This window comes from Antennarius striatus, chromosome 20, assembly GCF_040054535.1.
Source record: "Antennarius striatus isolate MH-2024 chromosome 20, ASM4005453v1, whole genome shotgun sequence".
Taxonomy (NCBI): Eukaryota; Metazoa; Chordata; class Actinopteri; order Lophiiformes; family Antennariidae; genus Antennarius; species Antennarius striatus.
The window spans coordinates 6,159,020-6,223,794 of record NC_090795.1 but is presented as its reverse complement, the minus strand read 5'-3'; the positions used below and the strand labels follow the sequence as shown (position 1 = coordinate 6,223,794).

General features: G+C 41.7%; 6 protein-coding genes across 12 annotated transcripts in view; 2 read left to right on the top strand and 4 right to left on the bottom strand.

Moving 5' to 3' along the window:
* Positions 1–5,114: 5,114 nt before the first annotated feature.
* On the top strand, positions 5,115–9,511 carry slc35g2b (solute carrier family 35 member G2b). Its single transcript, XM_068304202.1, has 2 exons — positions 5,115–5,478; positions 6,777–9,511. The coding sequence occupies exon 2, from the start codon at positions 6,800–6,802 to the stop codon at positions 8,048–8,050; it is 1,251 nt and encodes a 416-aa protein (XP_068160303.1). The 5' UTR covers positions 5,115–5,478; positions 6,777–6,799; the 3' UTR covers positions 8,051–9,511.
* Positions 9,512–10,273: 762 nt separating this feature from the next.
* nck1b (NCK adaptor protein 1b) lies at positions 10,274–35,450 on the top strand. 5 transcript variants are annotated; one of them, XM_068343589.1, is made up of 5 exons: positions 10,274–10,480; positions 20,254–20,306; positions 20,585–20,825; positions 30,199–30,962; positions 31,591–35,450. In XM_068343589.1, the coding sequence occupies exons 3-5, from the start codon at positions 20,600–20,602 to the stop codon at positions 31,789–31,791; spliced, it is 1,191 nt and encodes a 396-aa protein (XP_068199690.1). In that variant the 5' UTR covers positions 10,274–10,480; positions 20,254–20,306; positions 20,585–20,599; the 3' UTR covers positions 31,792–35,450. The 5 variants fall into 5 exon arrangements, with proteins under 5 accessions (XP_068199690.1, XP_068199693.1, XP_068199691.1 ...); XM_068343592.1 differs by lacking the exon at positions 10,274–10,480 and adding an exon at positions 10,516–10,531; XM_068343590.1 differs by lacking the exon at positions 10,274–10,480 and adding an exon at positions 18,435–19,453.
* bdh1 (3-hydroxybutyrate dehydrogenase, type 1) lies at positions 35,231–38,822 on the bottom strand. 2 transcript variants are annotated; one of them, XM_068343595.1, is made up of 5 exons: positions 38,631–38,822; positions 37,988–38,098; positions 37,373–37,514; positions 37,120–37,272; positions 35,231–36,907 (listed from the first exon to the last, which is right to left on the bottom strand). In XM_068343595.1, the coding sequence occupies exons 1-5, from the start codon at positions 38,775–38,777 to the stop codon at positions 36,441–36,443; spliced, it is 1,020 nt and encodes a 339-aa protein (XP_068199696.1). In that variant the 5' UTR covers positions 38,778–38,822; the 3' UTR covers positions 35,231–36,440. The 2 variants fall into 2 exon arrangements, with proteins under 2 accessions (XP_068199696.1, XP_068199695.1); XM_068343594.1 differs by having other exon boundaries at positions 38,565–38,817.
* A 720-nt stretch (positions 38,823–39,542) lies between these two features.
* On the bottom strand, positions 39,543–49,652 carry LOC137587690 (glycogenin-1-like). 2 transcript variants are annotated; one of them, XM_068304275.1, is made up of 8 exons: positions 49,501–49,652; positions 47,306–47,441; positions 47,046–47,220; positions 46,773–46,935; positions 42,607–42,733; positions 41,276–41,486; positions 40,994–41,032; positions 39,543–40,423 (listed from the first exon to the last, which is right to left on the bottom strand). In XM_068304275.1, the coding sequence occupies exons 1-8, from the start codon at positions 49,505–49,507 to the stop codon at positions 40,274–40,276; spliced, it is 1,008 nt and encodes a 335-aa protein (XP_068160376.1). In that variant the 5' UTR covers positions 49,508–49,652; the 3' UTR covers positions 39,543–40,273. The 2 variants fall into 2 exon arrangements, with proteins under 2 accessions (XP_068160376.1, XP_068160377.1); XM_068304276.1 differs by lacking the exon at positions 40,994–41,032 and having other exon boundaries at positions 49,501–49,651.
* Positions 49,653–50,855: 1,203 nt separating this feature from the next.
* Positions 50,856–55,367, bottom strand: cpb1 (carboxypeptidase B1 (tissue)). The gene is made up of 11 exons (XM_068304252.1): positions 55,253–55,367; positions 55,103–55,178; positions 54,729–54,853; positions 54,357–54,456; positions 54,163–54,264; positions 53,932–54,036; positions 53,706–53,816; positions 53,481–53,571; positions 52,898–53,100; positions 51,565–51,649; positions 50,856–51,303 (listed from the first exon to the last, which is right to left on the bottom strand). The coding sequence occupies exons 1-11, from the start codon at positions 55,315–55,317 to the stop codon at positions 51,116–51,118; spliced, it is 1,251 nt and encodes a 416-aa protein (XP_068160353.1). The 5' UTR covers positions 55,318–55,367; the 3' UTR covers positions 50,856–51,115.
* A 176-nt stretch (positions 55,368–55,543) lies between these two features.
* The window catches only part of agtr1b (angiotensin II receptor, type 1b), a 10,604-nt gene continuing 1,372 nt past the window's right edge, over positions 55,544–64,775 (bottom strand). Inside the window, exons 3-4 of the mRNA XM_068304253.1 lie at positions 61,799–63,136; positions 55,544–57,700 (exon numbers count right to left, since the gene is read on the bottom strand). Of these exons, the coding sequence (XP_068160354.1) occupies positions 56,507–57,592 (1,086 nt within the window). The 5' untranslated portion in view covers positions 57,593–57,700; positions 61,799–63,136 and the 3' untranslated portion in view covers positions 55,544–56,506. The remainder of the gene's footprint in view (positions 57,701–61,798; positions 63,137–64,775) is intronic.

Sequence of the window (64,775 nt, the reverse complement as noted above, 5' to 3'; positions counted from 1 at the left end):
CAAGTAAAGACATCCGGGATCAGTATCACTGTTTGAACAACCCATCCATGACTTGTATCAATCAAAGAAGATGATTTTGTTTTAATGCAGTACAGCACAAACAGTAAAAAAAATGTAAACAGAAACAGTAAAAAAAAAGGAAAAAAGAAATGCACAAGAGATTCAACAAACAGTTGAGTTGAGTTGCAGAATATTCCTCTGGCCACACATGCTGCTGGCACTCAATCATTTTAATCAAACTCTTTTTAACGTGCAGCCCCAAGCAAGCCGTGAGATATCTGAGAGTAATGATGCCACATTTCTCCCAAATGGCTCCACGATCAATAACTCCCTCTGAAAGAAATTAAGAGCCATACTTGAATATTGGGCTCTGACACAACCAGCAGAAAACACAGTAAAAAAGGCTTTTTAAAAAATTGGCAGCTGCTGTAGCTTTAGGATCCAATTAAACACGGGCTCTGTGGGTCTGAGGAGCTGATAATATCACAGCAACCGGGAAAAAAATAAATAAATAAATAAAGCGTTAATATTTATCATCTGCCACAGTGAGCACAAGTTGGATCTGGATGAGGAGGGAACTGTGAAAAGTCTCAACTCTGTTCCACAAGATGACAACTTTACAGCCTTCTAATTGGGCTGATACTTTTGAACAGCCATAGAAGTCATTGCTCATATTTGAATATGATGACCTAATTTTATTGAAACTTACATCTTTTCATATCCTGTTTCCATATTTTAATGATTTGGCCTTATTGATTAATAACATAGGCCTATATGTTTCCTCACTTTCAACACAGCAACTGATTAAAGCTTTGCAACCGAGGCTGCTTCTATTTCAGTGTAAAACCCTCAGAACATGATAGCTAAATTTACTTTGAGTGGTTAACTTTTGCATGTTTATTTCTGTCAGTCATCCCACCACTTTATTCTATGCAGGCGCACTGAAGTATTGACTGATGCCTGCAATCAATAGCTTGCTTATGGGATGGTCTACTGAAGATTAGCATGTTTATAAATGTACTTTTTGAGAATTATCTTTGTAGCAACTTAATATTAATTATATTTTTAAAACCCTCAAAAGCAAATTGTCAAATTATGAATTTTGGGCTATACAAATAAAATGTGATTGATTGAACATAATCTAATGGCTTAATCTAATGGCTAAACACAGACAGCTTTTAAGCCTTAACACGTTTAGCTTGGTTCAAATGGGTGTCTTGGGAAGCAAAATTTGGACAACAAAATTTGTTGTTGTTGTTTTTTCATCAAGGTGGATGTGAACATGAAATCAGACAGGAAGCTCCTCTGTATAAAAGTAGGAATCCTCTGCTCATGCATTATTAAAAAGGCTATACTTAGAACAAAATGCTGAGTTGGCCCATTTATGTTTCATGGAAGTATGAGGCCCGTTTTTGACTCCAGCAAAGGAAAGTGCAGACAGTTCGTCCGTGGGGATGACGAACATTACCGTGGGGGTAATCTCAGTGCAATGTTTGCAACAGCATTGGGCAAATAATATAATACCCTCTGGCTTATTTGAAAGAACTTTTAAACCATGGATGTGCAGGATAAAATGATTGCTAATGTGTTTATATATAATTTTTGCTCAAATATGCATCCGTGTATTTAGCACTGTTTTTGCATATCATCACTCTCTTCAAATAATTGCCTGGCAATTTTTTTTTTTTTTTTACAAAAAAGACTTTTTAGGGGGGCTAATTCATCTGATTCTGGCCACCTCTTCAATCCTCAGTTACTGTAAGTAGATCGTGCCATTTTGCCCCTTTATTATAATTGCATATGGGCATGAACAAATGGGTCAGTTGTTCTGAAATCTGAAAAAAATGACTTAGGCAATTATTTTAAGAGAGTGACAGTACATAGGCCTTCTTGATTGTACCAACTATAATGCTTAGTTTTCTCTGCCCAAGAGGTGCAATAAAACAAGAACCTACACACAAATTGCCAATTTATTCCTATTTTCTATGTATTCCATGTCAGTAACATCCCTGCTTTCACATTCCCAACTCTCCAGAACCTTAAATAGTTTAATAAGCCTTCCAGTCAATAGGACCATACACAGGGCAGCTGACGTTTTGTGCTCTCCGGTCAATGAAAAGGAAATATGGCTGTTAATCAATGACAACTGGCCGACGTTAAGAAGGATGTTAAAGTAGACACGTGAGATAGAGGAGATAGGGCGGGGGGGCTGCTGCAAACAGGTGATCAATACAAAGCATAACTCAAGGCTTTCCAGTTTGGTAAGCAAAGCCAGTTTGGTTAATATGAAATTCTATTTTCATCAGCGAGATGACATGAAAATGAAGAGAAAGCAGACTAGTGAGAGGATGGTTGACAAAACAAAACAAAAAAATTCTCTGCTAAATATTCCAATGGCTTGTTTAAACAAAATGAATTGAAAAGTAAGAGGAATATATGTGACTGCTGCTTAAACAGAAAAAGAATGACAGCTTGTGTTCTGTTGAGGTACTAAGCTACAAAGGTTTGCTCACAACTGAAGTATGAGGATACAAGAAAATCTTTCACATAACAAAATTAAAATATTTGAAGTGTCAGCCACACAGAACACCACATTGTGATTTTCTGAGTAAAATTCCTGAGATTTGAAAATCAGTTAGATGCCCTTTCTAATAATTTATGTTCTGAGACATGCTCTCTGATCTCAAATTAATTAGCAAAATTGACTTTTGACTTTTAATTTCCAAATAGAAAATGTTTGATGGAGCTGATTGTAATGCTCACAAGAAAAACAATGTTTTGCAGATGACATTTCCATCATGTGTAACGTAAGCAGAGCTTTAATGTGTATCACAAATTATCATATTATCAATCATGTGGATTAGATTTTAATTATCATGAATTTTAAATGTTTTTTTATGACAATTGCTGCATTACAGGGCACACTAACAATTTGACCTGTTTTGATCAGCAATTAATCTTCATTATGTGCTCACATCTGTTTTTAAATTGCACATATATTTAATTGATGGCCTTTGGCAGTGAGATTAATATGAAAATGATGAGTGCTGTCCACATGAGATGATATACAAGACAATATTTATTCCAAGGACAACATCAGCCAGTGTAGCCTCAGCTAAAGCTGTCCAACATAAAAACGAGTGCAGCCAGGATATGAGAGGCTTAAAATGTTGCCTTCTCCCTAGCTACATTTAATAGAGCAGACACATTACTCTGTTGAGTGAGATAATTAAAAAAAACCTCGAGCACTTCTCTCCTCATGTATCTCTTATATGAGATTATGCACTGCAGAAGGTAAAATGAAGAAACATAGTGCTACTGCTTCTTTGTTTAGCTGTGTTTTATATGATGTTTGATGCACTTGTGTTGTTTCCCTGTCTCTTTTTTTCCTGTGGTACAGACACTGGATGCTAAAGCTGTCACTGCTTCATCCACACTCCAGGTATTTTTAGACGTCTGTTCTTGTCAAAATTTTGGGTGTTCCATCAAAAGAAGAAAAAAAACCAAACAAAAAAACAGAAGCGCTCTAACTCAAACGATTTTGCCTGAACAGAAATATCTTTGTAGCCAAGAGTTGGATATGAAGACAAATACCCCTATTACATCTATGTAGGGGTTAGGAAGTTTGTCTTTACTTATGATTTTTGATCTTTAGACAGCTTCTGGTTGATTTTGTACCATTTGGCCAGACTAGCTTTTACCCTCCTGTTTCTAATGTTAATGCAAAGCCGACCATCTCAAGATGTTATATTTTACTACACAGCCATGAAAGTGATATCAACTCTTTTTCTCACCCAGAGAGAAAAAGGGAGATTATCAAGAAATTATCGTGAATATCTTAGCAACAGTAACATTTTATATAAGGATAGTGTTGCCTTAAAGAAACTTTAAATTACTTTTTAATCATTTTGAATAACATGCAAATAGGACAAGCCCAGGGCGTTATATGTCATAGCACTAAAATAACTATCCTCAAGCATTCGTTTTAGCAAAGCGTCCTTAAAGTCTCATTATTTTGCTTATTCTAAAGGTCATAATTATGAATCTTCTGCAAAATTAATTTATTTTCTTTTTATGTTCATATGATTGCAAAGTAGTTACAAATTCCTACCATGTTGACACTGTAATAAGTAGTATAAACTTAGAATATTCACATTCCCTCATTCTGGTTTGTGGTAATTGTGAATCCTTTAATAAAATACGTTTTGACGCGGATTTTATTACCACAGCATCTCAAATCACTTTCTCTGGCGCTCTGGACTTAAGTCACTCATCCCGGTCTGACCCAGTCTGATCCCGGTCTGACCCAGTCTGATCCCGGTCTGACCCAGTCTGATCCCGGTCTGACCCAGTCTGATCCCGGTCTGACCCAGAACTGGCGTCGGCGTCTTTGGCGAGAAACGTGAATGAATGAATAAATAAATACATATATAAACTTTATAACACATAAATAAAGAAACAGATGAACAAATATTTAAGTGCAGAGCATGTTTATCAACGCGTCTTCGACGTGGGGCTGTTATACGTCAGAAAATAGCCGGTTTTAGCTCCGTTTGTCCATGTAGATTCGGGTCACATGCGTGACGTCACAGCGGTTTTGGTCCCAGGGACACGCCCCCCGGATTAAAAAAAAAAGTTCCTGTGACCAGCTGAGGTTCCTGTTGCATCGCCTGGGGATTGAACTCCAGCTAATTTGAGGTGTTTTCCTCCAACACCTCCAACTCATTTCCACGTGTCCTTCTCTGTCATTAGAGGGTGCTCCACATGAATATTCAGCTGCTTTATTTATGGATGTGAGCCAAACACATATGATGCACGTTTATGTAAAGCAGCATTGCAGTAGGGTTTACCCCCCCACCCCCACCCCCACCAAGAGGGCCCTAGACGCACACATGCACGCGCACTCACACACACACGCGCACTTGACCTGCGCCACCATGATTTCATGTGTGTACAATTAAATCCAGGTAGGCTGGTTTCTCTACTTCCGCATTCCTTTCTCATATGATCAAATCGCTCCCTTTTGATCTGGTGAACATGATAATGATGCTGATGACTGACCCACGCACATCCTTTTCTCCCCCGAGTGATGACGAACACGAGCGGGTTGAGGTGGGGAGCAGTCTTGGGGAGGAGGAGGAGTAAAAACCACTGGCTGTGACAGTTGCTTCACGCACCGACTCTTTCCCTTCATCATCATCATCATCAGCATCATCATCATCATCATCCTCAACCTCATCCTCCTCATCATCATCATCGTCACTCTACGCAAAAGCAGCTTCAGCCTCATCAGCAGCAGAAGCAGCGTCCATCGACAGCGTGGAGAGCAAACAAGCAGCAAGCATCTCCAGGAGGCGCTCCGGGAAGAGGAAGATGGGGGGATGGCATGCGTGTAAGGACCAAGAAATCAACCGAGGTCTTCCTTTATGATACGGAAACGGGTTTATCCACCAGTAGGAACTATTCTAAGTACTCAAGGTGAGATTTTTGTGTATTTTTTTCTGTACGCACACAATTATCCTCATACTGCAACGCAAATCATACATCTCCTGAACAAAGGTGCATTTAAAAGGGTTTTGCAGCAAATTCATACTATTTGTGCCAGTTGTAACCTAAATATAAGATATTTTAGTCACTTACATGGCAACATATGTCATTTATCAAACTAAATATCAATATTTAAATAGAAAAATATGGAGACTGGATGTGGTTTATTTTGTCTGGAATGTCTGAAAATACGATTTTGACTCAGTATTTATTGTCAATTTTTAAATGCTTGCAGCATTGGCTTGAGGTTCCTTTTTACCCTAAAGAAAGAAAAATATAGGTATCCTCCTTTATTTTAGGATATGATATTTTGATATTATCCTACCGCTGTGTCACAGCATGCTTTAAACGTTTACTACTAAGATTTCAGTTAATTCAAGTAATGTAATGTATTAAATAGGAGGCGCGCCCGTACGTCAGACGACAGAAGGCGGATTAGAGTGTATTTCTGCCCCCTTGTGGTTCAGATTCGTGCTGCATCCTAATGAACCGATGGCTGTCGATAATGTAACACAGGCAGTTTAATTTGATGTATATAGCTATATATTTTCTCTTTCTCTTTATTTTTATATTTCCTAATTTGTTGAATTTGGTACCACATTACATCATTGCATCCTTAAAGCCAGTTACTGCTGTTCAAAACAAGCTTCAGAAATCTCATGAATGAAGGAATCATTCAGCACCATTTAACCCTTTCACAATTCACTCTTCCTGGGATTTACTTATTTATGGCGTGCGTCTCCTTTCATCTCACAAGTGGCCCACATTCGAGTATCATCCCCTCTGTGGTTTCTTGTTATGTAATTTCATCCCCATCCAATTGCATCAGCCTCAGAATGTTTGCTGCTCGGCTTCTATGGTGCCATATATATATATATGTGTGTGTGTGTGTGTGTGTGTGTGTGTGTGTGTGTGTGTGTGTGTGTGTGTGTGTGTGTGTGTGTGTGCGTGCATAGCTGCATATATATATGCAGAGTACAAAGGTAACAGAGAAAGAAGTGATAAATGTGTGTGCATGCATGTGCATGAGCTTGTCAAAATGCATGTATTTAGTTGGAGTGTGTAGGTGTTATGGGTGGATGCTGGATGTGCAAATGATGAATTATGCAGGCAGTTCTGTCTGTTTCAGAAAAGCTCTGTTTTGACTTTTCAGGGAAACACAAGGCGATCCACAGTGTAAACACGTTGGGAGAATTTTAGCATAATAACAATTTTGTGTCATTTTTCAGATTGCCCCTTCTGATGACAAAAAATGGATGTATCTTCATCCTCGCTGCAGTATGGATCAAAAAAGCGGGTCAAAATTCACCCTGATACAGTGACAGTGAAATATGCCACTCATTTCCCTCAACCTGGCGATGAAGGCTATGATGACGCACCGTCTTTTGAGGACTTCGGTGCTTTTGCAGAGGCTAATGTGGGAAAGAGATTGGTGTCGGACAGTAAAGGTGGCAGAACTTTCTTTGGAACCATGGAGACCCAGCCTAAAACACCAAATGTGCAAAAAGACAAGGGGGTCGGGGGACAACTGGCCAGTTTTGGTGAGGCGAATGTGTTGGCCTCCAGGGTGACCTGGATGGCCTTGTTTGGAGCAGCGGTGGCTCATGGTTGTGTGGCACTTATTACCCGTTTAGCAGCTGACCGCTCTAAAGTGCCCTCCCTTGAGCTCCTCTTCATCCGCTCTGTGATCCAAGTGCTGTCCATCCTGGTAGTCTTCTACTATCACGAAGCCCCCTTTGGTCCTAAGGGCTACCGGCTGCGTCTCTTCTTCTACGGTGTATGCAACGTAATCTCAATCACCTGCGCCTACACCTCTTTCGCCATAGTACCGCCCAGTAATGGTACCATCATGTGGCGTGCCTCCACCACAGTCTTCAGCGCGGTACTGGCCTTCCTGCTGCTGGATGAGAGGCTGGGATACACAGATGTGGTCACGGTGGTGGGAAGTGTGTTTGGTCTGTGCCTGGTTATGGTGCCAAATATAGCAGACGAGGAGAAGTCCAGGCTGGGGTTTTGGAAAGAAGCCTTCGGCTATACGATGACAGTGATGGCTGGCTTGACTGCTGCCCTCTCCATGATCGTCTACAGAGCCATTAAGGAGCGTGTCAGCATGTGGACAGCACTCTTTACCTTTGGCTGGACGGGCACAGTGTGGGGCGCCTCCACCATGTTTATCATGCAGGAGCCCATCATTCCTCTGGATGCTGAGACATGGGGCTATTTAATCGGGATCTGTATCTGCTCCACCGTGGCGTTCCTCGGAGTCTACTACGCCCTAAACAAGTTTCATCCAGCCTTAGTGAGCACCGTGCAGCACCTAGAGATCGTGGTTGCCATGTTCCTCCAGCTCATTGTTCTGAGGATGATCCCTTCTGTCTATGATGTTATCGGAGGCTTGGTTATCATGATCAGTGTGTTCACCCTGACGGGGGTGAAGCTGTACAGGGTGAGCAGAGCGGTCAGGCAGGATTATCAAGAGATCCTAGACTCGCCCATCAAATAAGTTTTGATATGTCAGTCTATTTGTTTACAGTGTTGCTTGGTTGTGCAGTTAAATGAATGTCTGGATATTCATCTTATGATTTCATATTGTGTTGTTGGATGGGTGACAGTTGGTTGTAAAAAAAACAAACAAACTAATGTCTTAATATTTGTGTGTGAAATAAAAGACCAATGTAATATGGTGACCATTTCCCCCGATAGCACAGCTTCAGTCTCAAATTGTGGCAAAAGCCAAAATGTCAGCAAAATAAATAAATCTAGAGGTAACTTTCGTGGTTGGATCTGGTCTTGTCAGTGGCAGTGTAAGATGGTAAATTAAATGATATGCACCTTTTATACTGATAACATCATCAGGCTGTGATGTATTACTCTTTTGTCACTCTGCCACACGTGTCACTGTGTAAATGTCAGCCCCAAAATCATTCCATACAAGGAATGAAAGAATAAAAATGAATACCACCCACATCTCATAAAAAGCCTTGATCTGTTGCTCACTGAGAGGGTACAAGATAATTAATTAAAACAAAATTCCTTTATAGAGAAGCCACCTTCCGACTCAGTGCAGGGATAGAGGCACTATCACATTACTATAATATAATTCTAGATTGTTAAAACCGAATCTCAAGTTTCAAGGAGAGTTATTAAGTTTTTAGGAGATACAGCAGTAATCCGTCATATAATACTTGCACCCAGCAATGTCCTGTGCACACACACAACACTTTTAACTAATTCGTTACTGTCTCTTATACATGTTCCAGACCTTGTATCTGATTGACACCATTTACTACATCCCTGGACACTGCCTCTGGTTTCGTTCAGATGCATATCAAACTAATGCCTACAGGCAGGTGCACTGTATTGAATTAAAATCCCCTTTAACGACATGAGATCATCTGCTTTACCTGTAGCAGAGAGGTCAACAGCACACCAACCATGTTTTATCATGTAGAAAACCAGACAGATGCAGTCATCTGTGTGATTCGGGTGCAGGGGTGTTGAAATGAAATAAAGACTCAAGACCGGATGAATGAAGACATCCTCTTGCATGTGCGAGTTCACAGCTGACACAACATTGGATGTTTCACAAACAGCCCAGCAGGTGGCATTCACAATCCATTTCTCTCATTTAGGGTCTTGAATTAATAGAAATTTCAATTGAAATAAATATTCAAACACAGGACGAAATGATCATCCACAGTGTCACTTGATGAAGTGCTATAAATGTAAGACACTCTGTTGAATGTTTCACATAATAATTTTGAAAGTGGAAGTGAACAGGTTTGTCTTTATTTCCACTCAAGCATAGCAGGGGTGTTGTTGAAATTGTTATGTGTGATGGAAATCTGCTATCATCCATGTCACATCAGATAATCTGATGAGTAAATTTCAAGCTCAGCCACAGCCCACTATCACAAAAACATAAAAAAAGGTACAAAATGTCTATTATGGTGAAAACACATTGTGTCTGTAATATAAAGTTTTATTTTAAAATGCTTTACTGAGTGGTTGCAGTTTATTTTACATAATGAAAAGGCGACTATGCCGAGATGAAATGAGTTCAGGCTCCATTTAAATGTGCTGTTTTATAGTGTCGTTTGGATGCAAAGAGCAGAAAACGAACAGGAGGCCCATCTGTTTGAGCAGGAAACAGACAGCATCCTGCGGTGAGCTGCACAACCTTACAAATGATTCTGCAACCCTCCTCACCACAGACATATTTATTAGAAATACCGTCAATTCCCAGGAGGAGCCTGAATGGAATTTACTGATGAGTTATTGTGTGTATGTGTGTGTGTTTGTATTTACTCAGCACAGAACAGTTGACTGAGCTTTTTTTCTTTTTTGCAAACGTCTTTCCGAATATATTTGTTCATCATATGTGGCCATGTTTGGACAGGTACAGACACCATATGACCAGGTGAGCTTATTTTTAAACCTTTTCATTACGTAGACTGAGAATTTATTCTATACTGAAAATTATTATGAATCATTTTTATAATATTTTTATTTTTATAGTATTTTTATTTTTAAATTATTATCTTGTTGAGGTCCACATTTCTTCACTTTGTGGGAAAAAAAATATAACGGATGTTTTTGAGTGACAGAACATCAGTCCAATCAACCGCGTTTTAATTCATCTACAACCAATAGGATGCGAGTGGGCGGGACCCAGACTCTGAACAGCTTGTGAAGCTGCTGCTAGCTTAGCTTAGCAATGCTGCTGAGCAATGACATGCTGTGATACAGAAATGCTATTCCAACGGGGCACAGCGTCTCATCAGCTAGGCTAGCTTGTTGGTGTGGAAAATTAACAGGCTGCTGGCTAGGATTCTGGACATCACTTGTGTGTATCCAGTTCTGGCTTATGTGACGTTTCTACACATCGAATTATACCTGGAGGATCTAAGAAGAGGTGGACATCGGCAGTCGGGTAAGACGTGGTGTTGCTGAATTGGTTATGAATCTGTGCTGCCCGTCTGATGTGAGTCTGGTCCCGGTTACCGCACTAACCTTTTCTCGAGAGAGCGACAGGCTAGCTAGCTGCGGCTATCTTTCAATTCGCCGAGTAACGTTATAAGTCACGTCGGCTAAAAACTAAGCTGACTGGTAACCCAGACAATAACAAAACAAAAAAAAATAGTGTGTCTCCTTGCTAATATTTAACACCCAATGGCTGTTTAACTGATAGTTTGGCTGTAACCCAAGTGTTTGTAACCACTGAAAGCATTTTTCCCCCCCTTTGGGATAATGTTAGCTAAGTTAAGTAGCGTGACACGCTGTCAAGCTTAAGTTAAAGGCTAAATGGTCAGATGAGACTGGCTGCTACACAACATGCAAATGCGGCTTCACTTCTATTTCACGCATTGCACCACGTTAACACTTTTACTACTGAGATTAAAGATGGAGACGACAAAGGGAGACACTGTAAGCAGTTTTCCCCGAACAGATTGCATCCCGGAGGTTAACATAACGGTGCTCTCTATTCAACACGTCGTGCTCTGGTCTCATTTGTTGGTGTTGTTCGGGTTATCTTAATGCCAGAGTTGTGGTATGCACACTCATCGGACCCAACTTGGGCTTTCTCCGTGGAGGCATTCCCTGACATGAACCCATGATCTCCAGCTATTTCTCTGTTGGTACAGACATTATTAATAGTGAGAGTATCAACAGGCTGTTTAATGATGGATTGGAATTAACTTTTTTTTTTTTTTTTACAATGTTCAACTATCACTAATACTTCAAGGTGGCTTCTTCAAATTACCCGTCTTGACTAAACAAGTGTTTCAAACTCTACAAAATTATGAAGCACATTAAAAAAAAAAAAAGTTTATTGGACTAAAAAAGATTTAAGAAAAAAGAAACCAGGACCAGGACTAGGGAGGAGAGTGTCCTGTGTGGATGAAACCAGTACTGTTTTAAAATTCTGGTTAATTACACCTTTTGATTATATCAACACTGTTTCCAGCTTACACATTGGAGGCCAGAGTAAATGACATAGGTGAGAAGGGCGTTCAACTGCCATCTGTCTCTTGTGACTTATGTTTATATGTGGCCAGTTTAACATCTTATTCAAAAGAGTGGTTATTTTATCTCACACCCTGTTAATAATTTGGATACATAATAATTTGGATTTAGCTGAAGGATCTAATGGGTGTCATGTATTTCTTTCCAAATGGTAAAGGGGGAAGGGGTGGTCTTTCAGCAGCTGCTAAATAGTAGTTTCTGTAATTGTTGTCACACTGACAGACCTCTTTTCAGTCTCTCATTAGGATTTCATGGAGGTGAGATGAGGGAGACGGACAGCCTGCTATAGCTCTTTTCTCAGACGTTGTCAGAGGGAGGATAAATACACTTATTGAAGAGAAAAAGATAATGGAGATGTGCTTACTTGAGTGATTTGTTTGAAGAGTAAAATTTTATTTCTCCTGTGCACTGAGCCAGACTTATCAGAAATGTGAAAATGGAATTAGGAAACCAATGGAGCCCATTTGTACCTCCTATCAGCTGCCAAGTCATGAGCTCATCTTCATCCGGCTGCACTAAAGCTTTCACTATTTATGCTGATACGGCATTAATGTGGCTCTTTGTACTTAATCTATGTCCTATTTATGGCTCTTGTTGACTCAGATGCAGTTGCCTCCAACTGTGCCCTCGTTTAATTGTTATGACATTATAATCTTTTGGATATGTGAAGAGCTCTTCCTGTTGAAGACCCTGTCTCTCAGAGGCCTCAGGCAGCTGAATCTGTCTTTTCAGCCTAGGGGCAAAATACCAACTGTGCATTTTCAGGATGGCCAAAAAACTAATGTGGCAGAAAATTTCCTTGGTCAAATGACAAGCTCAGGAATGTAGTCTTTAAGATGCTATTGTAAAAAACCCCAAACAAACAGGGGGGGGATTTTTTTTATCCCATATTGTGTCTTTTCTCTTTGTTTCACCCTTTTCTCAGTTATTACTCATTATCACTTTTGTGTCCTTATTTTCTTTTGATGTCTCTTTATGTCTGACATGACTTCCTTTGACTGGTTACACATGCTGCAACGTTGCAGCCATCATTAACAAGAAATTCCCCTATTAGCTGAGATCATCTGCTAAAGAACTGAATTCAGCTGATTTCAGGGTGCAAAGCGCAGCACCACTAACAGGGAGCATGACAGGTGCTCTCTTTTTATACTCAACCTAGATGAAAATGTAAAAAGAGAGGTTGTTTAGCTGCTCTGTATAAATGCTAAGTCATGGAAAACATTGTGGTTATTGGTGTGATTCCTTCCTATCCTGTAAAAGGTATGGTTAACATATTTGCAATCATGTCTCACTTTAAGTCAGTGATTTGACCTCCTCATGAGGGAGAAGTGTGCAGTTTCAGTGGTGTTCTCATCTTGATCAGTTCATCATGATTTTGTAGATTTTCTTTCAGGGGGTTTTGTAGTGTAAATTGAGGAAATGTGTAGTTGCGAATATTGCTGTTATGGTGACATTAGTTCTCGTTTATCAATAGCCCCTTTGACGCAGCCTGTCTTCTGGTGTTACTGCCTCATGTTTCACATAAATATTACAAGACATCAACAGGACACTTGGAAGTTCCACCGCCGAATGCAGCAGAGGAAGTAAAGGTACTCATTTGATGTCTGAAAACATGAGGCAGCAGGACAGGAACAGGGTGTGAAGATTTGACAAATGTGTGTTATCCACAACTGAAAGACTTGAAAAGCAGCTAGCGATTGGCAGCTAACTCAAAGAAGAAAATCTACTGAAAATGTGTCTAAACTGGGAAGACAGTGATATCTTACCATAAATCTTAAGGATGACGTCATCCTCCATGTAACAGGAAGGTAAATGATTGTTGACACCTTGCATTCAGTTGTCACACTCCTTTTTTTCTTGCCGTAATGTTTTTCTCTGTAAATAACCATAGACACCAGCTGTGTTTGTGTTGCCTTCAGCTCAAAGTAGACTAGTCTGTGCATCTGGTTAATATAAAAGCAGCCTGGGAAAAGACTACAGTTTTAGCCATAGCGTGTAGAATACCTCTCCAGTGATTAAATTAGTCTAAAACAAGCTCACGGCATTTCATCACACATCTGCTCACAGCCTGTGGAAAATAGAGCATGGAACTGCTCATACTGCAAAACACAATTAGAACTATGTATTCCATCTGATATTCAGACCGCTGATTGTTCAGGTAATTCATCAGTAGATTGTTATAGATTGTTATTATATGTCCAGCTTTTGGTTTCAAAATACATTTCAAGTACTCTTTTTTGTGATTAATGAATCTTTCAGATTTTCTTGTAGAAAGAAATGGTCCATCTCTGTGCTAGGGAAAGTTTTTCTTTCCTTTTCTGTCCTGTCAAACATCTCATTGATGTGTGTAGATTCCAAATTTTTGTGGCATCACTCTGAAATCTGGAATGCCTACTGCTCTCAAGATGCTCATACACAAGTTCCAACTCGTGGCCCTCCCAGCCTCCTGTCCCAAGTGGCCTGTTGTGACAGCAACCCCCCAGGCTACATATTTGCCAGAATGTGAAAAGACTAAGAGGAAGCCAATGTGTATCCATTTCACCTCACTGACACAGACTGTCTTGGATCATTATCTTGTGGTTTACAAATGATCTGCTATTTTGAGTAGCTTTTTAGAGGAAGCAATAAGGTGCTCCGCTATAGCATGTTGTATAGCCTGATTTAGATTCAATCTAGATCATTTCCTTTGCTGACTCATTAATGATATTTGTCTTTTTAAATAGAAGGACAGAATAAACAAGGCAGTCAGACTGCAACATCCTGCGACTTATCCTGACCTACTTTCAGGTTAGGTCAGGGTACCCTGAAAGTAGTGCCTGACTATTACATATGGAGAAGGCCAGTGTGAGTAAGACCATAGATCAAAGCTAGTGCATAGGTAGGGTCTTACTGACCTACTTTTCTCAAGGTCATCATCTCACTTTCATCCCCTTTGCTGCCCGAGTAATGTGTTTTTCGTTTCATCTTTCTATCTGCAACGGTTGCGAAGATGTTTGGTGGACAAACGAATGAACGGACGAACACACGAACACTGACAATTACAATACATCACCCCTTTGAAGCGGGATGTGAAAAAAAAACAACAACTACAAACAGCTGTATTTTGTTTTAGGACTCGATGTAAAGAATGGTTTTGTTTTGTACACTTGGATTAGTCATTGGGAAATCCCCTGGAGCAGTCAGAGGTGGTGAGGTAACCTGATGGTATATTTTGCGCTCTTGTTGATCCCAGACTGCTTGGATGTGGCCATCATTGGACCTTGTTGCTGTAAGTAAGTAGGCCACCCTGAACAACAACTGGAAACAACAGAAACCAGCATGGCGTCAGTGTGGGTGTTTGTACTTTGCAGGCAGGTGGGGTCAAATGAGATGAATCCTCTCTGACAGTATGGTATTATGCCCTATTTGGTGTTCGTAAACCGAACACCAAATAGGTATTTGGTTTACAACTTATTACAACTTATTTCTTCAACTACAAATACATCAGCTTCAGATAAATTTCAACATGACATGGATAACTGATTTGCTTCATTATGATGACTTTAGTTTTCTCTTTCCTTCGGCAGGCAGACTTCCGTTTCTGTCTCGTGTTATCCCTTTTTGCATGCATCTGGTCTCATACCAAAAATAAAAGACACAGGAAAAGCAATTTTAGATGGCTGCATTTGACATCCCCAGACAAAGATGTATAGCTAAAATTGGAATTTTTTTTTAAGGTGCTTCATGCTGTGTGACTTTTAATCTATTTTCTGCAGCCACAAAAAACAAAAAAGTCATTTGGACAGGGCCATCTCTGTGGTTAAGAGAGTAAAATATAGATTCAACGGTGCAAATTGAAGAATATGGAGTCATAAAGAAGTGGAAATTGAAAAGGGGAAAACGCTTTTGTGTAGTGTCTGTTCATTAGGTTTATCTACAGTAATTTATCAGTTCTTTATGATCATTAAAAATGTAGTAAGATAAGAGTTAGTTTATTGATCCCAAACTGGGAAATTTAAAAAGTACAGTAATAGTAATGGAGATCTTCTGTTATTAGTGGGTGCATATGTTTGATGTAAGATTATCATAGTTTTGATCAGAAATGGTTTGAGATAAGAATCAGGTTCAGGTGTCTCAATAGCAAAGAAAGAAGTATTATTTGTTTTGTTATTATTTGGATAACATTACCCTAAGCTTCATAAAACCTTCACTTGTCTTTTTAAAAAGTGTCTCTGTACAATGAGTCAGAGTGGACAGGGTAGATCGCTGCATGAGTTGTCAAGGCATTTTATGGCTTAATTGCTATGTAGCATATTTTAAACAGTGACATTTGTGTCCATTTCTCATAAATGTGTTTTGAGCACAGCCTGAACCTTTTGATTTGAAGCTGGTCAAAAAGACAGCTTGAAACCTTTAGTGTTAGGCACTGCTGTGAGAGTAAAGCTCTGGCAATTCTCAGAGGACATGAGCCCTGGCCTATTTTAGGCCATTCTCAACTGCTGAGGGTGATCCTGACTCCCGGGGGGTGGATAAGCAAGTGCTTTCACACAGACAAGAGTCTATATAGCCCAAAACATTGGTGGCCCCTTTTTATTTAAAATATAGTGTGATACTATAAAAATTTACAAGCAACAGAACGCAATCTCACATCTCTTAATTGGAGTACATTAAATGCGTCAATGCAAAGATAAGATATCTAAACTCTGGGGTCAAGCCTGTACTTTGTCAGATTGCATCACTTTCCCATCATCCGGTCACCCTTGTGTCCACACTTCCTGTCTCACAGCTGGTCTGCCAAGTCTCCCATGACCCTTTGCTGCTGTTCTGCTTTTTTTTTTTGAGAGAGAATCTTGGACAGCTGGGATGAGCTGAAAGAAGAGATCCTAAATGTGTATTCACCAATCTGCCACTGCTGCTGCTGCAGCGCTGTCCATTCGTAAAGCAGGCTGTCCCCTTTAGCCTCAATGTGAGTTTTGGTATAAGTTGGAGGAAGTGCAGCAGTGCTAGAGGGGATGAATGAGTGGCGAGCATACAGAGCACATTCCAGAAAGCAGCAGAGGCTGTGATTTTAAGAGGCTGTCACAGGGATTAGGTTACACTGTCTGCTTCTGTGAGCTCATACTGTTGCTGTCTCAGTGCCTCAGCAATCCTGCCGAGCAGTAGTCGTCTACTGTATCCCACAGCAAAGAGAGGCTGGGATCCATAGTTGTGCTCTTAGCTTTGTTTGACATTTTGCAGCATCCAGTTGTTACGATTTCATTTTATATTAACTGCCTGATGTCAGCTTGGTAAATATAATCAGAAGCCATTCACTGGAGTTCACGCTGATAGGTATGACCATTCCAGTTCATCCTTTTGTCATCCCTATAGTATATCAAATGAGGCACTGGATGTATTCTTAGGCTAGATATCTGCTTGTGTATTATTTCTCCAACAGTGATACAAGGAGTTGTGGGAGCAGATGTAGACTGCAGGAAGTGGTGAACGTGTCACTCTAGTTTCATAGTAACTTGCAAAGTTGCACTCTGCATCTCTATTACACTTTTTATGTGCACTTGTTGTGGTTTGTGGTTTCTAATGTAACTTAAGCTTCCTTAAAATTTATTGACTAGTAAAAACATACTTAAAAGAACAACAAAGTAGAAAATTACCACCCTATACTTTCTATTGTCTCATTTATTCAGATTTGTTAGCACTTCACTGTTGAGAAACATTTCTCGCCAGTGTTAGCACTCTTGAGAACCTAAGTGTGTTTGTGATAGTGACACTGGTTGACCTGTCATTGGCTCACAGCTACAGTCATGGTAACAGATAACTGTGACAGGGCAAGTGAATGGGCAAGTGACAGAGAGCTAGAACTTAGCGATGGAAAAGAAAGAAGCTGAGAGGAAAAGGACAGCTGTAACTTGTCCGTCTGGTAGTACAAGTAGAGAAAAAGCTGTAATCATCGAATGCTAAGATTTAAGTTACTTAATTGGGGAATTTCTTTTTTCAATTGATATATGTTGAACACAAATACAGGTTGGAGCATCTTGCGAGGGCACCATGGCAGTGCTCAGAAGATGAACTGACACTTTTCCAACTACAATTTCGCACTCCATACTTTGGTCCACACTGAACTTGAACCCCAAGCCAAATCCTTGTGGACTGAGCTACTGCTGACCCAATCCCATTGTGGTGGTCTAGTTGAATCTGGTGCATTGCTTTTCAGAAGCAGTGCAATCCAACCTTGAACTGGAGTGTCTTTATGGAGACTTGATGAGCAAACTTTGACACTGACATGACAATGTCATACTTCGATCTCTATTTCCATCTCTATTTTTTGTTGAATTCCCAGAGAAAGCTAATTCTGTGAGTGAAATAAATTTTTAAAAAAATACCTCGGATCCACTGCCCTAGACAATTTGTTGAATTTTGGCAGAGGCCAAAACTGCAAGCAAAATGAGAGTTTAAAGTTTACAATCCCAATACATGTCATCATGTCTTCTGGTCGACAACTGCATTACTTGTACGGAAATTAGCTGTTTTTGTGTCATGTCTTCTACCCAAGTTATTTTCAGAGTTGAATACACAAAACATCTAGATACTAATTACATGGGTCATATTTGTTATTTGTCAAGGAATAGTGGTTCATTACATCTCCAACAAACTTCCCTTTATTTCTAAATCAAACGTCTTGTTTTGTCACATTTTGGTTGCAATTCCTTTTTTAGGATGCATTTCTAAATAATTACAAGGAGGTTTGCTTTACACATCTTTCAAACATTTTTTGTGATAGAAAATAACATTCTAAATGCTTCCATCAGTAAAACACTAACTCAAATTATGACTGGAAGATCAATTCAGCTCTCCCTGTGGTCTTGAATTGATGCTTTGTGAGACAAAGTTGAAACGAAAGGAAACTTTTATTCGTCTTGCTTAAGCCTAATCTTATATGCACTGTGGGGTCATGATGGATTTGCTATGTAAATTCTTCCAGGCAGCAGTGTAAATGGAGATCTGCTGTGGATATAAAATACCATTTGAGCAGTTTGACCTGTCTGACCTTGCGTCTAGTGTTTTAGCATTTCGTGTGGCCTTGGCTCAGTCTGGAGCCGTGCGATTAGCTCATAGCATCTGTCGCCCAACGTTTTGATCCTCTCACATCTGCACCATCGTAAGTCCTTACGATATTAATGTGCACTTAGTGCTCAACCCTTCTTGACATGGGGGAGTGATTGCGATGAAAAGACATGAAGCTGGCATGCAGTGTGCTATTTGAAAATGAGAGAGTGCTGGGAATGAGAAAGGATTACTTCTTGCACTGGTAGTGAGAATATTAAGTAGGGAAAAAGTTAGTAAAGGAGGGCCGTTGTAAATGGAGAACGAGCACACTCTTGTCAGCCAGTTTGGCAGACAGTTCTCCAGACCTGCCCAGGGAGTGGAGGGATTGTTGCCTTTGTCTCAGTGAAAGAGGCAGCACTCGATGAGAGAAAATCAGCCTTTTGTTTTCGTGAGTTGCAACTCCACACCAGGGTTCCTTGATGTAATTAGGAGATGGAAAGGAGCAGGAACATGTCATGGGGCAAGACCACAGAAAATCATACAATCCACTAAAGGAAAGACATCACAGATGAGTACCACCCTTGACGTTAGTTTTGGAACTTAACTTTTTGTAACTTTTAACTTTTTTTCTTATTCACCTTTCATTTCACAAACAAGTTCTTCTCAGCTGTGAGACCATGCTTATTTACCCTGCCCTTTGCCCCTCTTGGCTAATTATGCTTGAAGTTAGTTTTTTTTTCTTGTGTTTGCCTAAGATCACTTTCATGGAGAGAGGGGGGTGCTTTTTCAAGGCCAGCTGCACCTGAAACACAGACACCACTGCCTCAAAACTACTCATGAGGTCTCGATCAATGAGGTCAGTGTCTGGTCCCTGATGTCCATTTTGAGACCTGGGGGAAAGTGAAACTCATCTGCTCCCATGATAGCGGAATAGGTAAACAACTGCTTTAATAGCATCTCGCTTCTCCATTGCAGAATCAGCCCAAGCAAGCTCCATCCATGCGCACAGCTACATGGGTCATAAGACCAGCTGGTCCTGAATGTGTGCATTGTTGAATAGGAACAAGTTTTGATTGTGGATCACAGTTCTCCCAAATACTAAAAAAGTTCCTGGGATGAAGCACTTCAGAAACAATAGAGCCATGCATAAAGTGAATCACACAATCACAGCGTTTGCATTGCCTGCACGTTGGGAATATTTATAGGCTTATGTTAAATTTAAATTAGCATCATGCATCATCAGTACACTGAGAGCTACCCCACCCCCACCCCACACAATGCTGACGCACAGTGCACCTCTTCTCTGCTTCCCCATTACAGTACAGTAATCTTTGCCATCTTCCTGGCTCTTGCGTTAACGTCCGATGGCTGACACAATAGACAATCGTTGGACTCCTCCTGAGAGGAAATCATCTTGGGATATGAATGAGGATACTGGCAGATTGTACTCTCTGGTAGTTCTTGGGTTTTGTTGAGAACTGAAAAGTATAGATGTTTGTGTCTGTTAATTCAAGATTGCAATTATTGTGTGAGAAACTGTTGAAACAGTAGCTGGATTTACTTAGGAATAGTATAATTGCATCACTCTGTCTTTAAATCTAAGGGGAAAAGTTTAACCAATCATTGTTTAACTATGTTATTTCTGTTTTTTTCTAGGTCAACACAGAAGTGTCAGAGCCCTTGAAGTTCTTAGCTTTGATGCAGCACAGGTACAGCTGTCTATTTTCAGTTTCCATAGATTCTGTATTAACTTTTTGTGTTACTTGTACCTAACTGTTGCGCCTTCTGTGTTGTTACTGAGTAATTACATAACGTTGCCAAGATAAAAAGTTAACAGATGGTTTTCATTCATAAATGAGTAAGACATTTCTTGTTAAAAGACGTTTGTGTGAAATGTGGTTTCTAATAAGTCAATGCAGTTTTCAGGAATTACGAATATTCACCCTGTCTATTCTGATGCGAGATCTTTACCCTGTCTCTCCCCCAGTACACCTAGAACAAAATGACGGAAGAGGTGATTGTCATCGCCAAGTTTGACTACATGGCCCAACAGGACCAAGAGCTGGACATCAAGAAAAATGAGCGCTTGTGGCTCCTCGATGACTCCAAGTCCTGGTGGCGGGTCCGAAACGCTACCAACAAAACAGGCTTTGTACCATCTAACTACGTGGAGAGGAAAAACAGCGCAAGGAAGGCTTCTATCGTCAAGAATCTCAAAGACACCCTTGGTAAGGAAAATCCTTTTGGATTTTGGTTTTCAAGTGTTGTTTCCACATTACTTACAAAGCTATAAGCACTTACATACTGTATATTGCACTTCAGTTCTTCAGATCATTTTTCTGTTTGAGATTGACTGGCTTTGTTTTATACCCACGAGTCTTTGCTTTTTAACCTATATTAAACAAAATCAATGAGTATCTTTTAATTAGGACAACACTTGGTTATATACTAACAGCAGCCTGAAAGGAAAATGTGACAACAATTAATCTACCAGGTCAATTTGATGTTAATAAATGTAATTAGCTCCACTTTTGGTGTGTGTGTGTGTGTGTGTGTGTGTGTACGACTCTAGCAGATGGTATCCACTTACATTTTTTCTCACATTTTTTTACATCATAGCCTGAGTTGATGTGGCACAGGTGTTGTCTGAGCTGTCAACATAAGGGAAATACTGGGCACTCTCATTGGGTCTTTGTCCTGCCTGGTACAAGCCAAATGTAACTGTATACATGAGCCAGGGCTACTATTTGTCTTGGTTAACTACTTGAGGACAGACATTGGTGGTGATTTGGAAATTATATTCAGACTACTGACATCCAGGCTGGATTACAGAAAGACTTTTATGTTTCTTATGATTTAATGTTTTGATTATGTATTTGTGCTTTTTCACAAAATAAAAATAACCAATATTTAGTTTCAATTGCTTTTCAAATGTTTAACTTTTGCTGCTCTGCATGACATCAGTAACAAGATTAAGAGCGATAGCATAACCATGATATTTCAGCCACCTATTTCAGCTATAAATAGATTTCCATTGTGACATTGACATTAAATCTAATGAATTCTGTTTTATAAAGACTCATCCCACTTATATAGTATATTATAATAATCACTTGAGAATTTTGGGAGTATTTCTCACAGCTCCTGCTGTCCATGCTTTTGTTTGAGGTGAGAAACAGAACATTAAAACCAGAGACGTGAGCAGGGTTAGGTATTGAAGTCTGTATTTCTAAGCACACCAACCAAATCATATTGTGACGTTTGAATACAGATTCATGTTGAAGCAATTTATGTCACATTTGGTTTGTGGATTATGTTAGGTAAGGAGAAGATAGAAGGCTTTGCTAGCATGGCTACTCGTCAAGAACCAATGCAGACAACACTCCCTGCAGTCTAATATAATACATGGGTCTGGGGCAGAGAAAGCCATCTAAACCGAGAAAACATGATCCAACACAAAATACATTGAAAAGATGAAGAGTGTACTGTGCTTCATACAGTCGAAACCCAGTCCCTTGCAGCAGCTGCTAATGGTGTTGGTTATTTCAACTGATGTCCAGGTATTGTTACAAGTTGACAAGCAAACTGTTACCAAACAAAACTTGTTTGGCTGATGAAACAAGTCGCCTTATCTCCTTCCCTTGTGTCTGATGTGGAGCTGATGATGTCAGGTGATCTGCACGAGAAGACCCTGGGCCTCAAAGCGCCTTTTACTTCGCCTTAAGGGCCACGAGAACGGTGGTGTTCTGCTAACCAGAAGCATATCATCAGTTTCATGTCTGTATCACAACACTGCAGCTATTTTGCTAAGCACTTATCTGCTGGACATGTGAGCTACATCTTCCTGTGAGCGGAGCAGCATTTCTGTTTTAAGAATGTGTGAACGTTGTAGCGAAACCAGTGATATTTTACATACTTTTTTATACAGAGGTCATTTTTGAAAACCCTGATTTTAACTTACAAGACATTTCTGTTATTGGTTAGCGTCCGCCCAGTGTTTTTTGCCTTCAAGTGTGTAGCTTGTTTCATGTGTGTGGTTGGGTGGGGGATATGTGCTGTTATACAGCACAGCCACAAGACTCCCAACAACTTTCTATCTGCTTCTAAACCTACTGACTAAACAACTTCGGGTTACCAGCTGCATGATTGCCACACTCCCCTGTTTTTCTTCTGTGTGTTTGTGAGATTAGTAAGAGGCCTGATGACCACACGCCTTGTGTTGTTATGTGGGAGGACAAATCCTGTCCTTGTTTTCCTTTCCAAAATGAGCTTGTTCCTGGGCGTGGAGTGGCGGCATCATGTCACAGAATTTGTGATAGTAAGATCTGTCTACACAGAGCTGTGTTTTGTTGCTTCTGTGTTTGAGGACTCATGTTTCCTGGGTTTGTTGTAAAGTTGTGTCTCGGCAAACAACTGAGGTCATATGACACTGAGGACCCACTGAGTTGTTCTCCCCGTTTTTGTTTACCTCTACGCTATAACAAACTCAACCCTGCTGATAAATGTTGGTGGAACAGCGCCTTCACTTTCCCTCTATCTCCTTTCTTTCATCTCTTTTTTTTTCTCAGAGCGTTAGCCCTCTCCCCTCCCTCGTTGTTCCCCTTTCCATGAGGCCTCTGTGCTCTGCCTTCCAGAGCTGAACTAGAGGCGCCTCTATCCCTTCGCTCTCATTGGCTTAGCCAGACCACATGGTGATGGAGTGGGCTGCCCTGCTCCGCTATACGCCCAACTCTCTGGGTGTTCACATGGAATAACTCTACAGCTGCAGTGGGAAGAGAGCAGGGGCCGGGACAGACACACAGAGAGAGGGGACAGCGGCGAGCCCAAAATGGACATGGCTAACCTATTCAAACATTTCTTTCGTGAGTTTTCAACTTTCCTCATCTTCTATAATGCCTTTTTAAAATTGCTCTTTGTTTTATCACAAGTGGTGTTGAAAGCACTGGCTTTATGTTTGATTGGTTCCCTTTTCTCTCTTTGATTGTGCAAGAGTATTTTTTGGCTTTAAATTCAGATTTTTCACTTTTAAGTCTGTATTGTCTTAAGATAAACTAAAACGACGGTGCCATAATTAGAACAGGCAGGACATTTTTTTGTGCCAACACGTTGCGCTAGCAATGCGAGAGAGTATGTGTGTGTCTCAACAGCTTTCGAGGCCGTTCCTGTGAGCGACTGCAAAGACTGGGTGGATATGCTTTTTGAAAAGCTTTCTGCCGAGTCGAAGCCTGTAATTGCCCCAGCGGTCCTCCTCTGTCTTTTTCCTTTAAGCACACACACACACAGTAATTCCATCTAATTTTTTTTTGAGCGTTTGTCCTCTTGAGCCCCCCACCCCCCCTTCACCTCATTTAGGAATATCCTCAAGACATAGCCTGTTTTCTTTTATGCTGCCCTCAGGGTGAGCTCTCTTGTTCTGGGCTGGTCCCCTCACCCAACCCCTCCACCCCACAGCCAGATCATGAGCTACAGTCCAAAGGGATGCGGGGTGCTCCTGTAGAACACTGTAGGCATTGTGCAAAGAGGAGGAAGGGGTCTGTACTGATTGATGGGCCCAGGACTCCCATATCCAGCACCTCTCCCAGTTATCAGAGGAATGTCATTACCTTGGCAGCTCCGTGGGCCGTGGATACTTTACAGCCACACTGACACACTTTTTGTGAATGGTGTTGGCGCACGCCCATGTTGTAATCTCACCTTGTAACTGTTGAGTGGTATCTCTTGACTCTGCCTGTGTTGCAGGCATTTGTGTGTCTGTGTGTCAGCTAGCCTACCTTTTTTTCGGATTAGAATCCAGAGAGAACACAGATGAGCTAACAGAATCCTTGCTTGTGTAAACCAAGAGCTGTTAGTCTCCTCTCTTCCCCTCCCTCTGTTTTCCTGTTTCTCAGCCTCCCTAGCGAGCGGAAACTCTAATTTGAGCCACATTTCTCCCTGAGCTTTAGGAGGAGTGCAGGCCAGAGAGGAAGTGAGAAGTCAGACGGAAGTTGAATCATTGTGTGGGTGTCTTTCTGTTGGACTTCTTTTCTGTCCTTCGGTCCCGCTTTCCGATTCCCGCTTCTTTTTCCAAAAAACTGCTCTCTGCCCATTCCAAACCAGAAGAACAAAAAACATTATTATTATTATTGTTATTTTTAATGATATTTGCTTGGGATCTGTGATTGTCATATAGGTCCTGAAAAGTTCCCCTCTTGTAACATTGTTCATGCCTTACGGGGCATGAGTCCCACCATTCCGTTTCTTTACCATTAAGGGATTTCTTAAGAGGAAGTGTCCAGCAGTCTGGCCTTGTGAAAGACTGACCAGAGCAGTAAATATTAGCAGAGAACAATGATAAGGTTTGTTGAACCACTCCCTTTGTCAGGGCTGATTATTCTAAAAATTAAATTACGATTAGAAAAACATCATGTCTCCTTAGTCCACAGTAAATTGCAGTAGGAAGTTCCCAGAGCCTGCGTTCACGTTTTAATATATCTTTTGTTAAACTCAAAGAGATTCACTTTACAATAGTAAGAAATCGAGGAAACATTCACATTTAAAAGGCTCAATGTGAGTAAAATTTCACTCTTTACTTTTTGGTTTCAAGGATAAACAGCTTTACCACTGACAAATCATTGCAAATGCATTTTCGACAGACCAATAGTTTGAGCTGTGATGGCCTCATTTCCTGTCTTAAATGGTTTTAGTGGTTTACCTGACTATAAATTATTTTCTGTTAAAAACTAGTGTAGTTGATGTTATAACAATTCACATCTCTACCATGAGTTGAGATTGATTTTGACCTTTTTAGAAATATTTTTGGTGGGTGTTCTCTGGGGGTTTCTGGCTTCCTCCCATCTCCAAACACATGCAGCATAGGTAGATTGATGATATGAAATTGTGTGTATGTGTGTGTGCGTGCGTGTGCGTGCGTGTGTGTGTGTGTGTGTGTGTGTGTGTGTGTGTGTGTGCGCGCGTGCTTGTCTGTTTACGTGTGGCTCTGAGGTGCACTGGTGTCGCTCCCGGAGTGTACCTTGCCTCACGCCCCAGTCAGCTGGGATAGGCTCCAGCACTCCGTGACAGGAGACGATGCGAACATTGACAATGAATGAATGGTTAAAGAACTAAAGGCAATTATGGCACAGACCATGTGAGGCCAAGCTTCTTTGTCTTTATTACGTACCTTGAATTGGCCATAAAAGCTATTGTTAATCTCTCAGTTTACTTACCTTACAGTTGCCCCTGCTGTCCACAGAGCGAATGGTATTCTTTAGTTACTTATCAGAATTCAACACGCTACCAAATTAAACTGGGATCATCTGTTACTAAATATTCAAGTCATCCAAATATCATACAAAACATTGAAGTTCAGTATATGTTTGCTCCTAAAGTTTTGGTTCTGAAGGGAGACAAACCCTGAATAGAACATACTTTAGATTTGGGTTAGCGTTACAGGGAAAATGTGTCAGTTGAAAATAGCTGTCTGACCATAAAGACATTTTTACCGATAGAAGTGCTGCAACAAGAGTTTGAGAGTGAGGTAATCCTCCACCATTGCTGCAGTGATGCGGTCTGGGTGGATTCAAAGCAGTAACACTTCAGAAAAGAATCTGATAATATTTTCAAGAAGTACTCTACTCCCTTTAGCCTCTGTCAGTAAAGACCAAATGGAACGTGGAGCCTAATTCGCTCCCTGAGGTCCATCCGAGACACCGATGGCTTCCTTGCTTTTGAAGCCTCTGAAGGCTGGCTTGTTTCCTGTGCAGGTATCAGTCAGTCAGCCTGATTGAAGACGTCACCTTTAAAGACTACCTGAAGAACACACCCACTCAGTCCTGCACGTCTTCCCCTTTAACTGGTTTGACTCACTCTTTCTGACTGCACATGGTGTCATTCAGTGTGTAAGCCTTATAGTAGACCATACGACTGGGGTTACTGTATTGTGTCACATGTCTGAAAATGAGTGAAACATTGTTGATTGACTTGGAATCACCATGGTTACAAACATCACTAACATAGAACCTACAGCCTGGCTTTTCTTTGCTAGCCTGGTGCGCCTTTATTCCGCCGCTTTGTCCTATTTCAGTGGAATGAAGGTGAAATAGGGTATTCCACAGCCCCAAAAAGAACGGCATGACTTGAATGACTGATGTGAAAGAAGGGAATTTGTTCTGTCGCTGTTATGCAATGGTTGTTTGAAAGAGGCAAGTGATGGCATGGATATATAATTAAAGACATGAAAGAGATTCACTTCAAATATTTGATGTTTTCTTTCTTTTTTTTTTAGCTTTTTCACTGCTGCTTAAATTGTTCCAGCTATCTGGTTTTGATCAAGCATGGGGATGTTCAGAGACTGTCAGGCAGACCCAACGTGGGTTGTTGCCGTCCACAGAGGAAGAACCCTGGAATGGGGGGAAGCCAAAGGGTCGAAAGGGCCCTGCCAGACAATGGACACCACCCAATGTGGGCAGGCCAAAGTTACAAACAAAAATAGTTCCTGGCTGTCACTGGCAGCCAGAACAAGTCCACCGGCACTTTCTTCTCCTTCTCTCAGTTTGTCTCATCCTTAAACAGAAAAAGTTTTCTGAGAGTTCTAACATATACGTGTTGTGGCCTTTTAGCATTGTCTGCAGTGATTTACTGCCGTCTGACGCAACGTCATTTACCTCTTCTGCATCCCTCTCACAGGAAATGCACAGGAAAAGCATCTGACAGTAAAAATAAAAGTTTCCAGACCGCAAACGTTTGATTTCCCAAGTATGGGCAGAAGCAGCGTTGTGTTGCTTTGTTTGAGGGAAGGGGGGAAAGCTCTCAGCCACAGCATCTGGCGAACTGTACATACAAAGGTCATGCAGTTCACGGTTTGAAGTTAGGGTGGAGAGACGATTCTTTTGTTTGTATTTTTTATTCTACTGCTTTTGCCATGTATGCTTATGGTAGTCGTTGTAGAGTTGTACAGATGTTAGACCTGTTACACAGAATTTAAGGATGTCTCACTGCTTTCCTATTTACTGTTAATATCAATTCTATCCTTGCATGCTGGTGTTGTGGTAGAAGTGTTAGGTGTAGCTTGCTGGCAAGACAAACTGTCTAGAAACAGTCGTCATAACTAATCTAGACAGAAGTGTCTAGTGCCAAGACCTGGTAAGATAAGAGCCTGTTCTATATTTTTATAGGAAACTCACTGTTGTTCTCTGCTGTGGATCAGAAAATGACATCACTTTGCAAACAGTGTAAATGAAAATACATTGCTGTTAGCAAGCAAACTGTCTATGTTATGAAACAGTGTTCTTCCAAGCTTATATTGAAGTATCCTTCACACAATCTTGCCTTTAAGTGAGCTTTTCTGTTTTTATACCTGATCACTGGGTACCGGTTGATCTATTTATCTATAAAATGTTTTACCAGTCCCAGTTTGTCCAAAAAACAAAACAAAAACACATTCACTTTCCATTTTGTCCTAACTTTTCTGGAATTGTACAGAACGACAGGTTGGCCGTTAGATAAGCAGATGTCCTCACTAACCTCTATCTTCTGGTCTTGTCTGTAGCTTTGTAGGCAAATCCCAACTTTCCCTTACTGCCTCCGCTCAGATGAGCATCTAGAGAAAAGCAGTGTTCCTTTGTTCTGGTTTTTTTTAATGCAAAGTGTGCGTGCGACTAGCAGGAAGCAGCGAATACAATCCCTGACAAGGGACACACTGATAAAAGCTGCTGTACCTGTACTGGCAGTCTAAATATGAAGTTCTGTTATCTCCATTCTCAGCTGGAGCTCAGAGATACGTGATGGATGCAGACTTGACCCCTAATCTTTGTTTGAAGCTAAGTAGGTCACACAATACATCCTGGGGTTTGCACCTGCGCCAACATCTTTTCTCCCTCCACATGTCATATGTAAGCTCTACTTTCTTCCAGCAGCATATTTGTGATGTTTTAAACATTGAAAATGTCAATATTTAAAGACAGATGTTTCAATCTTTTACCAGGTCTCTCTTGAGTTTGCACCTATCTAGAAGCAGCCTCCACGTTCAGACAGCTTTTAACACTCCGTCTGCAGTTGGGAGTTATGTTTGGTGTCTGTGTGACTAATAACAGGGTCTGCCTCCAAGCAATTTGCCGTTTGACTCACAGTGCTACCATGAAATTTGTCTGTGCTCCTTGACACACGGACACGTTTTGATAACAACTTATCGACGGTGAAACGGATCCAGCATGGCATTGTGACAAATTACTCACGTTCCTCGCTCCGTAAACAAACTCCAAGAGACGATGAAACCTGCCTTCGTCTATAATTTTCCACGGCTGACTCTGGATTATACAAACAATAGCCTCGGAGACGTAATCACAAATAGTCACTATGGTCTGTTCCCGGCGTCTGGTCTCGGTGCCTGTCTCAGCTTTATTCTGGTTTGCTAGCATCATCACTTAGACCATAGATCTGTCATAATAACAGTCATTTCATATTAACTTTGCAAGAGCTAGCAAAAAGGGGGATTGCTGCTTTCCCTGTTTCTGCAGATGGATTGATCAACTTTGGAAAGTTGGAAGGACTGGAAAGTCTTGTCCAGTCGGACAATCACAGACTAGCTGGAGCTAAGCCTCTCTGCTGCATAAAGCAGGGAAAAGCTGAAGGACCTGGTAATCCCCCTCCCGTTAATGTCTGGGCTGCGCAGGTCTTAGACCACGCCAAGAGGTTTCTCTGCACTCATGATAAAATTCACCATGTGGTCACCAGTCCTCTTTATAAATTCCTTTTTTTTAAAATCATCCCATGTCTGCTGAAGTCACATGGTCAGAACAGTGGGATGCTCTGAGTGTCATGAGGTCCAGAATGGAGGGGGGGGGGCTCAAAAATGACTGCTGGCAGAAATGTGGTGGAGTTTGTAATGGAGGCCTGCAGGTGCTAGATTAATCCCATGTGATTAGCGCTGCGTGATTAGCAGCGACAAAATGTGACCGAGCCCCTTTTTTGGTGCTTTTTAATTTCCAAGTGAAGTTGTGGGTGATGTGCTATGCGAGCGTTCATGTTTTTGGTTTCCCCTGGATTCAGAGTCCCATGCCATAATAAGTTTTCATCCCACTCAGATTTGTACTTTTCAACCACACCAGCATTGCTTTTTGTTTCATCAGCACCGAGACACAATCCCCAAGAATGTATTTGGATCTGGAGTGCTTGTGTGTGTGTGTGTGTGGGGGGGGGGGGTTCGAGTGCCGTAATGTGGAAAAGAAATGCCTTTCAGCCCTACTTATCCACCCTCTGTCTCTCAGCACAACCTTAATGCTCATTATAGCTGCCTCGTGTTTGTCTGTTCTTTTATTCTCCTGTAAATTCAGATTTTTTTTTTAACGCCTGTTCGGTTTTTCTTTTCCGTTGAGACTTGTTCCAAGCTTGGAAAGATGTGAAATTCCAGGGACTTGTGCTTCAGCAAAGTAGCACCTATTTACTTAATTGACACATAAAGATCTGAAAGCCTGTTTATCTTTAAATTCAGCATGTTAGTTGCCTTATAATTGTCTGCTCTAGTTCATTTGATTTAAATTGAGTGTGGATAATGACAAGGTTTTCCACTGTGAACTCTGACATCTTTCCATGAAATTTTTTTTTTTTTTTTTTTTTACGTTCTAGGAATTGGGAAGGTGAAGAGCAGAAAGGGAGTGATGAGAGACACGGCCTCCAACGCAGATGCAGACATGTACGCGGATAACGGCGAGCGGCTGTACGACCTCAACCTTCCTGCTCTGGTCAAGTTCAGCTACACAGCGGAGCGCGAGGACGAGCTGTCGCTAGTCAAAGGCACCCGGGTGGTGGTGATGGAGAAGTGCAGCGACGGCTGGTGGCGCGGCAGCTACAGCGGTCGCTCCGGCTGGTTTCCGTCCAACTACGTGACGGAGGATGTGGACGGTACAGCGGGGGGCGGCGGCGGCATGGGCGGCCTCTGTTTGGGAGACCCGGCCGGATCGCTAACAGAGAAGCTGGCGGCCGTAGTGAACAGCACCACGAACGGAAACAGGGTGCTGCACACGGTCCAGGCGCTCTACCCATTCAACTCAGACAACGACGAGGAACTAAACTTTGAGAAGGGTGAAGTGATGGAGGTGGTGGAGAAGCCCGAGAACGACCCGGAGTGGTGGAAATGTCGCAAAGCGGACGGACAGCTGGGCTTGGTGCCTAAAAACTACGTCACTGTGCTGGACTCCAGCTCCCATAAATCCACAGCAGGGCCCGCCGGGCCACCCACACCTGACTGTGACTACATTTCGCCCTCGGGCAGCGGGCGCTTCGCGGGGAAGGAGTGGTACTACGGGAAGGTGACGCGCCATCAGGCGGAAGTGGCGCTCAACCAGAGAGGCATCGAGGGAGACTTCCTCATCCGGGACAGCGAGTCTTCGGTCAGTAGCCTCAGCTGCTCACCTGATCATCTTTGATCGGTTTACAGCTTTTCATGGTGGGATTTAGGCTGAAATATTCACAGTTGGTGATTTATATACCGGTAACTCTGGCTGGTGGGGGCGTTGCGTGGATACCAGTGTTGACCAGCATCGAAAGGAAAAACGCTTTCCTTCCTGTTCTTGTGTGGATGCGTCAGACGTACGGTCAAAGCTTGTTTATTGTTTTAGGACATTTAGTTCTTCCTCTAAGTTGAATTAGTGAATCAGAAGGTCCTGGAACACATGGGGGGGGGGGGGGGGTGGTTAAGAATTCATCATAATTCCACATACTGGCCAGTTCCTACTAGTTAGCTGTTACTTTGAACACGGCTGTCATCATAAATATTTATTTGTCTTTGTCATCAGAGCTTTCACAGTAACAGTGTAAAACCAGCAGAGAGGGGGGGGGGTCTGTAGATTGCTGTTATCATGTTTTTATGAAGCCACATGACAAACTCACTGTAGGTGCATCTGCATGGCCTGAGAATCTCAGAAACGCATCCAAAACAAGTAAACGAGACGTATTTTGAGTAACAGGAAGTGGAGACCACCCCCTAACAAACCGCTTTGTTTCCTTTGCTTTCCGCAGCCACACGACTTCTCCATCTCCCTGAAGGCGCAGAGCAAGAACAAGCATTTCAAAGTTCAACTGAAGGAAAACCTTTACTGCATTGGACAGCGCAAGTTCAACTCCATGGAGGAGCTTGTTGAACACTACAAAAAGGCCCCCATCTTCACCAGTGAGCAGGGAGACAAACTGTACCTGATCAAGGCCCTGGCCGCCTCCTGATCCCCCTTCACCCCACAAACACTCACACACAGGCCCACACAGCAATACATTGTTAGCTGCATCCATATATAATACGCACACACACACACACACACACACACACACACACACACACACACACACACACACACAACCAAATACAGATACAAATATTAAGCCAGAACACACACTAACATATAAACTCCAAGCCTGCTGACTTAACACATCATCAGGACTTAATGCCCGATCTGTGAGCATTCCAAGAGGTATGGGGGGAAAAAAAACACGGAGGTGTGGAAAGAGGAGACAGAAAGACTCCTGAGAGTTGACTACAGATCTCTTGGTCGCCTATTTTAAATTATCCAGATGTGTTAGGTCATAGGCAATGCCATGTATTTTTCACTTTACCTATTAGAGTTGCATTTAGTTTCATCCTTTTTGTTTTTTGTAGATAATATATAATCTTTTTAACTTCTTTTTTTTTTTTTTTCAATGTGATGAGTTTTAACTGCGTCAGAATTCACAACCACCACTTGCAGGAGGCAACGTTCGGACGTTGGGGCCTTGGTTGCAAACTCAGTTTGTTTTTGTCTGTCTTCATCTACTCCTCGCGTTTGTGGACTCCCTAATCCACAACTTCAGCTAACTGCTTCTCACGAATAAAAAAAAACATATAATTAAGTGACCAAAATATATTTATTGATACAGTCAGGATCGCGGATATAGACAGTAGAACATTACAGCCGTTTGCATCGGGATTCCTCTTCTTGTGGGGTGGGGGTCAGAATGGTTGCATCAACTTTTTTTTTTTTTATTTGTACAACACAACTGCTTGTCTTACATATTGCTGTATCCATATCATGTGAATGTTACAGAGCAGACTGTGGGCGTGCAAGGAGGCAAAGAGTTAACATGATGACAGAGCGGCCTATCTCCGTCAGGAGGGCAGGGAGAGTCAGAAATCCTCCCTCGTAGTCTGAAAAATCCCCCCCCTCCCCTGCTAGAATGTGACTGACGGCTGATGCGTCTTCCTATTGTTGCCAAAGAAGACATTTCTCTGGTAATGAGTTGGAGGGGATGGGGGTGAGGGAGGGTGGGGTTATTTGAATGGCAGCAGTGAGGCTTCCAGTGGAAGTCATTGGGGCTGTGAGAGGAACTAGTGCAGGCGGTCCAGTGGATGATGTCACTGGAGGGAATGGAGATGTGGAGGGTCAACCAGGGGTCATGTTATCTGTTCACGTGTTTGCTGGACATCTGCATCAAGAGTTTCCAGGAAGCAGCTAAGTTAAGTTCTGGTAATAGAAAAGTGTTTTAGATGCTTGACGTCTGGGAAGTCCTTCACGATGCACAAGTCACACAGTTTGGGGAAAAAACCCCCCCAAAAAACTAGATTGTTTCTCCAAATGTATGGTGAGTCAAGTTAGGAACAAAATGTTTTCAGCAGAAACACATGGTTCATATTTACAGTGCAGATTTGGGTGTTTGTCGAAAGAAAATAGACCGAGTGGTGCTTGAATGTTTGAAGGGCAACTCGCGCCGGCGCCGACAATCAGAGCTGCAGCGGCGCTGGCAGGGAGCCGTTCCAGCGGCGGACCGAGGGAGATGATGATCTCTATGCATGCGATGATGAGTTCTCCAGCTGTGGTGGGGTGGGGTGGGGGGTGGGGTGCTCACGGAGGAGGAGGAATGGAAAAATGAACCCTAAAAAACAAAAGTAGGATGCAGGGAGGAGACTAGGAGAGGCTGTTCCATCGAACAGAAGATCTGGATCACCGCTCCCCAGATGTACGCGGATGAGGAAATGAACGTATGAACGTGATGCATCATGGCAGAAAAAGGGTTTTTTTTAGATGGGAGTGTTTCAGAAAAGCTTTTAAGGTTTAGTAAGTCAATGCGTGAAAAAGTCTGTCCCGCAAGAATGAGCACAAAACGTGGGCGTGAGCTTCATTCTCCATTCCCCGGCGTAATGAGCTGCAGCTGAATTCTGAGCGGTGAAACAAAATAGCTTTTATTTTAACTGATGACGGGTTAGAATGTCAAGAGCTAATTCTAGACCTGCAGTAGCAGATGAAACATTAATTTAAGTGACATTTTATTTAGCAGTACAAAAACATTCCAGGATTAAAAAGCTTCTGTCAGGACTTGAAAGATCTCGTTTTTGCAACCTGACAGATTTATGAGTTCCATAGTTCAGAATGTGAATCACATGATTTTTAATTTTTTTTTTTTTTTGGTTTATTTTGGGTCCCAAGATTTACTTTTAACCTCAAACCATTTTTCCAAGTCGTATCAGACATTTGTGCCTGTGTTCCCTTTATTTTCGGTTGCCCCACTTCTTTGCTTTGTATTATTAGTCACCAGAAAAGTATTTTGGGTAAAGGAATTTTATTATTTATTACACCCAACCCTGGTTTTTGTATCAGTGCCATTCTTTTGACACTTTATGTGAGACGTGTGTTTGCCTACAGTAGAAATAATGCTATCAGCAGCCCAGTTTGTTGTGAAATTTCCTCCCTGGCTTCCAGTTCTGCAGAAATCTAGCTATTATGCAGCATTACAGTGATAAATGGCAACACAATGCACCCCGGTCTGAAAGATTTAGCTTTGAATGTGCCTTCACAGCTCTCTGTTAGCCAAAGGTCTAGTGTTGTTCTTTTTAATCATTTTGTTCCCACTTCTGTTGTCACCGTCGTGTGTTGTTTAGTTCCAAGATTTGCATGTGCATCAGCTGAGCGACATCCTCGAAGAAAAAGTTGTCTTTATCAACCGTCTTAGGATGAACTTTTTGTTTTTTGCCATGCATAAAATGCCCATTTAGGTGTTTAGTTTCAAGTGGCCTTACCTTTGCTGGTTACAACAAATGGATGCCTACATGTACAGTATAAACTATGAGCTCATGTTTGTTCAGAAACATAACCCCAGGTGTGATGTAATCATGACCTGAATCTCATGTATGAGCACCTCAAGTTAACGGTATCATATTGTTGGTTGTGATGAAACTGTCATGGTCTCCGGAGGGAATAGTTCTTTTCAATGCCTGTATGCATTTCATAACAGTAGTGGAAGACAGTCACTGTTGCAGGTTAGACTCTTAAATATGTAATTTTTTTTTTAAAAAGCCTGCAATGCTTAAATGTTTGACTTGATATTCAAATACTGAAATACATTATCTCCCTACATAGATAGAAATAAACTGGGATCTTTTTTCCATCTTACACCAACAGAGGCCGCATGAGCAGAGCCTTTGAAGCTGTACAGAAATGATTCTGCTTAAAGGACATGAAGTTAATTGTGACAGATATTATCGAGACTTTATATAATCGATTTTCATGTGCAGCTGGAGTTCCTTCACTGCTAAACAAGCCTGAGATGTCAAATCTTTAAAAAAAAAAAAGATGTCTTGATAATATTATGAACAAATGACCCCGTGGTGCTTTTTGTGCTGCTTACATTTCTATAGTGTCCTTTGTTTCATGAAGCTTTTTTTTTTTCTGTACGAGGGAGTGAAGAAAACAGATCTATGCTGTGGAATGATTAAAAAAAAAAAAAAGCAGTGCTGTGAAATTTAATGTCATGCTCTTAATACTGTTTTTACGGAGGGGAGATCATCGTCAGGTGTAATAATGTAGAAGAGTTTATTAGAGTGTTCAAAAAGATTTAATAAACAATGTAAAAACATGTATCTTTGAATGCTGTCAAAGTGAACCTATTTTTCAGTCATTTACTGATTTATGGAATACAAAGTTTATACAGTGCTTAGCAGCTGTAAGAGATGGTCATTCTTTACCTGCCCTTTAGCGTCCTGTTGTAATGTATGATAAATTAGAACAATATCTGATAAACATAATTCAGTGTGGTAGTTCTACATGATGCAGGTGTGCCACCTAGTGGTCTTTTGTATCATTACAGCTACTGTCAACGGGCACGTAAATACTGTATTTTAGTGACTATCTCGAACATTTTTGTGGAAAATATATTGATTGCAATTTTAAAATAAATCATCTCTTCATTCACATTTCATATACAAAACATTTTTCTATCATAGAAGTTGTGTTTAAAATGTGCTCATTAATCTCATCAATCAGGCTCACTGTCAGTAGCATGTAGGACTTCTGGGTGAGCGTGAGACAAAGTGTGCTTGTGCTGCACTTATGTAACTTTAGTGAGTTGAGCCAAATCTCACTAGTCTTACAGTAGCTGACCTTGGGTTGCTCCGGCGTCGCCCCCCCCCGACAGAACAGCAGGAGCTTTATCTAGAACCAACTTTGCTCCCATGCTGTCAGAATACTTGCATCAGTCCAAACCTCAGCAGTGTCACAGAGCAGGAAAAAAATCCAACATAAGAGGATCCTGACGATCTAATTAACCCAAACCACCACAAATCAACCAATGCAGTTTTTACGGCTACGAGTATGTAGCTGCTGTCAAACACATAGTAAATGCCAAGTCTCTTGGAATATACTGTGTATGGACAATTAGATTTTGTCGGACAAAAGGAATGCAACAATCGGTTTTTCTTTAAAAAATCGCTTTTTTTAAGGCTTGATCCGTGTGTGATTGTAAAGGCCCAACAAGACACTGCAGACACCCGTCCTCAAGGTAAGCTCGAGCCACATATTTGAAGACTTCCTGTACCTTTAAGAAGAGAGACAAGAGCAGGAACCACTCCATTAGAAGTAGAGGAAGTCAGTTACGGCGCCAGGCAAATGGGTCATCAGCTGTGTTCTGATCCACCAATAGGGATCGCTCGGGTTGTAGCGCGTGTAAGGACGCTTAGAAGTGATGGCGTCAGTGATGTCATCCAGGACAGGGGTAACTTCCTTCTGCCCGCTGCCACAGTAAGAGCGCATTTGGGACATGAGGTGCTCAAACTTGGCTTTCCCATAATCCTCCTTCACCTGCTTGGGGGCCTCATTCCACAGCTTATTGGCTGTGCTGGCCACAATTTCACGGGACAGGATGCCAGTGGCCAAAATGAAGTTTCCCGGTTCGACTATGGACACCTTCACCCCCCAGGTCTTCATCTCATAGCGAAGGCAATCAGAAAAGGCTTCCACCCCGTATTTGGATATGCAGTAAGACGACCGCATAATGTTTCCCATCCTGGCGTACATGCTGGCCACGTTCACAACACGGCCTGTGGAGACACCAGCAGTAGAAACACGATGAGGCTTTCACACATTCTATGTGGATTTATGTTAGACAAAAATAAATAAACCCAAAAAAACAAACATACATGCTTGTTCCTTTAAGAGTTTTGCAGTTTTACCCTGCTACGTTATTTGACTTGATTTATAAATCACCAGTTAGATTAGATGTCATAAACAGGGTTATTTTCTCACTGCTGACCTTTGGCCCTGCGGATTAAAGGCAAAACGGCTTTGGTGACCCTGATGGTGCCCCACAGGTTGACCTCTGACGTCTGCTTATAGGTGTCCATTGATGTAAATTCTATTTCTCCAAACGTTGACACGCCAGCGTTGTTCACTACAGCCCACAGACCTGAAACACCACCAGCCACAGATTGTCAGAGAAAGAAAGAAATCATTTTTTAAAAAAACAACACACACAAACTCATCATTCCTGCTCCAGACGTATTTACCTCTTTCAGGGTCTGCAAGGTTATCTTTGATAACAGTGACGGCCTGGTTCACCTGCTCATCACTGCAGACGTCCAGCTGGACCACCTTCATCCGATCTGAATGAAAGTCCTCCAGTATCTTTGCACCCTCTCCACCTTTGTCCTGAAAGGGCGACAGTGTGTTTTTACACCAGTGAATATGCTAAGATACAGATCAGTGTAATACGTTTTAACTTTAGAACTGGATTGCTCTGGATTTCCTGAGGCTTTTGCTCATCAATTCAATTGTTTTATTTGTGTAGCGCCAAATCATAACAAAAGGTTATCTCAGGCACTTTCCAAGTAAAGCAGGGAGAGACCTGCTCTTACAAAACCCAACTTGCCCCACGTGTGCAAACATTTCTGCAATGGAGTCAAGAAAAACCTCCCTTTATGAGGCAGAACCCAAGACACATCGGGGGCAGCCATCTGCTTTGACCGCTTGAGTACAACTGCTGATGATGAGAGACGGACAGAGAGCCAACAGGGAGGAGCTCGGTGCATCATGGAAGGTTCCCCTGGCGGTCTAGGACAATGACAGTATACCTTGTAGCTTTATTAAAAAGGGAGTACTCACTAAATGAGTTAATGCATTACCTTAAGCAAACACCCAGCAAACACTTGGAACTCCAGTTTGTGCAGATGTTTAGCGAGGGCATGACCAAAACCACTGTCACAGCCGGTGATGAACACGGCTCTCCCCTTCACCTGAAATGAAGAAATTTCAGATGACAAAAAAAAAAAGTTTTATCTGCAGTAAATGATATGTGTTTTCGTTCCACAAATGCCTCTAATTTTGGAGGCAGAAGTATACAATGCTGACACATTTTCTTAGATTGATCCAAATTCCAATTTTAATCTGCACAGTTCACTAATGATAACCCGGGAAAGTCCATTAGTATAATTAGTAATTACCGATGTCATATTTAATTCCAAACAATAAACTCTGGTCTGCAAACCATTCACGATATTTCGGTTTATTGCAATATTTCTAAACAATTAAAACAACAATATTAACAGTAACTTCTCTGTTATACCTGCATGGCTGGGGTCATTACAATTTTCTATAATTTGTTGTTAGCATATATGTAAGCTTCAAGGGGACTCGTTATTTTCAGTGCTGCAAATAAGGCAACAGTCCAAAAGTACAGTCCGAACAGCACTATATTATTACCTCAACTGACCCCCGAGGAATTCGAGGCGTCGCAACATACAGCACAAAAAGTAAGTAAAGCGTAACTATGCATTCGGTGACACTCGTCTCCGGTAGTCCCACCAGCCTCGTCAGAGCGTTCAGCAGAGCTGGGAGCCCTAACCCCAGCACGGCTGTCAGCAGCACCGAAAACGACACCAGCAGCGCCGCTCGGAACACGGAGAGCGTGGCCATCTTGTCGGAATGATGCGTTTACGTTCCTGCCGTGGCAGTCTTAAGCAACCACCGCTGGGTCAGGACACGCCCCCTCGGCCTCATCAACAGGCGAGCCTCAAGGCTGCGTTCAAGTCACGGATGGAAATGGGTTTTCTGCGGGATTTCACATCCGGGTATTTTTTTTTGTAGTTTTTTTTTGCGGTTGAAACTAAATCTTGTTGGAGTAATAACTCATCTATAAGTTGCACTGGCAATGGCGGTATGCTGTGTTTTGTCTGTAAAGAATTAGACTTTGAAGTGTTTATTTACAATTACTCAAGCGTTAATCAACGCAAGAGTAATTTCCTATCAGATGCTACAGATTTGTGACACCACACCTACAAACAATGGCATTTCAAAACTAAAGCCGCAAAGTTTAAAAAAATTTTTTATTTCTCTACCTCTATTTAAAACAATGAAAATTGGAAGACTCCCTCATAAATGTGACATTTTGTCACTTTTTTAAATTTCTTTAGAACTTTATCTTGGGCGCCCTCTACCGACGTGGAAGTAAAACAGCTGACTATCATTCTATGACTATGACTTCCATCCTCGTGGAATATTTCTCCAAAATTTGGAGGATAGTAAATACAATGATGTTAATCCTTCTTAGACCGGATTAAAATGGATTTGTAGGCATTTTATGTGGCATTTTCATGTTTTATCCGTGTTCCTGTTTCTCAGTCCAAAATAATATGCAATAAAAAGTAAATTGATATCTTGAAAAAACAAACACCAGAGCTCGTGAAAAACTTTAAATTGTGTTTAATATTTCCAAATGATTTTGTGATACAGCCAACATCCTCATCAACAAATACACAAGACTGTATTAAAAATGTATTCTTCTATTGAGAAACTGCGAGCCAAGAGCAGATAGGACTGTGGCAATAGGCAGCAAGACACAAGGCACTGAGGACGTAGTGTGTGTATGGATCAATGACCATAACTTTAGAAACGCTGTAAACATGTTTTATCTGTTAAACAAAGCTCGTTTCAATGTAAAAGCATGATCAATGACCGTTGAGAAAATATCTTAATACTCTGAAGATTAGTAAGTGACTGGATAGTAAAAAAAAAAAAAAAAAAAAAAGGTAACAAAATGAAAATTCATGCAAGTAGAAGCAAAAAGACACAAAAAGGCCAAGTTCTTTTGTAAGCATCTTTTTCCACAGACAGCAACAACATGAAAAAGAACAAGAAATGAAAGTACCCTCAAGAAAATGAATTTATACCATTACAAATCTTCACAGTGTGAACGGGTATACCGATTGAGTCTTGCATAGGCAGTCGTTCATATTTAAATTTTTATTTCCTCATTGGCATCATCTTTGGAGTGTGGAGGGTGTAGCGCTGGTGGAGGGGCAGACAACTCATTTGTACTTGAGAAACAGGCAAAAAGTTAAACTGAAACCTGTTCTACAGCGTGTTTGTGAGAATCGTGGCGAGCTCTGTCAATCTTCAAGATTGCTATGCCTTCATTTGAGAAAACTGTCAAGCTTTCTCTTGATATTGTCAAATGAGTCCGTTCCCATGTAGTCTGCCTGACCTTGCTCCCATTTCTGCTTCCGCTCTTCCGAGGACAGCTGGGGTTCGAGTGCTTGTGCATATGAAGCAGCAACCTCCTCCTGGGCAGAAAACAAAATAACACACCAAATCAAACAGGATAAAAGGCAGTTGTCAAATACATATGGCGTAGAACATATCCTTTACAATCATTGCTTTCGGAAAGCACTGAACTTGCCATACATAGCATTTGAAAATTAATAGCCCGCAGGCAAACAAGCAAAAGCTCTGATTTTAGAGGAACACAGTACTAGCATTAAAGGCCCAGTGTTTAAGATTCAGACACATTTGTGGGAAGAAACAGAAGACTTATCAGGAGTGTACTTAAGAGGCACGCGTGGTCAGAATTAATGATGTACGACATGTCTTTGAAAGAGAAGCATGTTTGCGCCGTTGAAAAGAACAGGACAGGATTCTGATATGTTGATTCGCCACAACCTACTGTAACCCAGAACCTCCAGGAAAGACCTTTGACGACAGTCAATGCAAGGAAGTGGTCAGACGAATAGCGTTCAGCTGTTTGGAATCGGAAACCACAACGCTAGATGTCGGTAAATCCTACACACTGGACCTTAGCAACAACTGCCAGAAAACTATCACTTGGAAAGCCCAACAACAATACAACGCCATACCTTTCCACTTTCAAAAGTCATTATGTCACTGTACTGGAACTTAATCAGATGAATAGAAAGAGAAAAGAAGTACATCATACAGAATCAATGTAATGCAACATGTCTGCAGCAACTTTTATTACAAATAAAAAGATAAATGATGTTGGTTAGACTGCTAAAAGAAATCAAACCAACTTTTGGTAAATTAAATTTATTTATTCTTCTACCCATTTTCTGACTGAACAGAATGACGCAGACAGACGTCAGGGTAGGACAGCAGGTGCAAATAAAGCTTCAGCTCACCTCCACACATCCGGAGTCGAAAGGCTGGTCGACATATTGCTCCTGCAGCATTGGCACCACAGCGCTGGAGTACAGCGTCCACCAGTCCAGGAGGAAGGTGTGATGTGCGGTGGCCTCCTGCCCTGAGAGCTGCTTGGTTCTGGGGTCAAACGTGTAACTCCAGGGCTTGGTCTGCCCAAGGAAATGGACCACCTTCGCATTGCTGCCATAACTGAAAGGAGAAACACAGCTTATTATAAGAATTACATCCCCATTGTGGACACTTGAGAGCAGTGAAGTTAAGGGTATTGTGTTTCACTGATTTATTTATTTGTACTGTGTGAATGTTAAAAACCTTTACATTTAGAAAAAAAAAAAAAGTGTTGTTCTGGTTCTAGGCAGAAAAACCACAAAGCAGTCACCCCTTTTGATAAACAGTTCCTAAAGCATGTCCTGTAAGCACTGACACTCATGGTGCAAACAGCTGTTTACTTGAGGGTTTGTTTAAAATGGAAAGATTGTGAAAAGTTTTCCAATAAGATGATACCTAAGAGTATTCACACTCTTTTATTGTTAATGCAGAAAGTCATGTTCACTTTGTGACGTTACTCGGGAGCTAATTTGTGCCCCTTTCAAAAAAACGAGACTCATTTGAAAAGAGCGCTTCCATTTACGTTGTTGGTAGCTCCAGCTTCGTTATTTTTGACTCCCTTCTTTTCAATAGGGGCATGGGGGCACAGTGGTAGCACTGTTAAATTAGGCCCTGGGGGATTGTCTTATAGTGTTTGTTAAACAGCTGAAGCATTAATACGACTGACATCTACTGACAAGCAAGCGCATGTTTATCACCTGCGTCATTTGCTTGCCAGAAAATAGCAAACATAAGAGCTTGTTGATGAAGTTTGTTTCTATGGAGGAGCCATTTGGACGCAGAAGGGAATTAGGGATGGATGTGTGAGGGGGGGTGGTGGTGGTTGAGAGAGCACTGCACAAAGACCAGTCCGGGATGTGAATATAAAAGGTCTTAAAATAAACAGTTCTATTTCTGGGTTTGGTTTCAGCTGTTGGGAGCTCACTCAGCGATGAGGCCCGTTGGGGGGGATCGTCTACCCAGCTGGAATCTTCTCATCTTGTTCGTAACCCAATGTCATGTCGCAATATGAATACACACATGTGATTCAGTATCGGCTTACACCTTGGCTCTACAGTCACGTAAGCCCCGAGTATCATGGACCGCTACGCTACAATATCATGTGAAAATATACGCTGTAGGAGCATTAAGTGTGGAAACACACCAAAAAGTGGGTCTTAACTCTGACGTCTCAAATACGTGGCCGATGACGGACGCTTACTGCTTGAATGCTGGAAGGTAAGTGTAGACGGCGATGCTGCTGAGGTTGTAGATGAAGGGGAGGTGTTTGGATATGTCAGCTGTCGCCCAGTCACTGAAGTAACCATTCAACACTCCCTGATCGCCTCCTGCACAAGAGAGGAGAAACAAAAATCAATGATGCATCACTAACATGCTGTATCTTTCAGGAATCATCAGTATAAACCCTCAGGTAAACGGGATTAGAGAGTATCCACTCAAATTATTTTACAGTTCAAATCCTGCAACATATTTATAGAATTATATTATTACAGAATCCAATACAAGCCATAACAAAGACTAGTTATAAATTGAAAGAATACTTAAAATCAATGTCAGAATGGAGGTTTGAAACAATTTGTCTAATGCATTTGTTTTAGCAGCACGAACAAGCTATGAAACATCCACTCTGGTGGCACAACCTTCAATTGATGGAACAAATCACACCCTAAAAAAAGGCTTTTGACAGGTTTAGGGCATGACGAGCTTTCTTGAAAAAAGGACAAGCTGAGTGAGTGCAGTGAAATGATCCGCCCGTCTGACGGACAGATTAATTCATCTTTCTGCTTCACGATTAATCAGCAATTTGCTGAGCTCAGTATACTGCTGACCCGCACATTCTGAGCATGGACCATTAGTTCCTTTCCAAACTGCTAAGGTTATTTCTAAAAACTAGTTTCTGCACATTTATGACATTTAAGAAACCATCCTGTGCAGGACATGTTTGTCACACGCAAGTTGACGTGGGAATCCCTCCTCTTCACTGATGGCAAAATATCAAAGATCAGTGGGGTGTTGAAAGGGGGTACGCATGTATACGTGACAAAGATAGGTCGAGTTCTTTCGGCTTATCCACGGCAGCGAGGAGAGGATTTATCAGTCTTATACTTGACAAAGATTGATTGCCTGCCGTTAGCTCAATATTGGAGGTCAGTGAGCTAAGTACAAAGTCAAACTCTGCTCAGCAACATGAGACGCCCTTCAAAAAGCTGCAGCTCCATAGCCTGTTAAGCGGTGGAAATGCTGACTTCTCCATGGCAAGATTACAACCTTCAAACTGTCAAAGGTGACGTAAACTTGACAAGTAGATTCCTCCATTCAAGTAAAGATATGTAATGCGTTTTATAAATAATGCAAGAACACACGAAACTGGTAATATAAGATCTAAAAGAAACGATGGTTTGATGAGTTTCTTTGAGTTGTTGTAAAATCAGCTTGCGGGAATGGGCATCTTCTAGTTGTGGGTTGTTCACACACATTATCAAAACGCATGTGAACGTTTACTTGCACTGTTAGCTCACAATGTTTGTACAAATGTTGATTCTGTGTCATAAATATGGCAACCAGATCTGATGTAGACTGAGAGCGTGGAAAGATTCATATTTGATGTTAATTATTTCAGTTTGACCTGGTTGACGTGTCATTAAAAAACTGTTTAGACTGGATTAGTTCAAGAAAATTGCATTTAATATATTTGTTTTAAATAATTGGGTAATCATTTAAAATACGCGAGTTGGTGTCATGAAGGGAAAAATGTTTTCTCTCTGGGTTGATGATTTGAACTTACTGGTTTCACAGGTTTAAAGATCAGATCGGAGTCACATTGGTCTTTGGGGTTCAACCGGAAAGCTGCAAAAGCACCAACTCTTACTCAGTTTGGCCAATTTAGAATTGGGGCATTGTCATGGCAGTGGCTTACATAAACACAGCTGGGGATGTGGGGATGAATTTAGTGTAAAGTGGGTCAGTTAAGCTTCGAGTCTGCAACCAGATCCGAACTGAGCCTTTAATAAGACCTTTTTATGACTGGCTTGATGACCGTTAAACTTCTTCATCTGGCTGCAGTCAGTCCCTGCACAAATCTTACACAGAACATTCACATGGAGCTTCGAAAAGTTTGTGAAACTGCTTTTGCAGTATAAAATAACATCTGCCATTTATCCAAACCCACATGCTCCAACTCAAGGTTTTAAACTTCGTATGGGTCAGAGGATCTTCATTTTGAGGGGATAAGCAGACCTCAGCAAGAATGTCCACCCTGCTCTGCCAGTTTGTGTTGGCAGCAGACACGAATGGAGCCACAGATTGAGAGATAACACCTCCATGTTGAGCCACAGAAATGTTCCTGTCATCTTCCTTCAACTATTTTTCAATACTAGCCCTGAACAGCAGAGACGGAGCTTCGTGCCTGCTTACAGGAGAAGGAAACAAAATGCTAAAGGTCAAAGCAAAGCCACCTCATGTCTCTGCACACACGAAAAAGCCATCCATGGCAATAAATAAGGCAGATTTATTCATATGTATGCCATTGTGTATACAGATTGAGACGTCACGGTGAAATACTGGATAAAACTATGCACAGACAGACATGAAAGAAGAAGTGTTTCCTGGAAAAATGAACGAGACAACAGTGTCTTTTGTCCGTGGTTGTGATGGAAACAATTCCGCCTACAGACATTTGTAGCAGCCAGAAAGAGTCGGCACTTGAAAGCATTGGCAACTATTAAGTGAACTAATTGGTTTTTCCAACGAAGCCTCCCTGGGTGGAATCTCTTTCACAGCATCACAAGAGAAAAATAGCTCGTCGTTTAAATGTTTTTTTAAAAAAAAGTTCACAAATGTTAACAAAGACTAGGTCAGGCTCGTCTGAGATCTACCATGATGACGCTTCCTGTTTTGTTGGTCAGAAAATAGTTTCCTTTGTTAAGAAACATTTTGAGGTCACAGCACTCAGAGCACACAATGAGTTTGATTAGTGCTCAGCTGGTATACAGGCAGGGGGGGGGCTGTGGATGATTCTAGGTTAGCACAGATATATCATGAACAAGAAGTCACTGCAGAACTCTTGAATCACTACCAAATAATCTCAACTCAAGATCAACTTTAAAGATTTGTTTCATCCATCATGTCAGATCAGCTGGAATGGAGTCATCTTAAACATAAACTTTTGAAATTAGTCATGTGATCAAGACGCCGTTTCATTTTTGAAATACTACTGGTCTGTCAAAAACATAACCCTGACAAAACCTGGCTTACCTCTGCATACAAAATTATGTCTGTCTATCAGGAGGTTCATGACTTCACAGGTATCCATGAAAATGTGAAGGTTAGGACACTTGGCTGAGAAGAATTCATTATTTCCAGAAGATCCAGGAACTTCTTCACCATTTTCATCTTCTGCCATCATGTTCGTCAATTACGTTTACAAGGAACCAGTGAATCCTGGAGTCCCTTCAGGTCAAAGGGTGGATCCAGGATCAGGATCCAATCATTCAGATACAAATATGCAAAAATCTGCATTTATTTAGACACTGGTTTCAAGGATGAGAACAAGTTATTAAATTCTTGGCTAGAGCCCGCCCAACGGAAAAGGAAATGCTGATGTTGTCGGGACAGCTGTTTTTCTTGTGACACAGCATGATGGATGGTTTTTATAAATGTGTTTACGTGGTGAAAGAATGCAGGTGTTGGCTATATAAAAGGCATGAACATGCAAAAGTTAAGAAGGGACAACCTTTGTAATGTTTAAGAAACGCTGTGACTTTGTAGACAGAACCAAGGCGCCCTACATTGGAGCAATCTGATTTGAGCTGTTCAGTAAACTTGAACTAACAACTACGACCAGAATTCATTTACATGACGCCCCACGAAGCAGATTTGTTGAATGTCAACTGGTGTTCTGAGCAGAAGAGGGCCTCTGAAATTTAACCTTCACTTGACCACAGCAAGCCCCTGAGAATAACTCAGCATAGCTAGACCGTCTGACAGGAAGGGCCTTGTGTCGAGGCACCGGGCCTGATAGAGGCCTTACTTGGAGAAAAAGGCAAACAAGTTTGGTTTAACGTCACGTTACCCAGAAGTCAGTGTGACTCAGAGCTGGTCGGAGCCAAAATGTTTGAGCCCGACTAAAAAACATGATCATAAGATTCATCCATAAACTGAGATTGATGACAAAGTATGGATGTATTATGAAAAAGTATATTTCTGTATATTATGCCATACCTTCACTAAACCATTGTATCTGCAAATATAAAATACGTGGAGATCAGCAATACCCTCACATGTCGAACAGTCTCAGTCTATATAAAAACAGAAAAATGCAGATTCACCCTAAAACCAGAAGGTCATCAGGCGTCATTTTTGTCTCACCATCGAAGCTGCCGTGCTCTGTGCAGTAATGAAGCAGTTGCTTGAAGGTCTGCACAGAGGGACGAAACACAAACACACCGGTGTTGAAGCAGTCGGGCCAGCCTGGATCAGGAGCGGCAGACAACTCTTCCCTGTCGAACAGGTCGTCTATATTTGAAAGCACCTTAAGATACAGACAGAAATAAAACACAAGCATGTTCACACACACATACACACATGGAGGTATCCTGAATCTTGCTAAAAAAACAAAAAACAAAACAAACTCAGACCTACCAGTGTGTCTGCATCCATGAAAACACATTTACTGTAATTTGTGAGATTCCAGCAATGAAGTTTGGTGAAGGTGACTCCAAGGTCTGGCCTCTTCATCATGGCCAAGTGTGCCGTGTCGCCGCTGTCCAGCACGTCTACCACCCTCACCTCGTCGAAGATTTTCATCAGCACAGACCTGAGGATTCCCAACAGAACAACATCGATATTCCAGATGGAAAGCAAGGCAAAGAGATACTGGTTGGAGTTAGAAGCAATCTTACCGGCAAGGTTGTGACACTTGTGAGCAAATTAGTACCACAAGTTTCCTGGTTGTGTTGTGGTTGCGGAGGGACTTGCCCAAAACCATGGCTCCACGGGCGTACTTATCAGTAGTGGCCAACGTCACAAAAGCCTGGTCTGCAGATGAAAAGGGGAGAAAAAAACAACCCATTTTGTATTTGAAAAATAAAGATTTTAACAACAGACCTTTGTACAGGATCCTTTACTGAAGCTCTCATCTCATCTCATGCAAGACATATGTGCCGTTTTACGATTGCCTTACTTTGTCAATCATACTTTTGGGCTTTGGTTTTTCTACTTGCTGACATCCCACATTTTCCCAAAATAACTTGTCAAAATCTGGGGACAACGTGCAATAAGCAAGTCAAGTCATGCCAGTATTTACCACTGAGTGCAAAGTGGCGAGCTTGAGTCTGTCAGACGGGTATTACTTGACTGTCTGACAACATAACCGTGCTGCAGAAGTCTTGACAATAAGCCCCGTCTCTCATGTTTGACAAGTTACGAGGAAAAAACAGCATAAAATCAGTAGCTTTTACTCCGTTCAGGAAATTGAAGTACTTCTCTGTGGCTCGTTTGGTCTCTAATCTAAGTGTCGAGTTCATGTTACAATCTGCTTAAACCCAACTATAATTTCAAATAGTCAAAAAAATCTATTGACATTCCACCAGTAATATGATGATTTCTAATTTGTGTCAAAAGAAAGATTTAGGTAATTTTATGTGCAGTGCGGTGACTATTAAATCAACTCCTCTGACGCTTGGAGGGAAAAAAATTTGTCACTACCTGCAAAGTCATGTTTCGGGACAACGACTCGCTTTGAGAGGACATATTATTTTGAGACGATGAAGTCGGTACGGCTGTTGGAGGGACGACGGCATGTACAAAAGGCTTCTGTAATTTCGAGCCAGTCATGATGCAGGATTGCCCATCGGGGTGCCAGGAGACTTGTTCCGTCTCACAGGCCGTAAACACCACCACACCCCCTTCCTCTCCCTTTCAATTGGTGCAACCAAGTAACCCAGCATTGAAAAACTTCATGAACAAGGCGGCACTAAGAGCACAAACTTCTGCCAAAGCATCTCAGTTTCCACATAATATCATCGCTCCTAAAGAAATAGTCCCATGATCGTTTGATTCTCATGACTCCTATAATTTGGCATCACATCAGTATCTTTAAATCGATCTTTAATTTGAACTCAGTAACTTATGGATATTTGTCAAACATGATTTCTAACTGAATCTGCAGTTAAATCCCCCATTTGAACTTGGCTGCAAGTCAGCCTCGATCAAATCTTACAATAGGAATTCATTCATGAGCATTATACATTTAAAACATTCTGCTCACCTGAGCCACAGTATGAACCCATAAGTGGATGTCTTGATGCAATTTCTGCACAACATCCATTAAGCAATCATTAAGCAATAACCTTGCAACTTCCTCCATCTCATAAAGCTTAAGCATCCTTTAAAAGCAACAAAATGATGGTAAGGTTAACCTCAATTTAATTATTTCCTACCCCCCCCCCCCCAAAAAAAAACTTTTTTGAGTAGTCCTGCTAAACAGACAAATCAATGCATGTAAAAAAAACAACAACAACCTTGTTGGAGTCAATAAAGTTAAAAGAAAAAACACAGGTAGCGTTAAAACACATCAGACTGCTGCACATATAGGATTGAACCATTATAAGTAAGTGCTGCATATCGCTTCCAAAAAATAAGCCCTGGTGGCCTTTATAGCGCTTCTACTTAATATTATTTGTCATTTAATTCCGTATAAAATTTTTATTAGAATATGACCAGAGTTTTTTTTTTTTTTTTTTAAATTTTAAACAACTTTAAGGGTCTGTAGAATTACTGGAGAAATGGTATGACCCAAACATTAACAGGAGCCACCGTATCCCGTCATACATGTTGAACCAGACACGTCCACACCCGTCATGTAGATAAGAACACGCAGGTAGCGACACGGTGTACTTTCTGCTACATTTATTACAACTTTATCACTTTGACGCCATCTTCACACAAGCGCACCGTTACGCCCTAAAACGCCACAGATTCCGGCGGACTGTTGACTTCCAAAAAAAACTTTCGTTTTAGCTTGGACTTCAGCCAAAACGCGTCGCAAACGACTCGAGAAAGTCGCGGTTTTGAAGATGTTCCGGTGTCACCATACCTGCCATGACTGAGGAGAGAGCCGGAGCTACGGTGTAGCCGGGAGGCGGCGGCGGCGGCTTTGCCTGGAGAAAAGGACAGACTGAAATATACAGAGTGGATTTATACCATCGTGACAGTGGTCAGACCCCTCGTCACGTGACTGGCTCCACACACCCACCTGCTCCAAACACGAGCCTCTTCACGCACACGCCCCCTCCCACGGCAGGTCAAGGAGTTCAACTAGTGATTCGACTAAATTTAAAGGTTTTTTTTTGTTTGTTTTTTGTTTGTTTTTTCAGGCAAAAGTGGTGCGTTTTGTTACATTATACGAAACGGTTTATCTCAAGGGGATTAAATGGAAAAAATAAAAATAGGAGACATAATTTTACATTCAAAAACATCACAGCAGCTTTGGCCATTCGAACAACCGCCTGTAGGCGCTATTTATTTATTTAATTATTTTTTTTACCTGTGATGACGATGGGATGTCGATGGTGATGCTGTAATAATGTTCTGTAATCAGAACAAGGTGTTCTATAATATACAGCTGGTGTTTTGTCGCCATCTTGCGGCGAAAACGTAAAATGACAGTAGAGTGATAAGAATAACGTGCAGTTGGGGAGGTCCTTCTCCCCCCACCCCCCAGTCCTTTTGTACTGTGTTATACAACAGAGAATTATTTTTAGTGGTCTCTGCAGAGCTATTTTGAGATCGTGAGGAACAGAAACGCTTTTGGGGATGGTGGAACATTAGAGGGAGGGGGATCTGCCTATTGCCTATTTATCCAATATGTTTATTTGAGAAACAATATTTATTAATGAAAAAAATACACAAATATAAAGATTTTTTTTTTTTTAAATGTGGTATATAATACAGACACTCTAATTTACAAATTCTTTTGATGAAATATTTCTCAGACCTGCTTCTGAAATGTAAAACCATGCAGATAAGATTTCCCGCTGATCCTTGGCTCCTTTATTTTCTCCACTTGGGCAGATGCTTGTCTGAGTGGAGACGCTGCCAAAGAGTGCTCTGCGGTTGCTACGTACTGCGCTGCTGGCCTAAAATCCTTAACAGACTGGTACCCCCACCCTACCAGCCTCCATCACTGGAGCAGTGCCAGCTCAAAAAGGGGGCTCTCCAGGGTTCAAAGGGGGGGATGATACAGTAAATTAGTGCTTGCTTTTGTTTTCTTGAAGGCTTTCTTTTTTTTTTTGATTGAGAAGCATTGTCTAGGTTTAACAGACTGAACCGTTCAAACCAACCTCGTGGAGGAAGATTATAAATTCATTACCTCACTATTATTTCATGAACCATGATGGCAGCAGAGAAGCCTTGTAGCCTATGAGGGGCCGCAAAGTGTGAGCATTATTTCATTCACCACACATCAGTGTTTTATTCTATATTCTCACGGATGACGAAGATGCTGCGTTGTCATACACACAAAGAATTTATTCGGCATACGAGGATGGATCATTGATTTTATTGTTTTGTACTCATCTTGACATTCTGTCACACGCAGCGAGGAAACATGGCGGGTGGTGCACGTATCCATGGATACAGGCTGGAGATTGGAGGGGCTGGGGGCTGGTACAGAGGAGCTGAGTTGGCAGGGGTCCTGGCAGTTCCACTCTTTAATAGAGGTTCTTCTGCACGTAGGAGGCAATGTACTTGACGGCCAGCATAGTCTCCTCACATGTGGGCTTGATCTGAGACTCGGGTAGCAGGAAGCCGTAACGACCAGTGTCACGCAATTCGAAGGTGTAGGAATACTTCACTCCCAGGTCGTAGGCCCAATCATCGGAGCCTCCAGCAGCAGGGTCTGAGGACAGATAAGGAGAGGGAGGTTATTCAGGATTGGATATGTTGATGATTTGAGGCAGCTTGAATCTGTTTTCATATAAAGATTACGCCTGAAAATCCTTTGTGTGGTAGGAATACTTTTATTTGCACGAGAGTCTCTTGCCCTTTTGTTCCCTCTGTGGGTCTCTACTCTCAAATCATCCCGAGCATGAGTCACATTATTATAAGTGGAGCATACACTATCAATATACTCATTCCCTATGGAGACAAATACACTTACAAATGGTTGTAGCACCAGGACCACTGGTGTAACGGGTACCATACAGACTGCGCAGAGCAGCGGAGGCTCCCTCAGCAACCTTCAGCTGCAAGACAAAGAAAAACAATTCCATTACATGTTGTGCAAAGCCAAAGTTCAGTATCTGCAAAAATACTACAGCTTTTTGTGTTTTTATTTAAAAGTTAGTATAAAAAATATGCACATATTTTGCCCAGGAGCTTTTATCATTCGCTGCTCATGTTCAAACAAAAAAAAAAATTTTTTTTTACTGATATTACAAACAACTGTTAAAAAAGCCTCTGACAGGAAATGAAATCTCCAGTGTAATCCACAAACAGGAAATTATATTTCTGGGAGGAAAGATGATTTAAGATAGATTCGCTGATTTATTTTGTTCTGTAAAGTGTCAGAAGAGATTTTAAATTATAAGTGAGTAAAAGTGAGGCAGAGACGTGTGATTTGCCTCGGTTAGTGCGAGAGCTGAAGCAGGGGTGTGAGTGTTAACTGTGTAGCACTCGGACACCCCAGTGAGACGCAAAAGAGCCTCGAGAAACAGGCGAAGGAGAAAGGAGTAAATGATTTGCAGCAGTTAAGTTTGTCCTTTAGATAAGAGTCATTATGGGACTTGGGTGAGTTCTTGCTTAAGCTTTTGGAAACACCTTTGGAGATGTCATAATTGGCTTCTATTACATTTTTTGTACATCAGACCATTTTTTTGTAGTTTTGATTTGCTGCTTGCCTTTAACTTAAGGCATTTCATTTTATACAGCTCACATCTGGTGATCTCTGGGGGTAGAAGTAGCTCAGTCCACTAAGGTCTTGGGCTGGGGGACCCGAGGGTTCAAGGCCTATGTGGACCAAACGTTTGGAGTGTGAACTGGCAATGGAGAGTTGCCAGGTCATCTCCTGAGCAGTGCTGACTTGCCCTTGAGCAAGGCACACCAAGAAGGAGCTGCCCGCAGCTTTACCTCTCACTTAGGGAAAAAATTATTTCCCCAAGGGGAATATTAAAGTAACCTTCTTCTTCATCTAAATTTAATGTAGATGTACCAAAACACATTTTTGACTAATTGTATATGAAAATCAGCTGTCACTGTAATCTATAAAATGAGACTCCGACATTTATATGATCGTTCAATGATGAATCAAATTGATTCAAATTTAAAATATCTATGTATGTTTTATATATTAGGGTCAGGGTTAGTTGCTCTACACACTGCCGTGACAAACAATTATGAAGCCACTGTGACTGACAATGTTAGCTAATGAAGTCACTGTCTTTTCCCAGCTGTATGGACAGTACTCATATTTATAGACCACACTAATGTCTCACCAGCTCACTGTGGTCAGCAGCCAACTCGTAGGTGTAGGAGTAGGGGAACAGAAGCAGCTGTGAGTAGGAGTGGATGGTGAGGTAGGCCTTGATGATGGATTTGTTTCTGCGGATGAAGTCGACAACATTCTTGACTTCGATCTCAGACTCGGGGCTGTACCCACAGAAGGTGTCACTGCAGGGGTTGCTGGAGGCTCCGAGGGCTGCAAGGACAAATGTGTTCTAAAAAACAAGGGCTGCTTCAAGTACATCTTCACTCTTCTCTTACATCATCGACTGACGAGTACAAAGCAACCCAAGAGCCTTTAAGTTGTCGAAAATAATCACAGTGATGTCACAGGAATGACATCAGGGTGACATCTGTCTCAAATCAAAACTGCAAGTTAAGAAAAAGAGATTGCCGTCCAAACTAGAAGTGTGGAGTTTGAAACATCCAACTGTTTGCTAGTTGAATTGAATGTTCTGCCAAGTTGCATTTTGGGAAATGTGTGACTCATATTTGGCACTAAAGGTCAGGATATCTTTGCCTCTGCTGCACAGATTCTGAGGACCATAGTTAAGATATAAACCGTCCTTCACTTACTGCACCAGCCAGCGTCAAAGTTCCTGTTGGGATCGGCTCCAATGCAGCTGGATCCAGATTTCCTGGAGCGAGTTTTCCTCCACATCCTGGACTGAAGTCCCCATAATGGACAAAATAAACATGTCAGACATTCAATAAACATATCACTATGTTCTGCAACATCGCCAGAACAGCATGCCTCCAACAGAGTCAGACAATGTACTCTGGCTTGAAGATGTAGCGTACACTCTTATGGGAGTAGTCATAGCCGTCGATGTTGAAGACAGGCAGGACGAAGACATCCATCTGGTCCAGCAGGCTGGTCATCTGATGGTCACTGCCATAGGTGGACAGAGCCTGAAGAAGAAGAGAAAAACATTATGTGCTATAATCAGTGTCTTTATCAGTGTCTTTGTCTTTAATCAAGTCTTTATGTAAATGTTTGCCATGGCTGTCCAGGCATCTTTCTTACCTCCTTGACAAACCACTGGCAGAAAGCAGGAGAGATCCACTCTCTGGCATGGATACCGCAATCCAGGAAGATAGCAGGTTTAGAGGAGCTGGACTTCGCACCGATCTGCAATTGTCAGCAGTAATCACAAGATATTGGTTAGATGTAGAAAAAAAAAAAAAAAATATATATATATATATATATATATATATGCTCGCAACATTATTCAAATCAAGAAGCAAAAAATACTACCTTGAGAAGGGTCATGGGGCGTCCCTCGTAAGTGTTTCCAATCACCTGTTTGCTGATCAGTTTTGTGTTGGAAGAGGAAATAGAATGAATCCAAGAGTAGATCTAAAATTAAAGAACACATAATACGTCACACATGTTTATATACAATATTGTGCGTGTATGTTTGTGTGTGTGGGTGTGTACACAACGCTTACTTTGTCCCAGCTGTTGTACTTGGTGTAGCTGTGGGCTCTAGGAGATGGCTCATTGTCAACCTCGGCGTCAACAGCAGCCTGAACATCCTCAATGAGGACTCTGAGAGAGACTCAGTATTAAAACAAGATACAGTATTTTCCGCATGATAAGGCGCACTGGACTATAAAGCGCACCTTCAACAAATGGCATATTTTAAAACCTTTTCATATATAAGGTGTACTGAATTATAAGGTGCACTGTCAGTTTTTGAGAAAATGAAAGGCTTTTAGGTGTGCCTTATAGTGCGGAAAATACTGTAAGCATATTACCGTAGACGACTACTGCTTAAAATGTTGACAGTATAAATCTAAAAAAGAATTCTGCTGCTTTACTCGTAGTCTATGTCACTCTGCTGCAGGATGGTGTACACCATGTCGAGGTACACGGCGGGGACACGGATGTCCACATCGATGTCAATGGTCACCGTCTCAGCGCTGTCAGGGCTCCAGAAATCCACCTGCAGATGGCGCCAGAGTCAAACACATGAACAGTCGAGATGGTTTCTGATCAGATATTATCAACTTACTCAAACCAAGAGCCACTAAATATGGCTGAATTTATGTAAATATTTAAGAAGATATGAATTTATTATTAGGGGGACTCATAAATTGATGAATGAATTTCCCCCCCCACCATTAGTAGACCAATCAAATCCTTGCAGTGAATGAGACAAAAAATATATATATGAGAGAATGCACCAGGGTACCTCAATGCTCTTAGCCAGGTCCTTAATGAGGGTTACATGCTCATCAAGAACAGGCTTCAGTCGGAAGACTTTTTCTCTGGAGAAGGAAAAATGAGAGGAATCATAAGGACAGTAGGTCCACCTTCCTGTTACAGAGTAAAAAAGATTTACCCCTCAAAGCGAGCGACGTCAGCCACGGCCACGGCCACCAATCCCAAAAGCAGGAGGACCCTCATGTTGGAAGTGAGGCTGATCCCACAGCTCGACAGCCCTTATAACCCCAGTCTGCTGCCCCTCCACCAGCCCCCATATGTGATCCAGCAACATGTCACACAATCTTCCAAAATACATCCTGTACTGTGCTCACGTTATCTGCAGGTGCCTTGTGGAGGCGTGGGGGCCGGGTGGTGCATGAGGTGTGATAACAAATAGTCAAAAGGAAAGCTGAAGCCAAAGTCACTGGGATTGGATTCCAGTGTTTGTCTGTTTTTATTTTCTTAAGGTGAAAAAAAATCAATTTACTGTAAGGCTGTGTACATTTTTCATTTTATTTATATTTTCATATATTCACAAATTATACACTTAAGAGTGTAGGAAAACAAAATCATGTTTAACATGTTTAAATAACACAACGACGACCACCGAATATATCGACAATGATCACCCAAACCTGGAGTAGCTGAGTAGAACTCTTATAAATATGGTCATATATTACTCCTAGACAAGGTGACATTAACAGCATTTCAATCTCATCAAGCAACATACACTTATACATTAAAAGGAGAACATTATTTGGTTTTACAACATATACCACACCACAAAAGTGTCTAATATGTTATTAACTGATGTAAAGTTACATCACTTTTTTTTTTTTGAGTACACTTCAAAATGTTCCACGTAAACAACTTCTGGCAGAGTATGCATGGCTGGATTATAATTATTTCTTTATTCATCTATTTGTGGCTACTTAAGCACTTCCTCACTGTTCCGACTGTTAAACAACCTGCTGGGCCCACAGGCACACATCCATGGACAATATATTACTGCACCACTTCTTGAAAGCAATAGTGCCAAAATCCTGCAGGACACATGTTATATTTCTTTCAATATAAATAATTCGATAATTATGAATAGTCTTGTCCGCTCCACTGTTAATGTCCATTTTTTTAAAGCTTTGCCAGTTTTTCGTGATGAATTTTGAGCTGCAGTTCTAGTTATTCTGCAGGTAAATATTGCACAAGGTAGCAAATGTCTCCTGGCTTTATTATAAGGGGACATTAATACAATTTTTATACCATTCTACATGGTACAGTGCTTATAACTTAGTTGGAGTTTTAAAGTGTGGATTTTCTCCAACACTGGCCCCCTTTACCACAGTATAAAAGAGCAAAGAGAGTGAACGTCTACACTCTTTAAATTTCTTTCTCACTTAATTTCAAAGGAGGCTTTACTTTTAGTAGTGAGGCTCAGGGCCTCAGAGGCCCGGAAAGAGAGGGCGCTCATCTTGGAGCTGATGCTCGGGTGAGGCCTCGTCGGCTCGCCAGGCGAGCAGCGCAGGAGGCGCAGTAAGTTTTTGCGGAAGTTGTGCCCGACAAAGCCGTAAACAATAGGGTTAAGACAGCTGCTGAAGTAGGCGATACAAATGGTGAAAGGCATGGCCGTGTCTATTATCTCCAGGATTGCACAATTCTCTCCCAATATCAGCTGGATAAGCACTTCCATGAAGTGAAACACCTGATGGGGCACCCAGCACACGAAGAAAGCAAGGACCGCTGCTGCAAGCATGCGCAGTACTTCATCATCCCGGGAACGGGAGCTTTTCTGAATTTGTTTCGTCCCCAGCAGCGCACGCCCAATGAGGAAATAACAAGTGATGATGATGATGAAGGGTGCCAGGAAGCCCAGAAGGCTTTTCATGATGTTGATGGCCAGTAGGACCTGCTTGAAGCTCACAGAATTTTCAAATTTCGAATGCAAAATGCCACAAAGAGTTTTGTTTGAGTTTGTGACGTTGTAGACATCCCTTGTCACAGCCGTAGGCACGCTGAGCACCGAGGCAAAAAGCCAGATCAACACACACGTGACGCGTGCGTACCCTACGGTACGATACCTTCGCGATCGCACCGGGTGGACGATGGCGAGGTAGCGGTCAATACTAAGTGCTGTGAGGAAGAATACACTGGTGTAGAGGTTGAACATCGCCAGCCCTGCACTGGCCTTGCACAGGAATTCTCCAAAACTCCAGTGGTAGCCTGTGGCAGTAAAGGTGGCCCACATGGGCAGAGTGATGAGGAACGTGAGGTCTGAAATAGCCAGATTGAGCACAAAGATGTTGGCTACCGTCTTGAGCTTCATGTAGCAGTAGATGACGGCCACCACCATACTGTTCCCCACAATGCCAATGAGAAAGTTGCAGCAGTAGACGATGGGTACGAAGATGAAGATGAACTCGTGCTCTCCAGAGATGCCACATGTCAGATTTATTCCTTCTACCTCCGTTATATTCTGCATTTTCCCTTTTTTAGTGCCAGATCCCAGGACTTTTAAAACAGGCGGCCCTGTCGGCAGGGAGTGTCTGTGTGACTGATGCAGGCCTTGGGCTAGGGGCCTCAGCGAGTCCTATAAAAGAAACACAACAAAAATGTCACAGGCAGTCTTGGGAAAGAGCCATCATTACTGCTGGCATGGCCCATAAACGCTAATCCACACGAGCACCCATGAAAGTGCTAACCCTGCATCAGCTCATTAAAGTCCTGCACATTAAAGCCATCCTGACTCTTTATATTATTTCTGTACGATAAGAAGCCATGAAAAAACAGATGTTGTACATTATTCAATATTCCAAAAAATGCCCTTTGAAACACCATTATTCAGTTTTTCTGCTTGCTCCTTTGTGCTTTAAATTGTCTTTTGGGGTAATGAAACAGTAAAACTGTACAGTGTGTATCGAATGGCCCGTCCATCTGGGTGGACTGTCAGCACCCGGAAGGAGAACATTTACGCCTTGCGTTATGACCTGTATTAATGAAGACTGTCTGGCAAAGTGAGAGCGTGGATAACAACACCATTAAACACTGAGGTACTGCGAGGAGCAGGGAAGGGAGACAAAGAGAGGGTTGAGGCTCCAGTCACTGTAAAAGACATGTCACGTTTCAAACCCTCGGTGTGCAGAGATACATTGTACCCAGCATGAGAACTTCTAATCAGCGCACACCTAAACAAACAGGACAGCAGGGATCCGGCTCTGTGGAAACTTTGCGCTGTGAGAAAATCAAACCTGCGTGCTGTGGAAAATTTGCCTAGGGGGCTACTTTTTGCTTCATTTGTATGAGCAGAATGTGAAATGGGAGTAAAACACAAATTCTCCCCATTATTGAGAGTCTTCATGTTTATTAGAATAGCTTAGTGGGAGTCATTAGTGGGGCTGATGTAATAATATTAACATAAGCCCGATGTATATACTGCTATAGCTGCAAAAGATGGTTTCTGCTGCCATTTATATGAAAATGATGTTCGTGGTTTAAGCCAAACAGATGCCAGGAGAGGAAAGAAATTGTGAGCTCAAAAGAACCCAGCATATGACACTAATAAAACCACAATTTGATAGGTTGGTTGTAGAATTTGAAGTATGAAAAAAAAACAGACAAAATGTAGACCTGCTGTACAAACTGCAACAAAAAAAATAGGAAATCTCAGATTTGAAGTTTGAAGCAGGTGTGTTGCCACAAGATGGCATTCTAGCATTTTACATACTAGTCTAGTACAACAGTGTCACTCTGTAAAGCACGTGCATTCAATCTGTGTAGTTTTAATTTTAAAATGTATTTAAAAATTCCTCTTTGCTTTTACAGAAATGCAGCCACTATTGGTTCCTTCACTAATATTATGAACTGCAACTACAAACCCTTTTAAAAACCCTTCCTCATCTATACTCCTGGCTGGCATCACGACTGTCTGAGCCCCTCTGGTAGAAATATTTTATCTCTAAGTCAAAGATCTACCTCATTTTCCACCGGGATCCAGCAAATGAATTCTTCGGGAAAAAGAATTCGCTAAAGCAACAGCCATATCGATTACAGATGTTTGGACTGTTGAGTGTGGAAGACGTTTTGATGCCAAGGGCAACAGAAATAATGAAATATCTCTCAGAGTTTCCCGTACAGACCTGGTCTAGTGGGTATAGGGTAGAGCACCAACACAGATGTCACCCCTTGGATTTACTGTGCAGGTGTTTCTGTCTTTAATGAGTAAAACAGTGGGTGGCTGTAAATTTAAACTACACACAAGAAGGCAAGGAAACATGAATAAATTCACAGTTTAGAGCTTTAAAACCGTTTAAGATGATCTCTCGATGCTGCAACGCTTGCTGGTAACCGCACATGGAAAGATGGGAGGGGGGGAATAGACACCTCATGGTTTTTACTATTATTGATACAGTTGGCATTTAACTGCCTGTAGTTTTCCATGAGAGAGATGCTCAAGGCGAATGGACATTTGTGGGAAGCGAATATAAACAAGGCTGAAAGTTATTACCGCCTATATACAGTATGTAAGTGAGCCACATCGTAAAGGTAAGGTGGCGCGGACAGAGGGCGACTCGGAAGCAGGCAATTTAGTGCAGCCGTGTCCACCGAGATATCTCCGAGTGAGATGGTGCATTACTGAATGACAGCCATAAACCCTGGGTGACCACAGACAGGAAGGCAAACACCCACTTCACAAGGTCAGGGAGCAAGCTGCATCCTCTCGGACACAACAATGGACGAGGCCTGGTGGTGTTTCAAACGCACAGCCGCTCAGGCTTAATGATAAAATTAGGATCGGTAGGAAGTTTGGGGACGCCTGAACCCGTAGGTTCAGAGGGCGAGACCTGGACGGCTCTGCAGTGGTGGCATTCCATTTTTAATCTTATTCTCGGGGATCATGGGAATGTTTTACAAAGTTAAACCTCGTGAAGTTAACGGCCTCCGTTGGCTGAGTTTGGAGAGAATCGCAGTTCCCATCAACAGAGTTATCCGGGGCCGGCGGAGGCCTGAGCACCACCACTCCGACATGAGCACCACCATCTGGCTGCTGGTGGACAGACATTAAAATGTTTGGTTGATGGAGTTAATGATTTATATCAGCCCATTATGAAGTGAGGTTAATCATACCAGGAGCAAAGCACCTCAGCCTCTTTTCCTCATGATCATGTTCTCATCCGGACCTCATTTCATACCTGCTTCCCATCGCTGGAAACTTTCAGCTCTCCCCACCTTTGGGTTTAACACCTAGGTTCCCGCTAACAACAAATATTGGCTTTAAAATAGGATCACACCTTACTATGTCGCTCCTTGTAAAGTAATTACAGGTACATGGGTGCAGACGAGCGTACTACACCTCGGACTCAGCCTCCTTTGATTCTGTCTCAACTTATAAGGGTGTCACTTCAAATGAAGAGTGTTCTAAGTAGGAAACTTTACCAAGTGTAAACTCACTCAGAGTTATGGTATGAAAACAAACAAAGCACACTTTAATTTTCAGAATGAAAGGAGTAAATGTGTGTGTGTGTGTGAGAGAGAGAGAGAGAGAGAGAGAGAGAGAGAGAGAGAGAGAGAGTGACAGTGTCCATGACCTAAATGACAGCTTGCATTCTGCTAGCAGGAGAGGGGCTAATGGAAATATTGGCATAAGAGATCATGGTTGCATTTTTCTGTTTATAAAACCGAGCTTTCACGTCACTCGCACAATTAAACAGCACAAACTTAAGCCCATTAAAATTCTCATTATTTCCTGATCTGTATTTTATTGAATATGCCACTGGCGAAGATTATGAACGTTTTTCTCTGCTACTTGTGTTCAATCATGAGTATAGGTTGTTAGACCATTATTTCACCCGAGGACCAGGGATTAGATTTAATAACACATTTAAAAAGCTCTTAGAGCAGGTTTGTCTTCAATGTGGGAGCATTAGGGGGTAAAGTAAGAGCCTGCAAATTTAGGGGTGTGATGCTGGGAAACCTCCACTCCAAACGTGGGGAGAAGCCTTGACTTCTTCTCGTCTTTCTTCCTCAGCATGCTCTCACACCATTTCTCTTTTAAATGGAGTGTCGGAAATTATTATGTCTTTTTTCTCCTCCATTAATTAAATCTGTGCATGCAACCTTGATTCTTCACCATCTTCCTTTTTCACATTAGGTCTAAACTCTAAGTAAGGATTTGTAGGAGCACAGGATGAAGTAAGGATTTGCAGGAGCACAGGATGAAGATTTATTTCCCTTTAGGAATACGAGACAATGCAAACTTTCTTTTAGGACGACATCCCTCTCTTCCTACAGCTGCATAATCAGTTCTGGATTCTTCTCAAATCCACCGCACGGCAACAGCGGGTCTTTTTAGGGCTCTATAGACACAGGACGTTCACTTGAACAACTTGAACAAACAGCGACAACAGGTAGCTCCTATTACGTCAGTGAACACATCCAACATCTCGTACGCTCCTTACATCATGTGGGTTCCCAAGGTAATGTCACAGATTTATAACAAAGGGCTCGTGAGATAAATATTTACAGGAACTGAAAGCTTTTATGAGCCTGAGAAATGTAGGAAAACTAGACCTGGTTGAGATTTGCAAAAATAACGACAGACTTTTTCATAAAGTTGAATTCAAAGAGAGTGTAGACTCAGATAAGTCCTAAAAAGTTAGTGTTCAGGGAGTCCTGTCCTGTGAGCTCATACCTGTGGTGTGGAACCAGGAGGCTGCTGATCCTTCCAGAGCCGGACGGACGGAGACGGAGAGAGACCACCGCAGCGTCCCAGTGGCTGCCTCTGATTTAACTTAACTGGTGGAGCGAGACGAGCAGGAATACTGTCTGACACACAAACACACACAACCACACTCACACACTCCGTATTCTCCCTCTTTCTCCCTCCCTCTCTATCACACACACAACAATGATGAATGAATTATGTTTTGTCCGAAGCCATCCTTGTCTGTGACCAAGAGCGCATGTACACACACACACACACACACGCACAAGACCTTTCACAATAGCACCTCTCCTCCACCTCCTCCTTCCCGTTCTTTTTCACTCCTCTCTCCAATCACTTTCTCTCTTCCCTCTTTCTTAAAATCTGTTTCTAATTACTCATTTTTGTTCCCTTGTGATTGTGATATATGTTCTTGTTTTTGACAGGTGGAGCTGATTAAAGCACTGAATCTAATCCCGTTGCATAATTTGGGTGATCAGTTTGTTATTACAGATTCAGACACAGACTTGCATCTACATCACCATCGTTAATCTCACTTTAATACCTCAACTACCTTCCTTTCCCCACTGGCTATCATCTCTAATGCTATGACAGTCGGCTGTCCTTTGTCCTCTGCACAGCATGAAAGGAATGGATAGACTCTGATTGTGATTGGACCTGTCAACACACTGTATTAATAGCAGACACAAGCTCACCCTTAGCTTAGATCAGAGTGTATCAGGGCTCTGAGTAGGGGAAACCGCTGGCACTCTGAGAGTTCAGTTACCACTTTTCTTTCGCTTGTTGCTGGGCTTCCTCAGAACATTTCCCATTTTCCATTGTGGTTCAGCTGTCTGTCATATGTCAAACTTTTTTTTAAAGCATACGCATTGGTAGTGTGTGTGTGAATCATGTGCAGGTGTGTCAGAGTGACTGAGGCGACAACTCCCCGCTGTCAAGTCGGCTTTGTCGGGCTATTTGAATGTGATTGAGGCACTTGCTAATGAACACAACTGGTAAAACTGTACCTCACAGGATAATTTCATGCACAATAAAAGAATCTGAAGCCTTTACAGTTGTGTAATCCAGATGTAATAAGAGTTTCTATTTTTACTAAGGCACACCTTGGAACCAAGGATATTTGTCTGTCACTATTATCGTCTTTCTCCAGGTCATGACAGGTGTTGATAACTGGCTCACAAATTCACTTCTCTTAGCTGGAGAGTATGTATTGCAACTGTCATAGAGATGGATAGTGATGGATGTTATCCTCAAGTTCCCCTCCGTTTCAGCGTCTGCAGTGTTGATGAAGAATAAAGCCATCACCTGGGTCGCAGACAAATAAGAAAAGAAAGAAAAAATAAACACCTGGCTAAGTAGAGGTCCAGTTTGGTGGCTTTTGGTTACTCGTGTGTGACATAGCCATTGGAGAATGATCACTGTTAGTGAGCTTTCAAAGGTTTGAAGCTCTTTGGAGGGTGAAAAGGCAGCACGCAAAGAGATCTAGACAATCTTTTGCAAATACATAACATGCAGCAGATTGCCGATCAGCTGGAGCAGGTTGCAGAGAGGTCTACGGTCTCTGCACACTTCAATAAAGCCATTTACATCTCCAGAGGATTATGATCAGACCCTGTGAATGATAAGAATCATCCATTAGATGGCTGCTATCTTATTGCATATCCCGATCAACAGTGAGTGACAACGTATCAAATTGCCTGGTCTGGGTGTTGCTGCTATGAGAATTATCAACAATGTAAATCTGACCTGCGGGACCCCTCAGGAAGTTAGTTCTGTATTGAGGTTTGAAACTACAGTTTTCTCCACAAGAAAAAAACAATTCTCTGCAAGGACAGGATGTTGTTGCAACACCAAGTACTAAAACACTGATTTGAGGCCCTTCGGAATGCAAACAGAAACAGATGTTGATGACTTGAAAATGGGGATCTGGAGGAAGATGATTAAATGAGCTTTTCTATGCGGCTCCACGTTTTATGAAAGAATGGGTGGTGTTTCGTTCAAGGTTGTGGTTGATGCATTAACAAAACAAAGCTCCCTGTCCTGAATATGAACCCTCTATAACAATACATCATCCCAGAATTATTTCTGTGTATTGTGCAACATGTAGGAATCTGCTGTAACTAAAATCCAAATAATGCAATCACGTAACATCTGTTGGGTCATACATCATTTCTGGGTGAGTAAGGTCAGAAAAGAGGAAAAAACTGCATCTCAAGTGCTCATAACCCAGAGGTGTAATAACGGGTGATGTTCTTGCTAATCAAATCACCGTAACAAGATTAGCTGTGTTAGCACCTATGCTTTACTAGGATGAAATGATGACCATGTAATTACTGGTAGCACAGAGCACTGCAGGGAACAGTGGCCTTTTACACCAAAAACAGCACAGGCAGTAAAATGTCAAACCCTGGCATTGCCACCTGCTGCTGAAAAACAACATCCTGCAAGGTCTGAAGACCAAGCTTCGATGGTAAACCACTGTGCAGGTGAGTTATCTTGCGCATCTATAATTAAATATATTTAAAATTTTGCATGGTGTCAAACAAAAAGCCACGGGTGAATTTATTATTTTTTTAACTAGTTAAAAGTGTTCAACTCAATTTAAATATGCCTGTTTCGTCACATGTTTTTCATTAAAGTTTGCTAAAAACAAACTGCCAGTTTGCAAAGCAAAACACACCTGGATTTGACTAACATGTAGTCATAAGGAACACAGTCAGTTTTCCTGTAAGGGTCTGTTTCAAATCTTGCTTCCTCATTGTTCCCAAATGAAATATATTCATAGAACTGTTTCACAACAGCAGACATTTCTGATTCTGCATGGCAGGAATAGCACAGGTGGAACTAATAACAGTAAGGATGTCTATGTTCCAGCAATTACTGCAATGAAAGGTAGCATCAATAATGTCATTTGATACACACGTGTTTCACGCAGCAATATGCA

What these genes read in the sequence shown, in the direction of transcription:
- LOC137587690 (XM_068304275.1), bottom strand. An exon ending in CAAGTGTCACAACCTTGCCG is followed by an intron (nt 47,221 to 47,305) that starts GTAAGATTGCTT and finishes GGGAATCCTCAG; the next exon opens with GTCTGTGCTGATGAAAATCT. An exon ending in TACCTTCCAGCATTCAAGCA is followed by an intron (nt 41,487 to 42,606) that starts GTAAGCGTCCGT and finishes TTCTCCTTTCAG; the next exon opens with TTATGGCAGCAATGCGAAGG.
- bdh1 (XM_068343594.1), bottom strand. Translation starts at nt 38,777, where the DNA reads ATGGCCACGCTCTCCGTGTTCCGAGCGGCGCTGCTGGTGTCGTTTTCG. An exon ending in TTGCTGGGTGTTTGCTTAAG is followed by an intron (nt 37,515 to 37,987) that starts GTAATGCATTAA and finishes TCGCCCTTTCAG; the next exon opens with GACAAAGGTGGAGAGGGTGC. An exon ending in TTTAATCCGCAGGGCCAAAG is followed by an intron (nt 36,908 to 37,119) that starts GTCAGCAGTGAG and finishes GTGTCTCCACAG; the next exon opens with GCCGTGTTGTGAACGTGGCC.
- nck1b (XM_068343589.1), top strand. Translation starts at nt 20,600, where the DNA reads ATGACGGAAGAGGTGATTGTCATCGCCAAGTTTGACTACATGGCCCAA. An exon ending in GAATCTCAAAGACACCCTTG is followed by an intron (nt 20,826 to 30,198) that starts GTAAGGAAAATC and finishes TTTACGTTCTAG; the next exon opens with GAATTGGGAAGGTGAAGAGC. An exon ending in TCCGGGACAGCGAGTCTTCG is followed by an intron (nt 30,963 to 31,590) that starts GTCAGTAGCCTC and finishes TGCTTTCCGCAG; the next exon opens with CCACACGACTTCTCCATCTC.
- slc35g2b (XM_068304202.1), top strand. Translation starts at nt 6,800, where the DNA reads ATGGATGTATCTTCATCCTCGCTGCAGTATGGATCAAAAAAGCGGGTC.
- cpb1 (XM_068304252.1), bottom strand. Translation starts at nt 55,317, where the DNA reads ATGAGGGTCCTCCTGCTTTTGGGATTGGTGGCCGTGGCCGTGGCTGAC. An exon ending in ACCTGGCTAAGAGCATTGAG is followed by an intron (nt 54,854 to 55,102) that starts GTACCCTGGTGC and finishes CGCCATCTGCAG; the next exon opens with GTGGATTTCTGGAGCCCTGA. An exon ending in GCCAGTGGTTTGTCAAGGAG is followed by an intron (nt 53,817 to 53,931) that starts GTAAGAAAGATG and finishes CTTCTTCTTCAG; the next exon opens with GCTCTGTCCACCTATGGCAG.